Genomic DNA, 72,089 nt, shown 5'->3' on the forward strand with positions numbered 1-72,089 from the left:
CAAAAGGAAGGAATTGATTATGATGAAACTTTTGCTCCGGTATCTACGATTGAAGCTGTGAGATTATTTCTTGCTTATGCTGCCCATAAGAACTACAAGGTTTATCAGATGGATGTTAAGTGTGCATTTTTTAATGGAGATCTTGAAGAAGAAGTTTACATTGAGCAACCTAATGGATTTTCACTTTAAGATGATAAAAAAATGGTTTGCAGGTTAAGGAAAGCTTTATATGGATTAAAACAAGCCCCTAGAGCTTGGTATACAAGATTGGATAAATATCTTTTGAAGTTTGGTTTCACTAAAGGTAATGCTAATAGTAATTTATACTATAAGATCACTGATGATGACATATTGAATGTTAAAGTATTTGTTGATGATATCATTTTTGGAGGTGAGGATAAGTTATGTATAGAATTCTTTGAAAATATGAAGAATGAATTTAAGATGTCTATGATTGGGGAAATGAAATTTTTCTAAAGTTTGCAGATTACTCAGACTGATAAATGTATTTTCATCTGTCAAACTAAGTATGCTAGAGAGTTGTTGAAGAAATTTGGTATGGAAGATTCTCAACTGGTTGCTAGACCTATGGTTACAAGTGAGAAGTTGACTAAGAAAGATGCATCAACACTAGTAAATCCTACATGATACAAGTCTATGATTAGATGTTTGTTATATCTAACTCAAACCAGACCAGATATAAAGAATGCAATTTGTATTATATCAAGATATCAGAGTGATCCTAGAGAGAATCATGAGAGTCCTGTGAAAAGGATTTTTTCAAGTATTTGTAGGGAACAACTGAATTTGGTTTGTAATATCCTGAAAATGATGAATTTACACTATGTACATATACAGATGCTCATTGGCCTGGGGATGTTAATGACTGAAAGATAACATTCGGTGGAGCTTTCTTTCTTGGAAAGAAATTTGTTTCTTGGATCAGCAAGAAGCATTCATGTACATCTTTATCTACTACTGAAGTTGAGTATGTTGTTGCTGCTACTAACTATACACAAGCTCTATGGATGAAACAAATGTTGAAAGATATAGGGGTGGATTGTAATGAACCGGTAGTTATTCACTATGATAACTCTACTGTTATTGATATATCAAAGAATCTGGTATTTCATTCTAAGACAAAGCACATATCTATCAAGTATAACTTTTTGAAGGAGAAGGTGGAAGCAAATGAAGTCAAACTGGTTTATGTGAATGCTAAAGAGTATAATACAAATATCTTCACTAAACCTTTGCCTAAGGAATCATTTGAGTACTTCAGAGACAGATTGGGGGTTTTTGCCCCTCCGATAGAGACCTAAGTGATGTTGACTAACATCAGTCCAACATGCTCTTACAGAGCTACTATTCATTCCGGATTGATGTGTTGGTGCTACTACTTAGGGAGAGTAGTTAGCTACATGGTTTAGTGGATTTATAATTTTTTCTTGAATGTTCATGTTAGATCTCTAGCATTGATGTCAAAGGGGGAGAGATATATGTGAAAAATAGAGCTTAACATAATATCAGTCAAGGAGAGAGATCAGAGCGTAATTGAGATATCATTCACAGGGGGAGTTTGTTAGGTCATTGTTATATCATCTTTTGGAAGATTGTTGACTGTCTTCCTTTGGGGGAGACTAGTTAGGCATTTCTTGGCACTTGGATGTTTTTCACATCTAGTGTTTCCATCAATGCCAAAGGGGAAGATTGTTGGCAATTGGAGGAATTTATTATGTGTTGCATTGATGTTTTGTCATTGATGGCAACACCGACTGTTTTGGTTGTTTACCAACTTCCGGTAGGTTCCGGTAGAGTGGTTGGTTTATGATATTGATACGGTATGATTTGTCTTATCAACTTGGTCTAGATCTATCATTCATGTTATTCAGATGGGTATCATGATCAATTGGTTCGGGATTTGATGACTCAAGAGCTATCATTTGTTCTAGTAAGCCTTTTGGTCATCAGTAAGGGTTTTGTCGATAGAGATTTGTTGAAGACCTTTTGATGCACATGATAAGTGGTGTTGGCATGAATTCTAGATGGCTTTTAGGATGTTTTTGGTTATCTTGTTCATGTTCCTCTTGATTGGTTGTGTTGTATTTTGGGTCTGGACCTAATGTCATCTTATTTGGCTAGGTTATGGACCGGTTTATGTGACATGTTGGTGGATGATCTTGATGCATTACCGGTTGGGTCTATTGATTAGATTATATTTTTTCGGTATCAGGCCAACTTGGTTGATCATTAGATTGTGAGTTTAAGTTATGTATTTATTATATTATCTTTTAGGTGGTTGACCTAATTGTTTAGGTCCCGGGTTGGTATAAATGTGATGTAAGATCTCTTTGTACATAGTGGTCCTAGGTAATGGGATTATCTGTGTGAGAATAAAGTTATAATCATATGCAAAGGATTTGGTCAATCATACGTGATCGAATTGGGTTTGTGAAAGAGTTTTAAGACCTTCGATACTGAGCTTAACTAGAACTATACTTAGGCATAGGAGATGATATTGTTGCATATCATTCTTCTTCTGGATTGTAGTCTGGATTTATTTTGTAGTTAGTGAGGCTCCTTTTGTGATGAGTAGTATGCTCTAGGTTGTTGGCCTTCCTGCATGTGCAATCCCCTCTTATTCTAATCACATACTTACTGCAAAAGTATGATCTAACTGTGGGTAGGCTTCCCAACGTGGTTTTTCCCTTTACCGAGTTTTCCACATACAAATATTGATGTTATTTTTTGTGGATGGTTTGTAAATGTTCTATGGTTTATATTTGTGCTTAACTGTTATATTTGTTATTTCGGTATTTGGTTTATATATTTCGATAATAAGGTTTTAATGCTTATAGTTCTATAATGTGTTGAAAACTGATTCACCCCCCCTCTCAGTCATCCTCTAGTTATCCAAGTTGTCTAACATATATAAGTTGGATACATGCACTATTCAAACCAATAGTGCTTTTGTGAAATCTATGAAAAGAGCTTTGGATTATTCATCTCCACTATCAAATCAAGTAGGAAAAAATATGATTGTTTCAACATTCGATGGTAATACTTTCTAGGTACCTAAGACTGCAAATGCTTTGGAGATGAAGCTCCCTACTGAGAAAACAATGGTATGGTACCATAGACTTGGCCATATTGGTGAGAAGTGTCTTAGAGCCCTAAAATATAAGTTCCTTGTTTAAGGCCTTGATGACTATAATCTTGTGTTTGAGTTTTGCAAAAATTATATTTATGGTGAAAATCATGTTTTTTTAATTCCAGTTCTCATAAGTCTTCTTGGGTTTTGGATTATATTCATTCATATGTGTTTAGTCTTTTGTGTATTTTATCTCATTCATAGATGACTATAGTAGAAGGACATTTGTGTATTTCCTCATAAGTAAATTTGAATTTTTTAGTTATTTTAAAGAATTCAAATCCTTGGTTGAAGAGTAGACTGGTAAAAAAATTAAGTGTTTGAGGACTAATAATGGTGGTGAGTTTTGTTTGGTAGAATTCTAAAGGTTTTGTAAGGACCATGGTATTCATTAACAAAAGATAACTCTATACATAAAATAGTAAAATGGGGTTGTAGAGAGGATGGACCAAATACTTATGGAGAGGGCTAGGAGTATGTTGAGTGGTGTTGGGCTTGAACAAAATATCTAGGCTAAAGATATCCTAATTTAGTGCTACTTGAAAAGACACTTATAGAGGTATGATCTAGTAAGAATCCCTTGTTGATACATCTCAAAATATTTATTTGTGAGGCATACACACGTGTCAACTGAGAAAAGATCAAAAGTAGAGAACAAGGAAGTTAAGTGCATCTTCATTAGCTATGGTGTTGTTGTGAACTATTACAAGATTTGGGATCCAATTGTAGAGAAATTTCTTTATAGTAGAGGTTTGATCTTCCATGAGTTGAAACCTTCCATTATATAGTTTCAAACAATGAATCAAGAGAAATAGAAAAAAAGAGGTAGTTTAGGTACCACCTACTTTGATGAGAAATCAACTATGTACTCTTGTTGGACTTGATAATGAGGAGAGTGTAGTAAAATTTGGTGTTGTACACCTTGCATAATAATGTTATAATTATAATATTTATAATATTTATAATTTATCATATGATGTTGCACATGGACATGTAACTGTTAGACAAATCTGATGTTGGGAGTAAACTAAGAGGGGGGGAGTGAATCAATTTACCATCAGAAATCAGAACTTAATGCATATCAAAACCATTAAACCAGAGCACAAAGGAACCAACACAATGAATAATAGAACATGAAATATCAGTACACACAACATGAATATTTTGACATTGAAAACCTGGTAAAGAAAAAAACCACAACGGGAAACCTACCCACAATTAGATGAATACTTTGTAGTAGTATTGTGAATAATTACAATGGGGTTTGCACTTACAGAAAGGCCAATAGCCTAGAGAGTGTTGTTCATCACATAAAGAAGTCTCACTGACTTACAAAAACATCAGACTACAATTCAGAAATAATGAACTGTGAAAGTAGCATCTCCTAATGCTTGATACAAATCTGGTTAAGCATAGATCTCTTCCCTACAATACAAAAACCTTCACCGAATGATATATCACTTATTCACACTTAAACCTTTCTCTAATAATGTAGACATAACTATCCATCCCATCGATATCCAAATTACATGAATAAGAAACCTATAAATGGGTAAAAGCACAAAGTTGTGTCACACTTTTATAAAGGAAATGGCCATTGTTGATTCAACATTTTAAATTGAATCAATAGAAAGTGAAATATATGTTTTGAATCTTGGAATGATGTAAACTAATAAAATGTATATTTTTTTGTTTATTTTATGTTTTTAATTTTTTTAAAAATTTAAAAAATTTAAAAAATTATTTGAATATACTTTCTTATAAAGTAAACACTATAATTTAGTTGTTGATAAAATGTTGAAATTGACATTACACGAGGCATCACACTTTTTATAGTAAATTTTACATTTTTCTTCAATTTTTTGTGTGTATTGATAACTTCAAACATTAGTGCAAAATAATATTTTTACTATTTTTTATGTATATATATTTCTCAATAAATTTGAAAAGTTCCATGTATTGACATATAACTCTTTCCATTTGGCGTCACCTTTTTTCTTAATTATTTATCCAGATTATAAAATATTTAGACCATCTTGATGTAGACTCTTTTCTCTAGTTCATTTATGTTTTTCAAAATTTTTAGATAATTTTTTTTATTTTTCCTTTACAAGATAATCCACCTTATATTTTAGTGTTGATGGCCTGCTTTCAATAAAAAAAAATATAAAATATTAATTCTAAAAAAATATTAAAAGATATATATTTTGAAAAATTCACTCATAGATCTATAAAAGGGTATTTTTAAATTTAAAAAAAAATTATTTATAAGAGTAGGAGTTGCTGAAACATCAAGTTGTTCAAAAAAAATTAAAATTGGTAATTAGACCCAAAGTGGTATAAAATATACATTTAGTAGACATTTCCAATTTTAAAATTTGTGGGTCATATATAAGATAGCTATAATGAATCTCTATAGACCATATGTTTCACTATAATTAATTTTTAGTCAGAATTACTTAAATTCACTTGTGTTGATAAGTTGGCCTAAAACATGACACAGTTTTGTGCTTTTACCCAGATATAGATCATCAACCTTATTGACAAGGTCGACTAAACCATAAACCCATAAACCCATAATAACAAAAATTACATTACATAGTATCACCAGACCAATATTATGATTTACATTAAGTAGAATGGACCTAAATCAAGTAACCAAACAATTCCATTCGCCGGAAATTCCTTTAAGACCAAAATCCAACATGCTTCACCAGCTAGTAGAAACCCTTAGTGAAGTAACACAGAAAGTCTAACCAGATCCAAATAGGACAACCATAACAGCATACCAGCCAATACAAAGTCATCAAACACTTAGAATGTGATCAAGAAGCACCTTTAGCATGATAGAAACCAATTCCATAAGTCGGACCAAGATTGTCTAACCAAAACACCAAATATCACTTATCGGTAAAGCTAATCGGGAAAGATAGAAGCTATCTAGTACCGAGAAATACCAAAAGAAATAACAACCAAAGCACCAAATCATGAACAAAAATAATATAGAAAACATATAACCATCCAGAGTAAGGAACCAAAACTGATTTCATAGATCTGATCATACCGGATCATAATCATAGCCAAAACCAAGATGATCACCAAGACTAACATGGATAGGTCCAACTAGAATAGTCTCCAACTGGGATACGGTGTTGACATTAATGACAACACTTAACCAAATTCACTATATTGCCAATAATCTCCCCCTTTGGAATTGATGGCAACACTAAATGTGAAAAACATCCAAGTGCCAAGGAATGCCAAGAATATCCCTCAAAGGTATGACTGATTTTCACATGAATACCACCTCCTCGCCTTTGACATCAATGAAAAAGGATGGATACCATATCAAAAATACTAAACCAATTAACTGACTACTCCCCCTAAGTAGTAGCATCATCTCATCAACCTGGATCAAAGAAAATATCTGATTATCTAACCAGATTGATGCATTCTTGCATCTCTAAGTCTCTTCTAGACGGTTGGTAAAACCCAATTGATCTCTAATAAATTCAAAAGTATATTTAGGCAATGGTTTAGTTAGAATATCTACAATCTGCTCCTTAGTAGGCACATAAACCAATCTGACTTCTTTTGCTTCCACCTTTTCCTTCAAGAAATTGTACCTTATAGAAATGTGTTTTCATTTGGAATGAAATACCAAATTATTTGACATATCAATAGAAACAATATTAGCACAATGAATAACAATAAGCTCATCATAACTTACCCTTATATCTTTTAACATTTGTTTCATCCATAAAATCTGAGTATAGTTGGTAGCAACAGCTACATATTCCGCTTCAGCAGTTGATAATGAAGTACATGATTGTTTCTTGCTAAGCCATGAAACCAACTTCTTCCCAAGAAAGAATGCATTGCTGGTAGTGCTCTTCCTATCATCCACATCTCCTACCCAATTAGAATTTATATATGCACATAATCTGAAGTCATCATTCTTTGGATACCATAACCCAAGGTTTGTTGTACCTGCCAAATACCTAAATATCCTCTTAACATCAATATCATGAGTTTCTCTAGGATTTAACTGAAATATGGAGGCAATACAAACAACATTCATAATATCAGGTCTAGTCTTAGTTAAGTACATAGATCAACCAATCATTGATTTGTATCTACTTGGATTCACTTTAGGGGATTCATCATTCTTTGACAATTTGCAACCGGTTATCATAGGAGTACTGGCATGTTTGAAATTCTCAAGTCCAAATTTCTTAAGTAACTCCTTCACATATTTAGTTTGACAAATGAAAATATGTTTATTAGTCTGAGTAATCTGCAAACCTAAGAAAAATTTCATCTCACCAATCTTAGACATTTACAATTCATTCTTCATATCATCAACAAATTTCATGCATAGACTATCTTCTCCTCCAAAAATGATATCATCCACAAAGACTTCAATGATCAGTATGTCATCATGCTCAATTTTGTAATATAGGTTACTATCAACATTACCTTTGCTAAAACCAAGCTTAGAAAGATATTTGTCCAATCTAGCATACGATGCCCTAGTGGCTTGTTTTAATCCATATAAATCTTTCTTCAATTTGCAAACAATTTCCTTGTCTTCTGATAAAGAAAATTCATCAGGTTGCTCAATCTAGACTTTCTCTTCAAGACCTCCATTCACAAATGTGCATTTGACATCCATCTAATATACCTTGTAGTTCTTGTGTGCAATATAAGAAAGAAAAAGTCTTACCGCTTCAATTCTTGCAACCAGAGCATAACTCTGACCACAATAACCTCCTTCTTCATATGAATAACCTTTGAAAACCAATCTAGCCTTGTTCCCCATAATCTGACCTTCGTCATTCAATTTATTTCTATAAACCCATTTAGTTCTAATAATGTTCTTGTCTTTAGGTCTAGGAACTAGTTCTCATATCTTATTCTTTTCAATCTGATCAAATTCTTCTTCCATTTCCTTTATCCAGCTTTCATCTTTACTTGCTTCAATAAATGATTCCAGTTGAATTTGAGAAATCAAACATACCTCTTCAGTAGATATTCTTCTCTTCGTCATCACACCTTTTCTTTTATCTCCAATGATTTGATCTTCAAAATGATTTAGTTTCACATACCTAGGATTATTTGAATTTTCTTTATTTACTAACTCTTTCTATTGTTCCTCTGTCATAGTTGTGTTTTCTGATGTTATTGGAGTGGCAGGTTCACTTTTTTGAGCAACTTCATGCATTATTGGTTTAGGTCTGATAAATTCATCTTCCGATCCATAGTCATATGATCTGATCTGATTACTTCCATGTTCATCCACCTTGACATTTATGGTCTATGTTAGCCTATTCAATATTTTCTTATAACATCTATATACTTTGCTCTTGATAGAATAACCCAAAAATATTCCTTCATCACTTCTAGGATGAAATTTTCCCAATGCATCATCTCTTCTAATGTAACATTTACTTCCAAAAATTCTGAAATATCTCACAATAGGAGTATGACCAAATCATAATTCATGAGTCTTACCTGTATCACCTTTTATGTGTACTCCATTGAAAGTGTATACAGCTGTATTGACAACTTCCCTCCAATAAAAATTAGACAATTGAGCTTTTGTCATCATAGTCCTTGCCGCATCCAATATGGTTATGTTCTTCCTTTCCACCGATCCATTCTGCAGTGGAGTCCTGGGTGCAAAAGTTGTCTTCTGATTCCATTGTTCTCACAAAATTTGTTGAATTCACCAGATGTGAATTGTCTACCTTGATTTGATCTCAAACACTTTATCTTCAGTCATGTCTCAGTCTCAACCATTGCTTTAAATATTTTGAATTTCTCAAAATCTTCAGATTTTTCTTTCAAAAATGCTACCCACATCATTCTAGAATAATCATCAATAAGTAACATAAAGTATCTGTCACCTTGAAAAAATGTATTCCTTGCCGGTCCACATAGATCAGTATGAATAAGATAAAGAATTTCATTAGATTTATCGTGTATGCTTCTAAAATAAGTTTTGACTTTCTTACCCATTTGACATTCTCTACATACCAGATTATAAGGTTTGATAATTTGGGGAAAATCTCTGACAGCCTGTGATGAACTGATCTTTACTATGGAATCAAAATTTACATGACACGTCCTCTTATGCAATAACCAACTTTCATCAATCTGAACAATCAAGAAAGCTTTATCACCAGAGTTCAAATGAAAGATGTTTCCATTGGCCTAAGTTCCGGAAGCTATTTCCAATCTAGATCTATTGATGATCTTACAGTATCCATCCTTTAATTGTAACTAAAATCTTTTATATCCACCATCTAACCTACACTTACAATATTAGGCTTTAAGCCTTCAACATAATAAACATTATCAATGTTAGTCTTACCATCCAATGATATTGTTCCCTTTCCTTTGATCTTACATGGCTTCTTGTCTCCAAATCTGACTAATCCACCATCAAATTCTTGTAGTGATAAAAATATTCTCTTGTCACCAGTCATGTGATGTGAGCATCCACTTTGTATAACCCATTTATCATTTTCTTCAATTTTAGCAGCTAAAGCCTTTTCCTTAGTATGAGTTTCTTCAATGATAGGTTCTAGAGAATCATCCTTGATAGAAATAAAAACCTATTCCTTACTGGAGGCAACTCCATTACCGGTTCCACTCACAGGTTCATCATCATCGTCATCAGTAATACCAACTCATCATCACCAGCATAATAGCATGATTTATCCTTATTCCTTCTGAATCTAGGTTTGTTCTGATATTTCAGATTAGGCTTATAACTCATCACAAATCTTTCATGATTCCTAGCAGCTCTTCTAGGGCATCTAGAAGTAAAATGACCAATTTTATTGCATGAAAAACATTTAAAAGGGTCTTTTCCTTCATACTTACTTCCAGCTGGTCCTTTAGGAATTCTTATAGCAATCAAGATTTCCATCTCTTCAAGTTCTCTTTCTTCTCTTTCAATGTCCTCCATATATTTAACATACATCTCTTACTAGTCTCTCCTTTGCTTACCAGAGGTAGATGCTCTAAATGCAGGCTCAGTTTTAGTAGCACTCAGATCTCCAAGTTCCTCAAGCTCAAAAGCAGTCAATTTACCAAGTAGTGTATCTCTAGTAACAGGGGTACTTGACATTGTTTGGAGTTCATTGATTGTAGTAGCCTTCATCTTATAAGCCAAAGGTAGAACTCTCAAAACCTTTCACACTATCTCATCCTTACTAATCGATCCACCGCAACATTTGATTCCCATAACAATCTCATTTACTCTATCCATGAAAGAACTTATCTTCTCATAGAACTTATCTTCTCATATTCTTCCATCTTCAAAGTTTCATACCTTACTCAAAAACCTTCAATTTTTGCAATTTTCATAGCCTAGTCACCTTCATAAAGAGTTTCATGCTTTTTCCAGATCTGCTTTGCATTCTCCAACTCTATGACATTAAATATATTTTCATCAAATAGGGAACTTAACAATGCTTCTTTAGCTCTGACGTCATTTTTATCCTTTTTCTGCTCATCAACAGGTGTCAGTGCTCTAGAATTAGGATCATAACATATATACCCTTTCTCCACTATCTTCCAAAACTTTAGCTCCAAGACATCTTAGGTGAATCTTCATTCACTCCTTCCATATTTTTTAATTTGGACCATCACATTTGGGACTCTTCTTCTTATAGGGATTGAATGTAGAATTAAATGTAGTTGTCATTGGATCTCCTCAAGCGGTTAAGCTTCTACAGAGGGGACCTCGCTCTCATACCAATTGTTAGACAGATTTGATGCCAGGAGTAAACTGAAAGGGTAGGGTGAATCAGTTTACCATTAGAAATTAGAACTTAATGCATATCAAAACCATTAAACTAAAGCACAAAGGAACCAACACAATGAAGAATAGAACATGAAATCTTAGTACACACAACACCAATATTGTGATGTGGAAAACGTGGTAAAGAGAAAAACCATGGTGGGAAACCCTACCCACAATCAGATGAATACTCTGCAGTAGTATTGTGAATAATTACAATGGGGTATGCACTTGCAGAAAGGCCAACAGCCTAGAGCGCATTGCTCATCACAAAAAAAAGTCTCACTAACTTACAAAATATGGAACTACAATCTAGAAAGAATAAAATGTGATAGTAGCATCTCCTAATGCTTGATATAGTTTCGGTTAAGCACATATGTCTTCCCTACAATACAAAAACCTTCACCAAATGATATATCACTTATTCGCACATAAAAATTCCTCTTATAATGTAAACATAACCATTCATCCCATTGATATCTAAATTACATGAATAACTCACCTATAAATACAGATCATCAACCTTATTGAAAAGGTTGGCTAGACGCTAAACCCATAAACCCATAATAACAAAAGTTATATTACACGATATCACAGGACCAATATTATGATTTACATGTTACATAGAATGGAGCTAAATCAAACAACCAAACAATTCCATTGGCCGTAAATTCTTCTAAGACCAAAATCTAACATGCTTCACCGACTAGTAGAAACCATTAGTGAAGTGAAACAGAAAGTCTAATTGGATCCAAATAGGACTACCATAGTAGAACACTAGCCTATGAAAAGCCACCAAACACTTGGAATATGATCAAGAAGCACCTTCAACATGATAGAAACCAATTCCATAAGACGGACCAAGATAGTCTAACTAAAACACCAAATATCACTTACCGGTAAAGCTAATCAAGAAAGCTAGAAGCTAGCTGGTACCGATAAATACCAAAAGCGATAACAACCAAAGCACCAAATCATTAACCAATAGAATATAGTGAGCATATAAACTTCCAGAGTAAGGATCCAAAACAGATTCCATAGATCTGATAATACCAGATCAAAATCATAGCCAAAACCAAGATGATCATAAAGACTAACCGGGAGAGGTCGAACTGGGATAGTCTCCAACCAGGATATAGTGTTGACATCAATGACAACACTTAACCAAATTCATCATATTACCAACAGTAACATGTAGATATTCCTTGGGAATATTCTCAGGACCACTTGATGAGTTGTATTTTAACATTGAGATTATTATATTTTAATTATTTAATATTGGCAAAAGATATTAAAAAAGAGAAAACTTAGTACCCAATATTAAATGTGGGGTCAAGGGCGTAGTTAGCACATGGTTTTGTCACATGGTTTTACTTTACCGCTAGTTGTTTTTTGTGTGAGCTTGGGTCTATATAAACAAGCACATTTTTAGTGGTTAAGTTTGGTTGGTGGTTTTGGGTTGTCATTCTATTGAGTTCTTTGGAAGATTGCATTTGTGAAGCATGGCATGGGATGTGTGGAGTCATGTTTAGACACATGGTAATGCGTAGGAGGGCTTGATGGTTTGAAGGTATTCATTGTAACTCTATGTTGTTTTATGGCTGAATAATATAATGGAGTATGAATGCTTTTGGAGACTAGGTTTTTCCCTCATGAGGGTTTTCCCAGGATATATCTTGTGTTATCTTGTGGCTTGTCTATTTTGATATTTTCATTATGATGATTTCATAAGCTTATATACATGCTTTTCTAATGCGTTATGTAGGAAATGGATTATTTGCATATGGGTTTAAATAATTATTTCCTAATAGAGAGCTCAAGTAGCTTTGAAAGTTATGAAAAAGAGAAAGAACTTCAACCTCAATAGTTGATGAGGTCTACTCATGATAGGTGGAAACCTAAAAATATATGGTTATCCTCCATAATGGTTTGGATATGATTTGTTAGACTCTAGTTGCATATTTGGATTTTCTAACACTAATGAGCCTAGGACTATTAGAGAGGCTATGGGTATGCATGATGTACATTGTTGGAAGGAAGCTATAAATGAGGAGATGATTGCATTGAAGAAGAATTCTACATGGGATCCAATAGCTTTTCTCAAAGGCTAGAAACCTATTAGATGTAAATGGGTGTTCAAAAATAAATTGGGTCCAAATGGTTGTGTTGAGAAGCATAAAGCACAATTCATACCGAAGGGGTATTCTCAAATAGATATAATTTATTATGGAGAAATATTGTCTCGTGTACTTAAGTTGACATAAATTTAATTCCTATTATCACTTGTAGTAGCTTATGACTTGGAAGTTGAGAAAATATGTGAAGACAACTTTCCTTCATAGTGATTTGGAGTAGAAAATTTGCATGTCACAACCAAAGCATTTCATTGATTAAATTAAAGAGAACCTTTTTGATAAGTTGAAAAAATCTTTGTATGGTTTGAAATAATCTTCTAGAATGTGGTATCAAAAGGTTGTCACCTATGTGTCACGTTTGGGATTTTTTAGGAGATCTAAATATAACCATTGTGTGTATTATAAATCTGAAAGTGGTCACGTTCTTATCATAGTATTGTATTTAGATGGTATGTTGCTTATTGGGAATGGTAAAAGAATTATTAAGGATTTGAAGTATCAATTAGAAACAGAGTTTGAGATGAAAGATCTAAGTGTCGGAAGATATATTATTGGAATTGAGATAATCAAAGATGGAGCTAGTAAAAATATTTGGATAAGACAAGGTAAGTATATTAATACATTCTTGAAGAGATTCAACATGGAAACTTGAGGGTAGTTAGTTTTTCCAATGTTATACAGGATGCATCTTTCAATCGAGCATTGGTTGAAATCTCCTACTGAGATGGAGGATAGGTCTAAAGTACATTATGAGAGTTTTTGGAAACTTTATGTATACTATGGGTTTTAGTATACCAAACATTTCCCAAGAAATGGGATTCCTTAATTGATATATGACTAGTCCTAGCAAGGTGCACTGCGATGCAGTTAAGAAAGTGCTCAAGTATTCGAGGGGTACTTACAACTATTCCTTGTGATTTCATGGTTATCCTTCTAGACCTTGGCATTTAGTTTGTGTTTGTGGACATGTAGATTTAGATTGCACAAGTAACATTGATACCAAATATCCATCAAAGGATATATTTTCACAATGTTTGGTGGAGCTATCAGTTGGATGAGTAATCTTTAGGTTGTCGTTACTTTGTCCACAATGAAAGAAAAGTATATGGAAGCTACTCGTGCTTCTGAGGAAGCTATTTAGCTTAAGAGAATGTGTTATAATATTGATTTTGATGAAGGTCAAATCACTATCTATTGTGATAGTTAGAGTACTATTTGTTTAGAAAAGAATCTTACTTTCTATGCTAGAACAAAGCACATTAAGGTATGTTTTCAATTTTTTTGTGATAAGGTATAAGATGGAAAGGTGAAGAAGAAAAAAGTTGATATTTTTTCAATGTTGTAAATGTATTGACAAGGCCAATGATCACTAAGAAGTTTATATGGTGTGTTGGTTATATTAGCGTTAGGGCCTTGAGCAGATGAGGGAGATGGACTCTTTTTTGGTCTTCGACAAGTGGGGGAATGTTTGGATTAAGTTGTCTCAACCTTAGAGTCCAAACATGTTTATTATTTATTTTATTTATTGCACCCACATTGGAATTCCTAAAAAGAGGGGACTAGCATCATAGGTTGCTATGTTGGAACTATAACGATTTCTTTTATTCACTATGACAATTACTTGTTTAGTAGAAGATTCATCAAGAGATAATTCAAAAATTGGTATTTTTGGTGGTGTTCACTTTTAACAAGTGGTGTGAGGTAGGTGTTGCATATCAAAAGGTGATTGTTATCTGTGAGTCATACATTAGTGTTTTTTAAAGATGTTATGTATAACATGTGTTAGGATTCCTAAAGATACTGAGAGAGGGGGGTGAATCAGTATCTGTCCGGTATATGAATTTTCTTGAATTATAACATGAAAAGCATTTCAAAACTGTGTACGGGTAAACCAAAAATAATGCAGTAAATGAGAACAACAACCACAACATAAAAGACACACCATACCACAATATTTTTAATGAGGAAACCCGGTGTGGGAAAAACCTCAGTGGGATTTGTGACCCACAATATTCTCTTACTAGCTAATAAGAGAATATTACTGATACAATAGGGGCCTGCACATGCAGGAAGGCCAAGTGCCTAGAGTTCACTGCTCAGTTACAAAAGAAGTCTCACTGACTTACAAAAATGGATTATACAAATCCAATGTCATGTACTACTTCAGATCAGCATCTGCTATGCCAGGTTCAGTACCGGTTTAAGCTCTATAATAATTATAAACCCTTATCCAAAATCTATCTTACAATTCGCATATTAGGTCTGCTATAGTCCTTCCATATTCACATCCTAGATGATCTACAAGATCTCATACTTATATGAGTCATATTACAATCTTCCATGTCATCTTACAAAAATATTTTACAATTAAATACAAAATACAATTAAACAAAATTCCTATCAGTCATGGTGTCGGTAATCTTTATTTTTGGTGCCGGTGAACTATATGCTAGTGTAGAGTCTATCGATGCCGGTGCTTGCCAGTATCATACGATTCTATGGTTGCCATCAATGACAATACCTTCAATCACTTACAATTTCTCATTGGAGTGTGCATTTTCCAACAATCTCTCCCTTTGGCATTGATGGCAACACTCATGAGAAAAATCCAAAAAGTGTCAAAATTGGATGTCCAAAAAGAATTTGCCAAAATTGTCTTACCAAAACTGTGTTATCAAAATGTGTGCTCCTGCTGAGTTGATGATGTCTTTCTTCTGATCATTTTTCTCATCTTCACTACTCCCCTTTTGACATCAATGACAAAGGTTGTCATTCATTGTCAATGGATTGTGGTTCCTGCCTAGATCCCTGTAACTAGTGGGTTACAATTTGATAGATGTCCGCCAATGCAAAATTTTGTCTGTTGTTGAACCTCTCGCTCTCCTTTAATGCCACTTCTGTTCTCTGAATTGTACCGATGAGTATGTTCATTTTCTCTTCCGATGTCTTAAGACCTGGAACCAGAGCCTCATAAATTTCTTTTCTCAAAGAAATGAGGTAATCTAGTTTAGGGCCTAGTTTGCATTTTAAATCCTTTGCCTTACACTTTATCTTTTTCTAACTTCTCAATTTTCTCCTCAAGAACTACAATGTTCTTTTCAATTTCCAAAAATGAATCTGATGTTCCTATTAAGTTGTTAGCAATATTGTTGATTTATTTTTGTGCTTTGTTGATCTCTTAATCTATGTCCTCTGTTAAAATATCAATTTTGTAGGTATCTTTGTATAGTTTCTTGAAATCCAAAATTGTTTCTCCTAGTGCCAGTAATAAGGTGTCCATTTGTTCCTTATTCTTCTTCATTATTTCCTAGAAGAATTTTTCTTTCTCCTTATTCATTTTCTCTTTGAATGTGTCTTCATTTATCTGGTCCAGTGTAATTAGATTGTCGGTTATATACTTAGACAATGTGTCTAATTGGCTCAAAGAATCTTTGTTATCTATGTTACACTTTGGAGCTATCATTTTCAAAATTGGTAATGTGTCATCTATTGCCTTATATGCTTGTGCATTACATTCTGTGATTTTCTTTATTGAGTCCAAGAGTACCTCTGTCACATTTGTTGGCCGGAATTCTGTTATTGATGTGCCAGATGACTGTCCAACTGTCCTCACAATCTGTAGTCCATCGGTTGTAGTGATAGCTTTGCTTTCCTCTTTCTCAGGAGGATCTGTTTGAGTTTGCATTTCCACTACCAAAGGTTTGGGCTTTTTAGATGAAGGTGGCACTATCTCTGTTTGAACCCATGACTCTAACTGTTTCTCTACTTTTTCCTCTGTCTGTTTCATTGTGCTCTCGTCTGCCGATTTTTTTGATTGTTTCTCAGTGTTATCTACCGGTGTTTCTGATGATTTACTAGTGGAATCTACTATCAGTTTCTCTTTGTTCACCTCTGTGTTGTCTATTGCTGGTGACTCAGTTGGTTTTTCAGTTTCTATAGTTGTTGATGGCTCAGTAGATGCAATAGTATGCACATCTATGGTCTCTGCCTTTCCAGTGTCTAGGGGATCATTTGATTCTTTAGTTTGTTGTTGTTCCCCAATTCCAATGTTATCAATTCCAACATTTTTTGTCAGTGGCTCTGTTGCCACATCTATCTTCTCAGTTGATTCCTTATCTACCACAATATTGACTTCCTGAGTGTCGATGTTCATGGTATACAAAATTTCAGACTTTGGATTTGTATCCTCGTGAAGAGTCTCCACATTCTCAGTAGCCGGTGAATTATTAGTTATTACCGTTGGAGTAACTAAAGGTGGGGCAAATTGTCTGTCACTTTTATATTTAGTGGTCCACCTATTTTTCCTTTTCCTTTGTCCTTATCCTTTTTCGTATACCATAAAGGGTTTTGGTCTTTTTAGTTCTTCTTGTTTTTCTTTCTCCACAAATAAGATGTCCCATTTATCAGCTGTTTCTTTAGATATTTCATTCAGTCTGCCTGCCATTAGACTTACTTGTCGGTGACCACTAGAAAAGACTTTCCTATTTTCCTCACTGATCAGTTCATCAATTTCCTCAACTAATTTCACTGGATGAACAACTAGCAATTTCTCAATCTTGATTTTCTTGTCTAGTTCCATTATGACTAACCTTTTAGCATCAAGCTACCTATATAGATCACTAGACAAATCATCTACAACCTCTATCAAAAATTTCTTATAAATGTCTAGGTGTAAGATGATACTATTTTCTATGCTTTCTTTCTCCTCATTTGTAAAAGTATCATACAATTTACTTACATTTGATAAGTTTCCATCACCTGTTATTTCATTCAATAGGTTTTCAAGTGGAAGAATAACCTATTTTTTCTTTTTCTTTCTAGGAGTCATCTTTTTAGCTGGGGGCCTCACTACCTATTGTTTTTGTCTTGTCTTTTTGGGTGTAGGTGAGGGTGTCGGTGAGGGTTTTCTTTTCCTTTCTACCCTTTTGAATATAGTCGGTATCTCACTGTTAGAAGAAGTTGCAACTAGTGAAAGATGCACTTCTGGTTGAAGTCCTTCTAGTTCACTTTCCTTAATACCAGTTTTCTTCAATACATCTTCTTTTATTGTTTTCACCTGTCTTGTTCCCTTCCTCACTATCTGTTCAGTTTTCTTGACTCTTTTCTAAGATTGGATGCCACTCTCAATTGTTTTTGCATTGCCAAAAAATTTCTCGGATGGTTCTTTTGGTGCTTCAAGGAGGGATTTTGCATAGGTCTCAATTATGTTATCATCGGTCTCATATCCCATCTTGGTTACCCAAATAGTTCTAGGGATAACTGCCTCCATCCAAATTTAATCTTTCTTAATTACAAAGCATATCTCCTTTTGATATTTGTCAACAATTGCTTGAGATATCCTTATTCTTGTCTTCATTCGAGCCTTCAGTGCTTGAAAATGTTTATTTATATGTTTCTCTATGTCATCTCCCATGTTGTTCAATATGTCCAAGAGTTACTTTCCTACCAGTATATCAAAACCAAAGTCTTTCTTACCAATATCGGGTACTTCCTTGGTAATGTATAGCATTAAACATACAAGCAAATTTCCAAATCTGAAAGTTCACTTCTTATCACCTTTGATTTTCTTCAAGTTGTCTATCAATTCATCTTTAAGCCATTCACACACATCTATTCTTGTATTTTCATTCACCATGTCATATGCACTTTTAATACATAGGCTGGATACTGAGTTTAACCTATTTGCATGTGTAGCCTTATAGCCAAGAATCATACTGACAAATCTAACATTTATGTCCTTCACATCATTTACTCTTAGGGATCTTTTGTCAAACGTTGCATCAGTTAAGGTTGTCACAATGTCATTTGGAACTTTCTTAGTTCTGTCAGGCCTGCTACCGGTGGAAGGTAAGCCTGTTACTGCCCTAACTGCTTCTTTAGTGATCTTATGGATGGAATCCAACCAAAATAATTCACCATGGACTCTGCTTAGGACTATTCTTATCACATATTCAGGAAAACTAGGAATGCTAAGAATATCCACAAAACCTAGGGTTTCCACTACCTTGTGTTCCGGTTTGATATTACCATTGTCATCACAAATTACAGTCCTATACATGTTCTTGATTTCATAATCTCCTAATTCCTTAATATGACATTGGTATATACATTCTAGGATCCTTTGCATAAACTACTCCCTTAGGTATTTTCAAAAATGCTCCTAGGGTATCATCCTTTTTCGCAATTTCGGGAATAAGTTTGAACACGAGCCTAGGACACTTGATAACCTCAATCACAGTAGGGTTTGCAATAAATTCAAGTGCAGATGAAGAAGCCATAGTTATAAATACCTCAATCTATCTTTAGGATGAGTGCTTGGATGAACTGCTTCACTTTTCGCTAAGGATGCCTTCGCTCAGAAATTTTCACAATCTCAAAGATTTGAATGCTCGGTGAATGAAAAAGGAGCCAAAACACTTACTTTATAATGTTATTTTCTCCAACTACCACATTTAATGCCTACCAGTTAAGTCAAACTTAACTCATCTGCCAGCAAAGAAGTAATTTAACTTCTCACCATCAACCGAGGGTATATTAGCATGTTTTTCAATTTGTTGCCAAACCCCCAAAGGATTTTTCTTTAGTTAGATGAAGAGTCTCCTGCAGGTGGAGTGATACTCTGTTCTACCGATGGATGAGTATTCCCATCAACATTCTGATCTAACTTTCTAATCCATTGCTTTGAGAATTCTTTCTTTACCTCTTCAACTTTTTCTTTACCTTCCAGGCTGGGTCCTTTGTTGTTTTCCGGTGATGTCTTACTTCTACAAAATTTTGCAATATGTCCAATTTTGTTACAAGAATAACAAGTCATATTATTTTTCTGAATATCTTTTCCATATCCTATGTCGGTGTGTGTTTTGCATTGAATAGATAGGTGTCCAAATCTTCCATAAATATAACATCTTACATTCATTCTACAATTTTCTGAATTGTGACCAACTTTGTTGCATTTAGAACATTGACCGGTGGGTATATTAGTGTTCTGATAAATTCTAGATCTATGTTGATTTTATCTATGAGCATACTTGTTACAGTTAAAGCATTTCCCATTAAATTTGTAAGCATTAGGTTGTCTTACCAGTCTACTATGATCATGATTATTTGCAGTACCGAAGCTTTCACCAACTTCAAAGCCAAGGCCATTTGTATCACCATTAGGTTTCTGATTCTTTAGCATGTCATCAAGTTCCTCTGAACTTTTCTTGAATTTATCCTTGTGTTGATTTGCAGTAGCCAACTCATTTTCCAAGAAATCTTTCTATCTCATGAGTTCAGTTTTGTCATGTTCTAAGTGAATTAGATTTGTCTTTATCATATCATTCTCATGATTGAGTCTTAGATTTTTATTTGCAGCATCATTGATTCTTCTAGCCAAGTCATCTTCATTCTTCTTCCGATTTTTTTAGTCTCTTTGCAAAATCTCATAGTCATATCTTGCATCTCATTCTTCATTGTAATATTTTCTTGTCTCAGGTTTTTCACTAGGTCATTAAGAGTTTCTTTTTCATCATCATCATTCTACATCTTTTCACAAAGTTCTCTTCTTTTGTTTCTTGCAATAGTGAGATTCTCTTGAAGTCCTTTAATGATATCCTATGCAGCCTTTAGATCATCTTCAAGTTTGATATTCTTCACCTTTTTTGCATCAAAGTCTGAAAGAGTTGTTTCCAATTGCTTTCTCAAGTTTTCCATCTCTACCGGTGTCAGGATCTTCCTCAAGCTGATAAGATTTTGAAAATAGAGGACCAAGCTCTGATACCAATTGTTAGGATTCCCAAAGATACTGAGAGGGGGGGTGAACCAATATCTGACCGGCATATGAATTTTCTTGAATTATATCATGAAAAGCATTTCAAAACTGTGTATCGGTAAACCAAAAATAATGCAGTAAATGAGAACAACCACAACATGAAAGATACACCATAACACAATATTTTTAATGAGGAAACCTGGTGTGGGAAAAACCTCGATGGGATTTGTGACCCACAATATTTGCTTACTGGCCAATAAGAGAATATTACTGATATGATAGGGGCCTACACATGCAGGAAGGCCAAGTGCCTAGAGCTCACTGCTCAGTTACAAAAGAAGTCTCACTAACTTACAAAAATGGATTATACAAATCCAATGTCATGTACTACTTCAGATCAACATCTTCTATGCTAGGTTCGGTACCTGTTTAAGCTCTATAATAATCATAAACCCTTATCCAAAATCTGCCTTACAATTCGCATATTAGGTCCTATATAATCCTTCCATATTCATATCCTAAATGATCTACAAGATCTCATACTTATATGAGTCATATTAAAATCTGCCATGTCGGCTTACAAAAATATTTTACAATTAAATAAAATATACAATTAAACAAAATTCCTGTCAGCCATGGTGTTGATAATCTTTCTTTTCGGTGCCGGTGAACTGTATGCCGGTGTAGAGTCTATCGGTGTCGATGCCTGCCGGTTTCATATGATTGTTAGGTTGCCATCAATGACAATACCTTCAATCACTTACAATTTCTCATTAGAATGTGCATTTGCCAACAACATGTCATGAAAATGGTAATTTACTTTTTAAGCTCTATAAATATGTGGCTTCTTAGTGTACTTTGTATGAAATGTTGGATCTCTTCTAACAATATTTTTTGTGTCAGGATTTTCACTAGAATTCTTTGTTGATGTAACTATACCTAAAGAGAATTGGCTCTATGCAATGTATTGTAACTAGTTGTTTCTAATAAAACAATTGAGTCTAACTCTTGGAGTGTAATTTTTTTCTTGAAAGGGATTTCCACATAAATTTGGTGTTATGAGCTTATTTGTTTAAATATAAATTTGTATGTGTTTATCTAATTTATTGGAATTAAAAGGTTTGTAAGAAAACTTTTGCATTCACTCTCTTCTTAAATTTAACATTTAGAAGCATTATTTTGTACTTTTCTTTCTTTCACATTTCATAAATTTTTCTCAAAATCCATATAATTATAAATATTTTGAGTTACTTTTGGTTAGATAAAGTTTAACATAACTAATTTATCTTCTAACACGTTTATTCATGTGTTGCGAACAACATTGAAGAGATTTCAAATGTAGGAAGATTGGACATGAATTAAATTATTTGACTTAGCCAAAAGAAAGAGAAACTTACATGTTTCTATTAAAAAGTAATAAAGATTTGTCGGATGTTGCACTATCCTCCCCACTACTAAAAATAACCTTCACAACCTTTATACAATCAGATCTTCTCATGCCTCTAATTGATTAAAACAATCTCAAAACTTATACAAATTGCAACTATAATCTTCAACAACAATTTTTCCAAATGTAGGAGCAAGAGCAGGAGTTGATGCAGGAGTAGGTTCAGGTTTGAATTTGAATGGCTCTGGTGCTGGGAGTCAAGAGGATTCCCCCATGACTTGCCACACCGAATCGGTCCCTGATCCCTTGGATGGGGCCTCAAATGATACATGGTATGGTGGTACCATCCAAAATACTGCCAATGGTAAATCTGCCATCTCTGGCAAACCTGGTGGTGTTGAGGGCCCCAATAATAAGATTTCATCTATGGAATGCAACAAGAAATGGGCTTCTTTATTTCCAAATAAGCTTAAGGGTAAGGCCATTTCGCCAATACTGTATAAAGATGACCGAGATTCTGGCACTTTCTCCATCTCTATCCTGGACTATATTGTGGATTAGAATATGGCTCACATGAACTTAGTCTTGGTGGGTAAATTTGTTGGAGCACATCCTAATATTGATGCTATTAGATCCTGGGTCTCTAGAAAATGGAAAGGTAAGGGACAAATTGATGTTGTTGCTATGGGTGGTGGCTTCTTCTCCTTTTCATTCGTCTGTGAAGAAGATCTTTGATCTATTTTGGTGAGAGGTCCCTGTTAGATTCAATGACAGTCCCAAAGACACTAAGAGGGGGGGTGAATCAGTGTCTAACCGGTTTACAGAATATTTAACTTATTTATAACCTTGCAACCCAAAATAATGTACCGGTAAACAATAATTAATGTAGTAAACAAAAATAATAGAGACAACATTGAAACACACCATAACACAAGATATTTAACGAGGAAACCCGATGTGAGAAAAACCTCAGTGGGATTTGTGACCCATAATATTTACTCACTGGCCAATGAATAAATATTACTTACAATAGGGGCCTACACATGCAGGGAGGCCAATAGCCTAGAGCTCACTACTCAAAGAAGAGTCTCATTTCTACAAAATGGATAATTAAATCCAATACAATGTACTACTCAAAACAACATCTCTAATGCTAGGTTCAATATCGGTTTAAGCTCAGATAGATACCTTATCAAAACACCTTCATTGCCACTAAGCAATTATTTTCTACGATACATATCATATCTTCTACTCACAAAATGACCTATAAGATCTCATATTGTAGACACCTAAAATTGTCATGTCTAATTAAATAAATATCTTTATTTATTTAATTATTTTAGCCTAATTCTTCTATTAATTAAATAAATCTTTATTTATTTAATTCATTCATTTATCCTCTTCTAGCCTTATTTCTCATTTAAATAAATACATTTATTTATTTAAATTATCCTTTTCCTAAATTAAATAAATATCTTATTTATTTAATTGATCCCACTTCTTCTATTAATTAAATAAATCTTTATTTATTTAATTAATTCATTAGCCTTTTCTACCCATGACACATGTCATTCATCTCTTAATTCATACACTACCTACCCTTTTCATTATTTTATTATTTTCTTTACCTACCCTTTAATCATAGCCTACCTCTTTTACACCTCTCAATCTTATCCCTCCATTTCATATAGTGTCTTCTATATAAGAAGATGCTTCCTTCATTATCAAACCCTGTCTGGCTAATCAATTTATGCATTTGATTACACTACGCTTTTCATATGAGATCCTACTTGCAACCACATTCCATTCTTTGTTGAGCTCTTGTGCACATAAAATCTGAGAGCAAATATATCAAGCAAGATCAATGGAGATAGGAAGAATGGAGATCCAAACCCTGTTGGACATGTGATGGTATAATCTTTGTGGTTTCATTTGATTTGCATTGTCTTAGGTAATCTTCATATGTTATGGTGGATCTTTGTTGTTGTTAGGCTAGGGTTTTGTGGTTGAATTCATTTAGTCTTTCATCGTTGTCGTATCCATTTTCACCATATACATTTTGGCACGCCTGGTGGGACTCTTGTCCTTTTTGCATTTAACATCTTTTGTTGTAGATTTTGTGTTTTTAAGTTGCAAATCTGTCATTTTCGACAACACTTCGACATTTTCACGTTTGCGCACTTTCGGATCACGTTTTTGGTATTCTGTCACATCTATGGCATCTTCAATCACGTCTACGTCTTCGACATTATTTGACTTTTTTTGCAGATTGCAGGGTCACGTCTGTGTTCCTGAATTGCGTCTGTGAACCTCTGAACCGTGTCTGTGTTTCTGGCAGTATTTTCATTTTCCAAATTGCAGGTTTTCATTCTAGGCGCGTCTATGGGCACTTTAATCACGTCTGTGAGATCTAATCGTGTTTGTGATCATTTTAATCGTGTCTGTATCTTGCAGGATTTTCTATTTTGCATTTTTTTTGCAGAAACACATCTATGTTGTGGAATCACGTTTGTGAGGTGTTAAACCGCGTCTATGTTGCAAAATTGCGTTTGTGTAGGGTAAAATCACGTTTTTTAAGGTTTTCATTTTTTGCCATTTTGTCTTGCATTTAATGTTTCAGATCTAGTTTATTTTGAGCTAACATTTTCAGATCTAGCTAACAAAATTGGTGCAGATTGTCTTCAAAGAAAAATGCATTATTGAAGGCCCTTATTTCACAAAGTCTTTTGGATCTAAAATTTACCTAACTTGTGTGCTTGCAGGAAGGGGTGATCATTTGAAACAATCCAAACTACTAACAAATTTTTGTTGTAGGACCTTGGTAAGGTTTTTTGATCTTTATTGTGTGCCTTGTTCTCATAGACTAGCAAATACTTCAATTGGTGCACTAAAATTGAACCATTGTCTTTTGTGTCTTGAGAAATAGGCTCTTTTTGTTTCATCTTTAGAGGGTCTGTCTCCCCGTGTGATCATTAGGACTACTAGTGAGGAGAGAATGACCCAAGTGGTAGCAAAAGAAAAGCCATCTTCTTCCAAACCACTATAAATAATTGTATTCATGGTGAAAACTATGAATAACATGTCCTGATTAGTTCATACCAACACTATGTCTCCCCATAAACCCGTTTGATCAAATTTATTTGATCATTTGTAGGGCATAACCCCTACCAGCTGGGAGCCTTCTGTATTTACAGAGCTGAAAGTGCCGCATGTATGGCCACACGAGTGGATGCCCTTACTAGCACCTTTTTGTTTTAGAAGCCAAAATCCTTCTAGTTGTTGGGGTAGGAGGTTGGACCTCTGGTAGCAGCCCACACACATACGGTTCTTAATAAACATTGAGTCCTCATCAACACTGTGTCCTCATCATGAAAAAATAGTCAAACATTCAGATTTGGTCACAACAAAGCAACTTCATAGATTGGAAAAAATTGCACAAATTTTGCAGAAACGTGTTTGTGTCTGACATAATAGCGTCTGTGTCGTATAACCGCATCTGTGAAGGGCAGAAATGTGTATGTATTCTCATAATCAACATTGCATTTACAAAATCTCAGACTCGTGTCTATGTTAAACAGAACCATGTTTGTGTCAGGAAATCACGTCTATGCAATATATAGGCACGTCTGTGTTCAGAATTGAAAAAAAATTTACAGTCCAACAAACAAGAGCAATCAGTTTCAGAATTCTTAAGCTTCCTAGGCTATCTCTTTAGGTTTTCATCTAGAATTCAACTTGTCTTTGGGTCTTACAAAGTCCATCATTGCTTTACACCTTACATTACTTTCACATTTGTCTAAACTTGAGTCAAAAGGTCACTTGCTTGTCCTCATCATACTTTGTCAACACACTATATACAACAACATTTTGCTAAGTGGTCCCTCATCAAGGTCTATCACCTTTGGGTCTCATTTGGTCTTACTTAGAGTCAAGGTCAACTTACCTCATCAAGAGAAACTATCATCTCTTTGGAAGCCACACCTACTCTACTACATACATACTTGGTCTTACACTTTGGACATTGCAAGTAAACTTCAGATTCATTTACATTCCAGCCAACTCTTGGTCTTCCATACTCTTTCCATTTTCATCTAGTCTCACACATCTCGGTCAATACCTAGTTCATGGTTGAAACCCGTTCACAAAAATCTAGCAGAGAAGCTAAAGAGGCTCAAGAGTCCACAAACATGAGCTCCTATGAGTATGACAATGATATCTTTTTCAATTCTGATCATACTACATTACCTGACATGGATGCTTATAGAAACATTCCAAATGTTGAGCACATGGACACTATAAACAACAATGATACACACAATGACAATATGGACAACATTTCTGTACATTCAGCAGAAGTGGGAGACACCATTATGAATCCTCATTTTAATTGATTGGTTGAGGAAATAATGAAGAGAGATAGACAATACTTCTTACAAGTGATGGCACAAAGTGGAGCCAAGATCCCTCATGATTTTGACATGTCTCAAATAATGGACCATAGACCTTTGCAACAAACTCACTCCAACATGGATCAAAGGAGACCTAATAGTGGAGGCAATAGAGGACCACATCTTGTGCCTGAATCACCATCATCTTTGTTTCAAAAACCAGAGGTCCCATACACACATGGTCAAGCATATGATACTCACCTTCGCAGACCATCATGGAAGTCTTACACAGAAAAATATGCTAAGGATCAACCACCAAAGCAATTGGATATTCAAAGGCATGCTCAAAATTTGGACTCAAGGAAACCCCGCGTCAAATTTGGGGGCAACACACTAGAACAAACTCATGACATTCCTATAGAGTATGGTATACATGGACAAAGGAGATATTCCATTCCTCACCATGACTCTATACCAAGTGGTCCATATGCATAGCATCATTATAGACCTCCTCCATATGAACATGTGTATGATCAATATCATCCATATATGCAACATGCTCCTCCTCCAATTGGTGCCTCAAGCATGGAGTATGGTCCAAGAAGTCGATCTCCACCTAAGAACAATTTGGAGCAACAAATCAGGGACTTACAAAAGAAAATGGAGGACATAAATACACCGAAGCCAACTTATATAATGAGAGACATATGTCCCTATCCATTTGACAAGAGCATTCCAATGCCTCCATTTCCTACACACTTTGTGACGCCTAAGTTTGATAAGTATAGAGGAAAAGGAGATCCTAAGGCGTACATAAGATAGTTTTTCATAGCTTGCATTGAGGTAGCTTCAGAAGAGACATATTTGATGAGATTATTCCCATAGAGCTTAGGTGATCAAGCTATGGAATGGTTCTCCCAGCTTCCACCTGGAATTAAGTCATGGGGTGACTTAGCAGAGGCGTTTATTCAACATTTCTCCTACAAAATAGAGATAGACATATCAGTCACTACTTTGCGCAACACCAAGCAAAAAGAGGGAGAGTCTTTTGCATCATTTTTACAAAGATGGAGAAATCTAGCCAGCAGATGCTCTTGTGAAATTCCACAAAAACAAATGGTAGAAATGTTCACCCAGAATGTTAACAAAGACATTGGCTATGATCTAAGGAAAGCTTGTTTGTCCACCTTCAAGGAAATCATTGAAAAAGGCTTAGTGACAGAAAAGGTCCTAATTGAACAAGGAGTCATTAAGATATTCAAGGAAAACAAAGATGATTTTAAAGGAAAAGACAAGCCAAGATTTTGGAATAAAAACAAGAACACAGTCAATGATGGTGTTGTTGATGCCAATACAGTGAGACCCAAAATAGTTTTTTCTGGATCAAGCTCTACAAACAATCAGGTAAATACTTAAACAACTTCTAGATCATGAAGGAAGTATACCCCATTGGGAGAACCACTTGAGTCAGTTTTCAAGAAGCTAGTGGCAAACAAAGTAATCACAATTCCATATTTTCCGCCATATGAGCCAAAGGTCAAACCAAATTGGTGGAATGATGATGAGTATTGTGAATTCCATAACAGCAAGGGTCATAAAATAGGAAATTATCATTGACTGAAGAACATTATACAAGATCTTACTGATAGAGGTGGAATTGAGATTGAAGGACACTCATCCAATCAAGAACATGAGATGTTTAAGGAAGCATTCCCAAAACATGACAAGGGAAAAGCTAAAGCCACAGATGACCAAACCAACTATACTAGAACATCCTATAACTATGGTTCAACTATCAATCACATCTCAATGGACAATTATGTCTCTACCATTATCATCAAGGACAAAACCCCTGAGAATTCTACCCAGAGACCTAAGATCATTCTGAAAGGCGTTAGATCTTCTTCCGAACCTACCTCTAAATGTCATGTTACAACCTGTCGAGGTAAATTCACTTTGCAAGGTTCTCCAGCTAAAAACATCGCTTCCTCATCAACCAAGCCTGAATACGACCTTGTAGAATAGTTAGGGAAAACACCTACGCTTATCTCCATCCTTAAGCTCTTATGCATATCCCCCGCACATAAAGCCATTCTTGACAAAATTTTGAGAGACACTGTCATTCCTACTGATTTGAATGTGGACCAGTTTCAAGCCATGGTGGGATACCTTTCCATTCCACACTCCCTTACATTCACAAAAGTTGATGACGCCTCCATAAGTTAGCCACATAATGCACCATTACACATTGAATCCTTCATACACAAACATAGAATCAAACAAGTCCTGGTAGATGGAGGAGCAGGTCTAAACATTTGTACATTGAGCACTATTAAACAATTGGGATATTCCGACAAAGCTGTGAATTCTACAAACAAAATTACCATCAAAGCATATGATGATGAAGAGCATTCATCCAAGGGCACAGTCACCTTACCTCTCAGAGTTGGGCCAGTTACAAAGGATGTGGTTTGTCAAGTACTAGATCTTGATCTCACATACAACATATTACTAGGACATCCTTGGATTCGTGAAATAAGGGCAGTCCCATCTACATATCACCAATGCATCAAGTTTCCTCACAATGGAGTTGGAATAACAGTTAATGGAGATCCTAATCCATTCATATATTGCAATAACTTGAGACCATCATTCCCAGTAATTGCGAAGCTGTTCCTTCTTCTGCATACATTGATCCTGAGTCATTAAAACCTTCGACATCAAAACAAGGTGAACTTAAGGGCAAATTCCAGGACAAGGGCATGGGTGAATACACTTTGAATCAGACCATGTACTTACAACTGTTTATGGTGAAAATGGATAACAATAATAACAATATTGAAAGGCTAAAATGAATTCAACCACTAAACCCTAGCCTAACAATCAACAAAGATCCACCATAACATATGAAGATTACTTAAGACAATGCAAATAACTCAAAATCACAAAGATTATACCATCACATGTCCAATAGGGTTTTGATCTCCATTCTTCCTATCTCCATTGATCTTGCTTGATATATTTGCTCTCAGATTTTTGTATGCACAAGAGCTCAACAAAGAACGGAATGTGGTTGCAAGTAGGATCGTAATGTAGCCAAGTACTCCAAAATCAGTCATTAACATGTGTCATTAGGGTTTGACAATGAAGAAAGCATCTCCTTAAATAGAAGACACAATAAGAAATGGAGGGTTAAGATTGAGAGGTGTAAAAAGAGAGGTCGGCTAAGATTAGAGGGTAGGTAAAAGAAATACCAAAATAATGAAAGAGGTAGGTAGTGTATGAATTAAGAGATGAATGACATGTGTCATGTGTAGAAAAAGATAATGAATTAATTAAATAAATAAAGATTTATTTAATTAATAGAAGAAGTAGGACAATTAAATAAATAAAATATTTATTTAATTCAGGAAGGGGATAATTTAAATAAATAAATGTATTTATTTAAATGAGAAATAAGGCTAGAAGAGGATAAATGAATTAATTAAATAAATAAAAATTTATTTAATTAATAGAAGAATTAGGCTTAGATAATTAAATAAATAAAATATTTATTTAATTAGACATGACAATTTTGGGTGTCTACATTTTGCCCCTCTTTGAGACAATGCGGCTTGTCGCGTTGTTTCAAAGAAGATAAGATGAACTGATACAGAGTTGCCCCAGAATGGGAATGATATGCCCCCTCGAGAGATTGGATGAAAATGTCGAAAAAGATTGAAGACAATCTCTCGATAAGAAAGAAAGGCTAGAAGGTATTGATCGAATAAAGTGACAAAGTCACAGGATGACGAATACTGACTCGGGAAATGAAGGCGAGGGCTAGGATAGGCTATAAGATAGACCACGGGCAAAAGACATCCTCATTGTCATCCACAACCTTACAAGATCACAGTGCAGAGCGAGAAAAGAGCAGCAGCAGTCAGCAGCGATGGCCTTCGTTCATAGATTCGACTGCATTCGCCGATTCCAGAGACCAACAGATGCAGGAGAGCCGGTAAGTACCAGAAAACCTCCTCGTACTTTCACACATTTCAAGTTTTGTCATTAATGCTCAATAGGTAGCAATAAATGCGCTAGGAATAGGGTAGTTAAAAAAATGCAAAAACGCGCAACCACGTCTGTGTCTGTGCCAGGTGCGTCTGTGTCCAACAGGCGCGTCTGTGTCGGGTCCAGGCGCGTCTATGCCTGGGACCGCGTTTGCGAGTAATGTGAGGGCGTTTGCGAATTCCAGATGCGTTTGTGACCTTTAGGGGTGTCTGTGTTCCCTGGCCGCGTTTATGAAGGATTTAGGCACGTATGTGTTCAAAAAGCACATCTGTGTTGCAGAAGCGCGTTTGTGCAGTCTATAAGCGCGTGTATGAGTTTAAAGCGCGTTTGTGAGTGTAAAATGCATAGTTTAAGTCTTCTAGGTCAAATTGACAGTTCTGTGATGAACATACGCTGTCGATTGGATAAGCTGCTGAGAGGATACACTCAAGCAGGTCCTCTAGGAAGACTAGGATAGATCAAGGCACTTTGTGATCAACAGGGAGCACCAAGATAGGCAGCACTTTGTGATGAACAGGGAGTGCAAATGTGAGTAACACTTTGTGATGAACAGAGAATGTCACACATGTAGTACTTTGTGATGAATAGGGAGCACTACTGGGGTAGATAGCAACACTTTGTGATGAACAGTGAGTGTCACTAGGATAGATAACCATATGCATTTAGATAGCAAGTAGCATTTTGTGATGAACAGTGAATGCCATGATAACTGACATGATTGATTGGTTGACTATAGGAGTATCTGCCTATGCTGGAGTCACGGGAGAGATTCCCATCGACACAGAGATTACGACCAGAGTTGTCGATTCAGGACAGGATTGTGATTGAGGAGATGGGCCTCAGACATGTGCTGTATGTGCCTGAGTTTCGGGCGAACATGGGTTTGCTAACTGCACTGGCGGAGAGATGGCACTTCGAGACTTGCACGTTTCACTTGCCTATGGGGGAGATGATAGTGACCCTCGAGGATGTGTACAGGATACTGCATATACCGATCGATGGAGAGCTGATTCCATATGATCAAGATGGAGACAGGGAGGCACTGAGACGACTATTCCAGGATCCCGGGTTGGAGATGAGAGCAGGTCACGTGGCATGGGATACCATGACCGCGATAGGGTTAGCACTACCAGCTATTATTGGAGGAGCCATCAGTGGTTTCTTATGTCCTGACAGGGCTACCCGGGGATTGGTAGTGGGCTGGGGAGGAGCACTGGAGACACTGGTGACTGAGCACACCAGATATGCCTGGGGGCCATGTGTCCTGACACATTTGTACTATGAGCTGCATCAGTTTGTCTATCACGGATCAGTGGGCTTGGGCTGCGGAGTGACACTGCTACAGGTGTGGGCATATGAGCACCTTCCCATCACACAGCCTATCCACTTCAGGGGCAGAGGACATGGATGGAGTTTTGTACATTTGTATGATATGATTACGTCACAGCCTCGGATTGGCCGGCTGGAGCACTGGAGGCGGGTCATAGATGACATTGATATGGTTATCTGGAGGCCATACCTGGGGTGCGAGGAGTGGGAGGACGATGCCGTGGAGCTACCCTATACATTCAGGAGCAGGTATCTGATTGGGCATACGCCCTACATACTAGAGAGGCAGCTGGTTGACAGGGTTGGGAGACAGTTCGGCAGGATCCAGAGGATGCCGCGAGGCTCGGGCATGTATGCCCGCACAGTCAGGGATCAGGCACAGTTCGGGCCATTGTTATCATATGATCAGGCCGTCACACAGCTGGCTGAGATGATGCCATTACCCTGGGATATGTGGCCAGAGGTGGAGGATGTAGGGATGGACGCAGAGTATGCTGCATATTGGGCAGAGCATCCATTTTCAAGGTTGACAGATCCTGGAGAGCTGCTGGAGGGAGAGGTTGGAGGGGATGATGATGATGATGGTGGAGGGGATGGAGGTAGGGGCCGACAGAGGTGGAAGGGAGTAGTGGGGGAGAGGCGGGTAGCACCTCGGAGAGAGGGAGGACAGGAGGGAGTAGCCCAGGTGGTGAGGGGTCGAGGTGGATTGTCCCTATAGGTACCAGCAGTACAGGGTCCTAGAGCATAGGGACCTAGATAGGGATAGGTGCAGGGACAGGCATATGTACAGAGACAGGTACAGGCTCCCCAGCATGTACAGAGACAGGCTCCAGTTCAGGCACCTAGACAGGTATAGAGGGAGGTGCAGGTACAGGCACCTGCAGAGGAGGAGCCACAGGCAGAGGCTGAGGGTGGAGATCCTGAGGAGGATGAGCTGCTAGAGCTGAGAGAGATCTGCCAGGGCCAGGCAGACGAGATCGCGGAGTTGGAACAGGAGAGGGATCGTCTCAGGATCAGGCTCTGAGATACAGAGCGAGAGAGGGACCAGGCCATCCAGCGATATACTGAGGCCGAGACAGCTCTGAGGGCAGGGAGGCAGGCGGCAGAGGATGCAGGGGCAGGCTACGCATATGTGCTGCGAGCCAGAGAGGAGATTGGGTATTGGAGGGACTTGTACTATGGTGCAGTGCCAGCGGATCAGCGGGCGAGGAGCTTCCATAGACCATCGCGTATAGCGATGGCTACGGGAGGGAGTCATAGGAGGTAGGCATCTAGCGGTGGGGTCATGGGTCCTCCACCACCACCAGATAGGCAGGGTGATCTTGGAGTGGGTCCATCTAGAGCTCAGACTCCGTCGAGGCCAGGCAGCTCCGAGGGAGGGAGTTCATCATAGCCATAGAGGGCTCCCCTTTGTATCAGTATATGTACCATTTTTTTGTATTGTAGACACCTACGGGTGATTTTGTAGCCATATGATTTTTGACATCATTGTATCATGACACATTTTGATTATATATGAGATGATTCACCATTTTTGCGGCAGCTATATGCATGTGTACCTTATGTGATGAAATGTTCTTATGTGATACATGTTTTATGATATGGATGCTTATATGATGCAATGCAATATATTTTTGTTCTTTTATGTTGTATATGTGATGCATGATGCAAATGTGAATGTATGTAATGCAAATGAATATGATAATGCAAATGATTATTTACATGATGAAAATGTGAGATGTGCTAACATGTGTTGTATGCAGGATGTGATGCAATTGTGATATCTATATGTATGTATGAAATGCTTATATGTGGTGATGTAGGTGTAACTATATGAAATGCAAATGTTTTTGGTGTGTCATTATACTTAGTCATGTGATAGCGGGCTATGCGGACTCGAGAAGGACGATGGAAGTCAATCAAGAAAGGGGGATGGAAGACAGAAGATATGAACGTGAAAGAGCTTCTTGTGCGTTATCATCATTGAGCTTTATTATGGCAAGTAGGTTATGACAATCGAGGCATTTGTTTGACCCAGAAAGTCATTGTACCCGTTTGCATCGAGATAAGACAGTCACAAACAAGGAATGCCCCAGTTCATACTAGACTCACAGTGTCCTCATATCCTTGGACAAGTCATAGCATTACTAAGAGACAATCCACAGACAGCAAATACAAATAGGTGACGATACCCCATCCTCGCCTTTCTAGTCAAAGACATCCTGGAGATAGAATCTCTAGTCAGAGACATCCCGGAAAAGCTAAAAGACATGTCACCAAAAGATAAAATCAAAAGAAAACCAAGACTCGACACCAACATCCACTGTAGTCCTCAAGTTTAGTGTCTCTTGTCACTTGTTTAAGTCTTATTCGATTGTGGTCACAATGTTCACTTTCACAAAAAGGATAGATAGCACTGAACCATATGTTGTCTGAGTCTGTTGAAAGATTTGATTTTGTTGAAGCTCATTGTTGCTGCTGTGTCTCATTTGAAACTGACTGAATCCATGAAACTGATACTTTATTGTGGAGAAGATGGAACTTTATTGTGGACTGGCGATGCAGATGTTGCTTTATTGCGGATTGTGCACGAATAGACTGAAGGAAGCTGAAAGAAACTATACTCCTCAAAACATGTGATGTTCTCAGTTCCACACCCATCACTAGACGTAGGATTTGCCTTAGCCACAGATAGGATCTGATTTATTATGGATGGAAAGGGATGTGGAAAGGGAGGTTTATTGTGAATGGCTAACCAATCTTGGGTAGATCAATAACAAGCCATGATGGGAATGGGTAAGTTTATTATGGATGGATAGGTTGTGAGTGTGTGCAAAGTGAAGGATGAAAGAGAATCCTGAAAGAGGGAGGAGCAAAGTCTCTACGCATGGCGCTGGTGACCCAGTTTTCACCATGGTACTTGCCCAGGGCGCCACCGAAGTGGTTTTCACCGTTGGACGAAATTATTTCTCTTTACTTTTTTGATTTTTTCAATGTTTTTGTGTCACAAGGCGCCTGTTTGCCAGGTTTTCACCAAGTAACGATTTTTTTGTTTTATAATTTTTTTTGTATTTTTGATTTTTTTTGATTTTTTTTGTATTTTTGATTTTTTTTGATTTTTTTTGTATTTTTGAATTTTTTTTATTTTTTTTGTATTTTTGAATTTTTGATTTTTTTTGTATTTTTGAATTAGGATATTCCAACGAGCTATGTGTAGAACCTGCGAAGGTGCATGTTGTTGATAGGATCCTCCAAAGATTCACCTTCTGTAGTTGAAAGCTGATATGCCCCAGATCCATATACCGCTGTGATGATGTAAGGACCAAGCCAGTTTGGTTCGAACTTGCCTTTCTTATCTCTGTCTTGCTGATTCTTGGGGTTCTCTCTAAGGACTAAGTCACCTACCTCAAATATGCGAGGCTTGACTTTGTGATTGTAGCTGCGACTCATTCTTTGTTGGTAAGCCTTGAGATGATTGAAAGCAGTGTGTCTTCGTTCCTCCAGCAGTTCTAGTTCTTGTAAGCGAGAGACCCTGTAGTCTTCATCGTTGATTATGTTTCTCAAGGAGACCCGTAGAGAAGGCAACTCGACCTCAATAGGCAAGATGGCTTCAGCGCCGTAGACAAGTGAGTAGGGTGTAGCTCCTGTAGGTGTGCGGACACTTGTGCGGTAGGCCCAAAGTGCAGGATTAAGTAGGATATGCCAGTTACGGCCAGCGTCATCGACTGTCTTTTTGAGGATTTTAAGAATTGTTTTGTTAGACGCCTCAGCTTGGCCATTACCTTGGGGGTAATATGGTGTGGAGAAACGATGAGAGATATGGAAGTGGTCACAGAGTTCACGAACATCCTGATTTTTGAAGGGACGCCCGTTATCAGTAATAATGGAAGTAGGAATCCCGTATCGGCAAATGATGTAGTTCAAAATGAAGGTAGCGATTTGTTTCCCTGTAACTTGTGTGAGAGGCACGGCTTCAATCCACTTTGTGAAATACTCTGTGGCTGTGATAATGAATTTATGACGGTTGGAAGAAGGAGGGTGAATCTTGCCTATGAGATCGAGTCCCCACTGACAAAAGGGCTAAGGAGATGCAAGTGGTTGTAGTTCCTGTGCTGGTGCATGTATGAGGTCTCCATGAATTTGACACTGCTTACATTTCTTGACAAACTGATATGCATCTTTTTCCATAGTAGGCCAGTAATATCCAGTCCTGATGAGTTTCTTGGCCAAGGTAGGACCACTAGTATGCGGACCACATATCCCTTCATGCACTTCTCGTAACGCAATCTGAGCTTCGTCACTCTCTAAACATCTAAGAAGGGTGCCATCTAAACCTCGTCGGTATAGGATATCAGCTAAAATGACGTATCGAGAGGATTGGCGAATGAAAGTGCGGCGTTGTTCGATAGATCGGGAGGTAAGATATTGTTGCGAAGGTATGTAAATATGGAACCATATAACTGGGATTCAGGACCAACAACACATATCATTTTTTTAAGAGTGATCTCATATGAGGGAACCAACAGGTTGTCTACGAGGAACTCATAGCAGGTCTCATTTTGTGGTAGATCAATGAGCGAAGCAATTGTAGCCATGGCATCTGCAGCATGATTCTGTTCTCTTGGTATCTGCTCAAACTCTATCTTTGCGAAGTGCTATTTCAGATCATCTACCAGTTGTTTGTAAGGCATTAGTTTTTCATCTTTTGTTTGGTAATCATCAGTTGCTTGACGGATAACCAATTGAGAATCCCCAAAAACACGAAGTTCTTGGATCTTCCATTGAACTGCAATTCTTAATCTAGTTGTTAATGTCTCATATTCCGCTATAATGTTGGTGCAAGGAAATGATAAGCGGTATGATTTTGGTATAGAATCGCCTTGAGGAGTTATAAAGAGTATACCCGCTCCTGCCCCATGCTGTGTGTAAGAGCCGTCAAAGTATAATTGCCATGGCTTTGCAGGTGATATTGTTAGAATGGACTCATCTGGAAATTCTGATTGTAGAGGAACATCATCTATCATGGGAGCATCTGCCAATTGATCTGCAATTGCCTGTCCTTTGATTGCTTTCCTGTCCACGTACTCGATGTCAAATTCACTCAAAATCATTACCCACTTGGCCAGCCGCCCAGTAAGTGTAGCTTTGTTGAGAAGATATTTTAGTGGATCGATTCTGGCAATCAACTTAGTCTTGTGAGTGAGCATATAATGTCGTAACTTCTGTGAAGCAAAGACCACAGCGAGACATGCACGCTCGATTGGTGTGTAGTTTAGCTCATATCCCACCAATGTGCGACTGATATAATAGACTGCCTTTTCCTTGCCGTCAGGTATTTGTTGTGCTAGGAGTGCCCCCAATGCCGTTGGAGTAGCTGATATGTAAAGTACCAATGGTTGATCTGGAATGGGTGACATTAAGACTGGTGGGTTCAAAAGATAGTCTTTGAGCGCCTAAAAAGCCTGTTGATAGTTCTCATCCCATTTGAACTTGATGTTTTTGTGTAGCAGGTGCTGGAGAGGATTACACTTATCTGCAAGTTGTGCTATGAATCTTCGTATGGATTGGAGTCTCCCTTGTAAAGACTAAAGTTGACTGATATTCTTGGGTGGCAGCATGTCTAAGATAGCCTTGACCTTTGCTGGATCGGCTTTGATTCCTCTTTTAGACACAATGAATCCTAGGAGCTTCCCGGAGGTTACTCCAAAGACACATTTCTTTGGATTTAGTCTCACCTTGTATCTTTCCAGCCGATCAAAGACAACTGAAAGTATGTCCAAGTGTGTATCTCTGTCTATTGACTTTCCCAAAAGATCGTCAACATAATCTTCCACGGTTATGTGCATGAGATCATGAAAGATAGTAGTCATCGCTCTTTGATACGTGGCGCCTGCATTTTTCAGCCCAAAGGGCATGACGTTCCAACAGAAGGTTCCCCATGGACAAGTGAATGATGTTTTATGTTGATCTTCAGGTGCAATCCTGATTTGATTATATCCAGAAAATCCGTCCATTAAGGATAACATTTCATGACTTGCTGTGAGATCAACGATCAAGTCTATGTTTGGTAATGGGAAATCGTCCTTTGGACAAGCTTTGTTGATATCTCTAAAGTCTGTACATATTCGGATACTACGATCTGGTTTGCTAACAGGTACTAGATTGGAGATCCATTCGGGATAATCAATTGGGCGTATGAATTCGACATCCAGTAATTTCTCCAGCTCTGCTTTGACTAGTAATGCCACTTGTGGGTGCATTTTCCTTAATTTCTGTTTTACTGGCTTTGCCCCCGGTTTGACTGTCAAATGATGCATTACCAAATCCGGATCCAGTCTAGGCATATCAGCATATGACCATGCAAAGTTGACTTGTCGTTCCTTGAAGAAGTTTATGAATTTTTCCCTTTCGGCCTCTGTCAATGATTGCGCCAAGAATATGTTGTGTGGAACCTCTTTTGTACCAATGTTTGTCTTTATAGTCTCCTCTACCAACATGCATGATTTTTCCTCATATGATGCTGGGAGAATGTCGAGCCTTCCATCTTCAGGTGCCTTAGAGAGGTTTTCGCCCTCAGATACGTCCTTTCTTTTTACTTTTTTGGGGTCAGACAGTGCCACAGTGTGGTTTTCGCCATAAGACCCTTGTTTTGTTTTTATTTTCACATTTTTGCGACTGGAAGGTCCGACACCCTCACCAAAGTATGCCATGTTGTTGAGTTCTATGGCGTATCCTGCTTTATGGTCTCCAGGGGGAAGATCATCTCGAATGCCAAGATAGTCGACAATAGCTTCGTCATTTTGAAATGTATCAAATTGTGCTGGTCCTTCATGATCCCAGTCAATGAGTTGGGGATGAACAAGGGGAAGGTCATTAGTGTTTTCAGAATTTGCTGGACTAATAGTCAAGATGTGGTTATATTCAGGTATGTCAAGGCAATCATCGAGGTCATCGATGGCACTCTCCTCATCAGTTTCGATCGTGAGCGAATCCAAATTGTCATCACAAGTAGCGCCTTCTAGGACAGGTGTCCTCATCCTATGTGATTTCAACCTAGGGCCTTGAAACGAAGAATGTGCGGGATCCTTATGGGTTGGTTCTTGACCAACTCTGAACTTTTTGTAAAATTCCTCTTCCTCTGTGGGTTCATCTGGCTCTCTGAATGTTTCGGCGAGCTCATAATCACTGGAGGATTTGTCTGAACCCCATTCCCACTCATTAGAATTTGTGGAAGGATAATCCTCTTGTTGAACGTCGGCAACTTTGATTTGCCATACCTCTTTTGTTCTTTTATTGTGAATCTTGGAATTTAGAAAACCAAGTCCCTTGGAGCGTTCTCTTCTTGTAGTTAGCTCAGGTTGTAAGGGCTCCATGACACCTTCTTTGCATAACCCGAGAGGGATTTTTCCATCATACCCGAATTTTTGTAGAATTTTAAAGCCTTTGCTATAGTTCTCACAGGGTATAATAGTCTAATCATGTGCGTCCTCTTCAATATCTTTATAAAGCATTTTGTATAAATTTTCTTCTTCTAGTTCGCCCCACCTTTGAAAGATGGTAGGATCCCATTTGAGTATCATGATGGAGATTTGCTTGTTAGGATGTGGCCTCCCATATTCTTTTGGAGAGCTCAGGACTTGTCGTAAAAACATTGTCTGATTCAGAGTGTATTCTCCCATGCCTTTGTCTTGAAACTTGCCTCTAAGTTCACCTTGTTTGGATGTCGAGGGTTTTAATGACTCAGGATCAATGTATGCCGAAGAAGGAGTAGCCTCACGATTACTGGGAATGATAGTTTCAGTATGTGACCTCAAGTTATTGCAATATATGAATGGATTTGGATCACCATTGACTGTTACCTCGACTCCATTATGAGGAAACTTAATGCATTGATGGTATGTTGATGGGACTGCCCTCATTTCATGAATCCACGGACATCCTAGCAATATGTTATACGTGAGATCTAGATCTAGGACTTGACAAACCACATCCTTTGTGACTGGCCCTATTCTTAGCGGTAAGGTGACTGTGCCCTTGGACGAGCGCTCTTCATCATCATAAGCCTTGATGGTGATTTGGTTTGTAGAATTCACAGCTTTGTCAGAATATCCCAATTGTCTAATAGTGCTCAAAGTACAAATGTTTAGACCTGCTTCTCCATCTATCAGGACTCGCTTTATTCGATGTTTGTGTATGAAGGCTTCAATGTGTAAAGGTGCATTATGTGGTGACTTATAGAGGCGTCATCGGCTTTTGTGAATGTAAGGGAGTGTGGAATGGAAAGGTATCCCACCATGGCTTGAAACTGGTCCACGTTCAGATCAGTAGGAATGGTAGTGTCTCTCAAGATTTTGTCAAGGATAGCTTTATGAGCGGGGGATATGCGTAAGAGCTCAAGAATGGAGATGAGCGCGAGCGTCTTCCCTAATTGTTCTACAAGGTCGTACTCAGGCTTGGTAGATGAAGGATTGGTATTCTTAGTGGAGGTACCTGGCAATGTAATCTTACCTCGACGGGTTGTAACATGACATTCAGAGGTAGATTCAGATGAAGATCCCACACCTTTTAGGACAATCTTGGGTCTCTGAGAAGGGTTCTCAGGATTTTTGTTTTTGATAGTGATAGTAGAAATATGATTGTCCATCGAGATGTGATTGGTAGTAGAATCATAATTGTAAGGTGCTCTAGTGTAATTGGCTTGATCATCTATGACTTTGCCTTTTCCTTTGTCATGTTTTGGGAATGGTTCCTTAAACATCTCATGCTCTTGATTAGATGAATGTCCCTCAATCTCGATGTCCCCTCTATCAATGAGATCTTGCACAATGTTTTTCAATCGATGGCAATTACTTGTCTTATGACCTTTGCTCTTATGAAACTCACAAAACTCATCATCATTCCACCAATTTGGTTTGACCTTTGGTTCATATGGAGGAAAATCTGGAACTGTGATCACTTTGTTTGCCACAAGCTTTTTGAATACTGATCCAAGTGGTTCTCCCAATGGAGTGTACTTCCTTCGTGGTCTAGAAGTTGTTTGAGTGTTCACCTGATTGTTGGTAGAACTTGATCCAGAAAAGACGAACTTGGGTCTCACTGTGTTGGCATCAACAACACCATCATTAACTATGTTCTTGTTCTTGTTCCAAAATTTTGGTTTGTCCTTTCCTTTAAAGTCCTCTTTGTTTTCTTTGAATAGCTTGATAACTCCTTGTTCAATTAAGACTTTTTCTGTTGCTAGGCCCTTTTCAATAACATCCTTGAATGTAGACAAACAAGATTTCCTGAGATCATATCCAATAGCCTTGTTAACATTTTGAGTGAACATTTCTACCATTTGTTTCTGCGGGATTTCGCAAGAGCATCTGCTAGCTAAGTTTCTCCATCTCTGTAAAAATGTTGCGAAAGATTCTCCTTCCTTTTGTTTCGTATTGCACAAGGTAGTAACTGAGACATCTGTTTCTATATTGTAAGAGAAATGCTGAATGAATGCCTCTGCTAAATCGCCCCATGACTTAATACTAGGAGGTAATTGAGAAAACCATTCCATAGCTTGGTCGCCTAAGCTTTGTGGAAACAACCTCATCAAGTATGTTTCTTCTGCCGCTACCTCAATGCAAGTTGTGAAGAATTGTCTTATATGTGCCTTGGGGTCTCCTCTCCCTCTATATTTGTCAAATTTTGGTGTCACAAAGTGTGGAGGAAATGGAGGCATTGGAATGCTCTTATCGAAGGGATAAGGACATATATCTCTCATAGTGTATGTAGGTTTTGATGTACTCATGTCCTCCATTTTTTTTTGTAAATCTCTTATTTGTTGCTCCAAATTGTTCTTGGGAGGAGATTGATTTCTTGTAGCATACCCCATGTTTGAAATGCCCATTTGAGGAGGAGCTTGTTGCATGTATGGATGATACTGATCGTAGACATGTCCATATGGAGGTCTATATTGTTGCGACATGTATGGAGCACTTGGCATAACTTCATGTTGAGGGACCCCATATCTGTTTTGTGTGTATAAACCATATTCAATAGGCCTTTCATTTTCCATTGTGTTGCCCCCAATTTTGACATGAGGTCTCTTTGTGTCAAAATTTTGAGGATGTCCTTGAGTATCCACTTGTCTTGATTGATCCATACCTTGAGCATGTGTTTGAGCATAAGGCCTCCATGATGGTCTTTGAGTGTAAGTATCATATGTTTGAGCTTGTGTATGTGGGATTGCTGGTTTTTGAAGCAAAACTGATGGTGACTCAGGCATCATATTCGGTCCTCTATTTCCTCCACTATTTGGTCTCCTTTGATCCATGTTGAGTTGAGTTTGCTGTGAGGGTCGACTTTCCATAAGTTGAGATAAGTCAAAATCATGCGGTATTTTAGCTCCACTATGTGCCATCATGTTTAAAAAGTACTGTCGATCTCTCCTTATTATCTCTTCAACCAATCTATTGAATTGAGGATTCATTATGGATTCTTCTATGTTTGCTGATAGTATTGAAGAATTGTCAACATTGTCATTGTGCGTAGCATTATTGTTTATAGTGTTTGCGCTTTCCACATTTGGATTGTGTCTATAAACATTCATGTCTGGTAATGTAGTGTGCTCAGGATTGTAGAATAGATCATTGTCATACTCATAAGAACTCATGTTTACGGATTCTTGAGCTTCTTTAGCTATTCTCCTAGATTTTTGAAGGCGGGTTTCAACCATGAACTAGGTGTTAGACCAAGATGTGAAAGACTAGATGAAAAGTGAAAAGAGTATGGAAGACCAAGAGTTGTATGGAGTGTAAGTGAATCTTGAGGTGTACTTGCAATGTCCAACGTGTAAGACCAAGTATGTAAGTAGTAGAGTAGGTGTGACTTCCAAAGAGAGGATCGTTTCTCTTGATGAGGTAAGCTGACCTTGACTCTAAGTAAGACCAAATGAGACCCAAAGGTAAGAAACCTTGATGAGGGACCACTTAGCAAAGTGTTGTTGTATGTAGTGTGTTGACAAAGTATGATGAGGACAAGCAAGTGACCTTTTTGACTCAAGTTTAGACAATTGTGAATGTAAAATGAGATGTGAAGCAATGATGAACTATGTGAGACCCAAGGATAGGTTGAATGCTAGATGAAACCTGAAGAAACAACCTAGGAAGCTCAAGTATGCTGAAACTGATTTCCTTTGTTTGCTTGACTGTTAAAGTTCTCAATTCCTGACACAGACGCCTCTGTATACTTCACAGACGCGTTTCCCAGACACAGACGCTTCTCTGTTTGACACAGACGCTGATAAAAACACAGACGCTATTCTGTCCTTCACAGATGCGCTTATATGACGCAGACGCAGTTAAAACAGACACAGACGCGTTTCTGTAAACTTAGTGCAATTTTTCCGATCTGTGAAATTGTTTTGTTGTGACCAAATCCGACTGTTTGACTGTTTTTCGTGACAAGAGGACACAATATTGATGACTCAATGTTTGCAAACTGTTTAGACTCCAAAGTGTGTTGTTTGATGTAAAAAGTTTTGCATACACTTGAAGAAACAAAAGACACAATGTTTTGTTGTTTTGTCTTGAATGTTTGAGTGTTTAGCATAAGACAAGCACAAATCTTAGGGCTGGCCAAGACAATAGTTGTTGATCCCACATAGGGTTTTACCCCCGAGGCTACGCTATTCAGAGCGGATACTTAGATGCTTGACCTCACTGGCTCCACCCTCGGCACTCACTTCTTGGGTCAGCCAAGCATCAGTCCCCATGAAAACTCCCCATGGCGAACTTTGTATCTCTACTAAGAACTGTATGTGTGTGGGCCGCTACCAAAGGTCCGACCTCTTGCCTCAACAACTAGAAGGATTTGGGCTTCTAAAACAAAAAGGTGCTAGTAAGGGCATCCGCTCGTGTGGCCATACATGTGGCACTTTCAGCTCTGTAAATACAAAAGGCTTCCAGCCGGTAGGGGTTATGCCCTACAAATGTTCAAATAAATTTGATCAAACGGGTTTATGGGGAGACATAGTGTCGGTATGAACTAATCAGCACACGTTATCCATAGTTTTCACCATGAATACATTTGATTATAGTGGTTCGGAAGAGGTGGGTTTTCCTCACTACCACTTGGGTCGTTCTCTTCTCACTAGTAGTCCTAATGACCACATGGGAAGACAGGCCCTCTAAAGATTAAACAAAAAGAGCCTATTGCTCAAGACACAAAAGACAATGATTCAATTTTAGTGCACCAATGGAAGTGTTTGCTAAGCTATGAAAACAAGGCACACAACAAAATTACAAAACCCTAGCCAAGGCCCTGCAACAAAATTGTTAGTAGTTTGGGTTGTTTCAAATGATAACCCCTTCCTGCAAGCACACAAGTTAGGTAAATTTTAGAAAACCCAAAAGACTTTGTGAAAAGGGGCCTTCAACAAAAACGTTTTTGCCTCCAAAGCAAGCTGCACAAACCAGGTTAGCTAGATCTGCAAGGGTTAGCCGAAAATAAACCAGATCTGAAACCCTAAGTATGAAATCCGAAAACCCGAATCAAAGAAAAATTAAAAATTGCAAAACAGAAAGCACAGACGCTTCTATACCAGATGCAGATGCGTCTGTATTACACAGACGCTGTTCTGTGATGCACAGACGCGATCATAGGTCACAGACGCTATTAAGTGACACAAACGCGATCTGATGCAGTGCATATGCGGTTTGGAATCACAGACGCAGATTTCGGAAACCTGCAAAACAAAAATTGGCAAAGACACAGACGCGATTCCAGAGTATACAGACGCTTTTGAAACACAAAAACGCGATCGGAATGCTCGCAGACGCGGAAAAAACCTAAAATGTCGTCGAAAATAGTCCGATCTGTAACTTCAAAAATGCCAAATTTGCAATAAAAAATGTTAAATGCAAAGGGACAAGAGTCCCACCGGGCGTGCCAAAATGTTTATGGTGAAAATGGATAACAATAATAACAATATTGAAAGGCTAAAATGAATTCAACCACTAAACCCTAGCCTAACAATCAACAAAGATCCACCATAACATATGAAGATTACTTAAGACAATGCAAATAACTCAAAATCACAAAGATTATACCATCACATGTCCAATAGGGTTTTGATCTCCATTCTTCTTATCTCCATTGATCTTGCTTGATATATTTGCTCTCAGATTTTTGTATGCACAAGAGCTCAACAAAGAACGGAATGTGGTTGCAAGTAGGATCGTAATGTAGCCAAGTACTCCAAAATCAGTCATTAACATGTGTCATTAGGGTTTGACAATGAAGAAAGCATCTCCTTAAATAGAAGACACAATAAGAAATGGAGGGTTAAGATTGAGAGGTGTAAAAAGAGAGGTCGGCTAAGATTAGAGGGTAGGTAAAAGAAATACCAAAATAATGAAAGAGGTAGGTAGTGTATGAATTAAGAGATGAATGACATGTGTCATGTGTAGAAAAAGATAATGAATTAATTAAATAAATAAAGATTTATTTAATTAATAGAAGAAGTAGGACAATTAAATAAATAAAATATTTATTTAATTCAGGAAGGGGATAATTTAAATAAATAAATGTATTTATTTAAATGAGAAATAAGGCTAGAAGAGGATAAATGAATTAATTAAATAAATAAAAATTTATTTAATTAATAGAAGAATTAGGCTTAGATAATTAAATAAATAAAATATTTATTTAATTAGACATGACAATTTTGGGTGTCTACAACAACAAGTCATGAGTTTAGCAAAAGAATATGGAAGACCACATCCTAATAAGCAGGTATCTATCATTATACTCAAATGGGACCCTACTATCTTTCAAAGATGGGGTGAACTGGAAGAGGAAGACTTATACAAAATGCTTTACAAAGACCTTGAACATGATACACAAGATCACATCAGTATACCATGTGAGAAATATGGCAAAGGGTTCAAGATTCTACAAAAATTTGGGTATGATGGCAAAAGCCCTCTTGGGTTAAGAAAGGAAGGCATCATTGAACCTTTACAACCTGAATTGACATTCAAAAAGGAATGCTCGAAGGGACTTGGTTTTGTGACTTCCAAGGTTGACACTCAAAGGACAGAAGAAGCATTACAAATCAAAGCTGCCAAAATTCAACAAGAGAATCGCTATTCCACAAACTCCAATGAATGGGAATGGGGTTCAGACAAATCCTCTAGTGACTATGAGCTTACTGAGACATTCAGAGAACCAAGTGAACCAACAGAAGAAGAGGAATTTAATAGGAAATTCAAAGTTGGTCAAGAAACAACCCTAGAGGAACCCATACAGTCTTTGCCTCTAGGTCCTAGGTTGAAATCACATAGAATGAGAACACCTGTCCCAGAATGCACTACTAGTGATGATAATTTGGATTCATTCATGATCGAGACTGATGAGGAGAGTGCCAACGATGACCTCGATAACTACCTCGACATACCTAAATATAACTGCATCTTCACCCTTAACCCCGCTAACTTTGAGGACATCAAAGGCCTTCCCTTTGTTCACCACCAACTCATTGACTAGGACCATGAAGGGCCTGCACAGTTGGACACATTCCAAAATGATGAAGCTTTTATTGACTATCTTGGCATACGAGATGATCTTCCCCCTGGGGACCATAAAAAGGGATACACTATAGAACTCAATAGCATGGCATATTTTGGTGAGGGTGTCGGGCCTTCTAGTTGCAAAAATATAAAAATAAAAGCAAACCAAGGGTCTTATGGCGAAAACCACACTGTGGCCCTGTCTGACCCCAAAAAAGTAAAAAGAAAGGACATATCTGAGGGCCAAAACCTTTCTGAGGCACCCGAAGATGGAAGGCTCGACATTCTCCCAGCATCATATGAGGAAAAGTCATCCATGTTGGTAGAAGAGACTATCAAAACAAACATTGGTACAAAAGAAGTTCCACACAACATATTCTTAGCTCAATCTTTGACAGAGTCAGAAAGGTCAAAATTCATAAGTTTCTTCATGGAGCGACAATTCAACTTTGCATGGTCATACACTGTATGCCTAGATTGGATCCGGATTTGGTAATGCATCATTTGACAGTTAAACTGAGGGCAAAACCAGTGAAACAGAAATTAAGAAAGATGCATCCACAAGTGGCATTATTAGTCAAAACAAAACTTGAGAAATTATTGGATGTCGGATTCACACACCCAATTGATTATCCTGAATGGATCTCCAACTTAGTACTTGTCAGTAAACCAAATCGTAGTATCAGAATATGTACAGATTTCAGAGACATCAACAAAGCTTGTCCTAAGGATGATTTTCTGTTACCAAATATTGACTTGATTGTTGATCTCACAGTAGGTCATGCAATGTTATCCTTGATGGATGAATTCTCTAGTTACAATCAAATAAAAATTGCATCCGAAGACCAGCACAAAACAACATTCACTTGTCCTTGGGGAACTTTCTGTTGGAATGTCATGCCCTTTGTACTAAAAAATGCAGGCGCTACATATCAAAGAGCCATGACTACTATCTTTCATGATCTCATGCATGTTACTGCGGAAGATTATGTTGATGACCTCTTGGGAAAATCAATAGACAGAAATACACATTTGGACATACTTTTAGTCGTCTTTGATCGGTTGGAAAAATATAAAGTAAGATTAAAACCCAAGAAATGTGTCTTTGGAGTAACCTCCGGGAAGCTCCTGGGATTCATTTTGTTAAAAAAAGGAATTGAAGCCGATCCAGCAAAAGTCAAGGCCATCCTAGAGATGCAACCACCACGAAACATCAGTCAACTTCGATCTTTACAAGGGAGACTCCAGTCGATATGAAGATTCATAGCACAACTTGTAGATAAGTGTAATCCTTTTCAACACTTACTACATAAAAACATCAAATTCAAATGGGATGATAACTATCAACAGGATTTCTAGATACTCAAAGATTATCTTCTGAATCTGCCAGTTTTGATGCCATCAGTTCCAGATCAGCCTTTATTACTATACATATCAGCTACTTCAACAGCACTGGGGGCACTCTTAGCACAACAAGTTGTTGAGGGCAAAGAAAAGGCAGTATACTATATCAGTCGCACATTGGTGGGATATGAGCTAAACTACACACCAATTGAGCGTGCATGTCTTGTTGTGGTCTTTGGTTTGCAGAAATTATGACATTACATGCTAACTCATAAGACTAAGTTGGTTGCAAGGATCGATCCATTGAAATACCTTCTCAATAAAGAAACACTTATTGGGCGACTAGACAAATGGGTAATGATCCTAAGTGAATTTGACATCGAGTATGTGGACAGAAAAGTGATAAAAGGACAATCTATCGCAGATCAGTTAGTAGATGCCCCCATGATAGATGATGTTCCTCTAATTTCAGAGTTTCCAGATGAATTCATTTTAACAGTGTCACATGCAAAACCATGGCAATTATACTTTGACGACTCATACACACAGCATGGGGTAGGAGCTGGCATCCTCTTCATAACTCCTCAAGGGGATTCTAAACCAAAATCATATCGATTATCATTTCCTTGCACTAATAATATAGCAGAATATGAGGCATTAACAATTGGATTATGGATTGCAGTTCAGTGGAAGATCTAGGAACTTCGTGTTTTTGGGGACTCTCAACTTGTAATTCATCAAGCAACTGATGAATACCAAACAAAGGATGAGAAATTAATGCCTTACAAAAGAATGGTGGATGACCTGAAACAACATTTCACAAAGATAGACTTTGAGCAGATACCAAGAGAGCAGAATCGAGCCACAGATGCCATGGCTACAATTGCTTCACTGATCAATCTACCTTCGAATGAGACCTGCTATGAGTTCTTGGTGGATAACCTTTTGGTTCCTTCATATGAAATCACTCCTACTAAGATAATATGTGTCGTTGGTCCTAAGTCCTAGTTATATGGTTCCATTTTCACATACCTTTGTGATAATACCTTTCCTCCAGACCTATCCAATAACCAACGTCGCACTTTCATTCACCAATCTTCTTGATACGTCATTTTAGCCGATGTCCTATACCGCCAAGGTCTAGATGGAACTCTTCTTAGGTGTTTGGAAAGTGATGAAGCTCAGATTGGGTTACGTGAAGTACATGAAGGGATATGTGGTCCACATTCTAGTGGTCCTACCTTAGCCAAGAAACTTATCAGGACTGGATATTACTGGCCCAGTAGAGAAAAAGATTCATATCAATTTGTCAGGAAATGTAAGCAATGTCAACTTCATGGAGACCTCATCCATGTGCCAGCACAGGAACTTCAACCAATTGCGACTCCTTGGCCCTTTTGTCAGTGGGGACTTGATCTCATAGGCAAGATTCACCCTCCATCCTCCCACAGTCATAACTTCATTATCACTGCCATAGAGTGTTTCACAAAATGGATCGAAGCCGTGCCTCTCATGCAAGTCACTAGAAAACAAATTGCTACATTCATTCTCAACTATATCATTTGTCGATACGGTATTCCTATTTCCATTATCACCGATAACAGGCGTCCCTTCAAAAATCAGGATGTTCGTGAACTCTATGACCACTTCCATATTTCCCATCATTTCTCCACACCATATTACCCCCAAGGTAACGGTCAAGTTGAGGCGTCTAATAAAACAATCCTTAAAATCTTAAAAAAGACAGTCGACGACACTGGCCGTAATTGGCATATCCAACTTAATCCTGCACTTTGGACCTACCACACAAGTGTTCGCACACCTACAGGAGCTACACCCTATTCACTTGTTTACGGCACTAAAGCTATCTTGCCTATTGAGGTCGAGCTACCCTCTTTATGAGTCTCTTTGCAAAACATTATCAGTGATGAAGACTATAGGGTCTCTCGCTTACAAGAACTTGAACTATTGGATGAACGACGACAAACTGCTTTTAATCATCTCAAGGCCTATCAACAATGAATGAGTCGCAGCTACAATCACAAAGTCAAGCCTCGCACATTTGAGGTAGGTGATTTGGTTCTCAGAGAAAACCCCAAAAATCAGCAAGATAGAGTGAAGAAGGGCAAGTTTGAACCAAACTGGCTTGGTCCTTACATCATTACAACAGCATATGGATCTGGTGCATATCATCTCTCCACCATAGAGGGTGAACCTTTAGAGGATCCTATCAACAGCATGCACTTTCGTAGGTTTTACACATAGCTCTTCGGAGTATCCTAATTCAAAATACAAAAAAAATCATAAAACAAAAAAATCGTTACTTGGTGAAAACCTGGCAAATAGGCACCTTGTGACAACAACAAAAAAAATCAAAACAAATCAAAAAAGTAAAGAGAAATAATTTTGTCCAATGGTGAAAACCACTTCTATGGTGCCCTGGGCAAGTACCATGGTGAAAACTGGGTCACCAACACCATGAGTAGAGACATTGCTCCTCCCTCCTTTAGGATTCCATTTCATCCTTTCACTTTGCACACACTCACAGCCTATCCATTCATAATAAACTTCCCCATTCCCATCATGGCTTGTTATTGATCTACCTAAGATTGGTTAGCCATTCATAATAACCCCCTTTTCACCCTTTCCATCCACAATAAATCAGCTCCTTTATGTGGTTAAGGCTAATCCTACGTCTAGTGATGGGTGTGGAACTAAGAGCATCACATGTTTCGAGGAGTACAATTTCTTCCAGTTTTCTTCAGTCTATCCGTGCACAATCCGCAGTAAAGCAACATCTGCATCGCCAGTCTGCAATAAAGTTCCATCTTCTCCGCAATAAAGTATCAGTTGCATGGATTCAGTCAGTTTCAGATGAGACATAGCAGCAACAATGGGCTTCAACAAATCAAATCTTTCAACAGACTCAGACAACATATGGTTCACTGCTATCTATCCTTTTTGTGAAAGTAAACATTGTGACCACAATCAAATAAGACTTATACAAGTGACAAGAGACACTAAACTTGAGGACTACAGTGAATGTTGGTGTCGAGTCTTGGTTTTATTTTAATTTTTATCTTTTGGTGACATGTCTTTGACTAGAGATTCTATCTCCAGGATGTCTTTGACTAGAAAGGCGAGGATGGGGTATCATCACCTATTTTTATTTGCTGTTTGTGAATTGTCTCTTAGTAATGCTATGACTTGTCCAAGGATATGAGGACACTAAGAGTCTAGTATGAACTGGGGCATTCCTTGTTTGTAACTGTCTTATCTCCATGCAAACGGGTACAATGACTTTCTGGGTCGAACATATGCCTCAATTGTCATAACCTACTTGCCATAATAAAGCTCAATGATGATAATGCACAAGAAGCTCTTTTCACTCTCATATATTCTATCTTCCATCCCCCTTTCTTGATTGACTTCCATCATCCTTCTTGAGTCCGTGTAGTCTGCTATCACATGACTGAGTATAATGACATGCCAAAAATATTTGCATTTCATGTAGTTGCACCTGCATTACCACATATTAAGCATTTCATACATACATATAGACATCACAATTGCATTACATCCTACACACAACACATGTTAGCACATTTTACATTCTCATCATGTATATAGTCATTTGCATTATCATATTCATCCGCATTTCATACATTCACATTTGCATTGGCATAACATATAAACCATAAAAGAACAAAAATATTGCATTTCATTATGTACATATTTGCATCCCTATCATAATCCATCACATAGAAACATACATCATGAAACATCTCATCACATAGGTACACATGCATATAGCTGCCGCAAAGATGAATCATCTCATATATATAAAGTGTCATGATACAATGATGTCAAAATCATATGGCTACAAAATCACCCGAAGGTGTCTACATCATAATACAAAATGGTACAAAACACTAATACATAGGGAGCCCTCTACGGCTATGGTGAACTCCCTCCCTCGGAGCCGCCTAGCCTCGATGGAGTTTGAGCCCTAGAAGGACCCACCCTAGGATCATCCCTCCTATCCCCTCCATCTAGTGGTGGTGGAGGACCCATAACCCCACCGCTAGATGCTTGTCTCCTCTGGCTCCCTGCCATAGCTGTCGCTGTCCACGATGGTCTACGGAAGCTCCTCACCCACTGCTCTGGTGGCACTTCCCTGTAATATAGGCCTCTCTAGTAACCTATCTCCTCCCCTACCCGTAGAACATAGGCATATCCAACCCCTGTATCCTCTATCGCCTGCCTCCCAGCGCTCAGCGATGTCTCAGCCCTAGTATAGCGCTGGCTAGCCTGATCCAGCTCATGCTCTGTCTCCCTCAGTCACCTCTTGAGCCTAGCTGTCTCCCTCTCCAGGTCTTGAATCTCATCTGCCTATCCCTGGCAGATCTCCCTCAGCTCAAGCAGCTCATCCTCCTCCTCCTCGGCCCCCTATGGCTCCCCCTATACTAGTGCCTGTGCCTATACCTATACCTGCCTCTGCCCCTGTCCCTGCACCTATCTAGGACCCTGTGCTGCTGGCACTTGTAGCAACAATGCACCATGACCCCTCACCATCTGAGCCTGTCTCTCCTCCCCACCCTCTCTCCGTGGCACCACCCTCCTCTCTCCAACTGCACCCCGCCTCCTCCGTCGGCCTCTACCTCCACCATCTCCATCATCATCTCCATCCCCCCACCATCTCCATTTACCACCTCCCCTAGGTCTGTCAGTCGTGGGAAATGGATGCTCAACCCAATACACCGTGTACTCTGCATCCATGCCTGCATCCTCAATATCTGACCACATATCCCATGACAAGGGAACCATCTCCACCAGCTGCATCACGACTTGATCATATGACAACAATGGCCCAAAGTGTGCTTGATCGCTGACTATCCGAGCATACATCCCAAAACTCCGTGGCATCTGCTAAATATGGCCAAACTGCCTGCACACCCTGTCAATCAGTTGTCTCTCCAATACATAGGGCATCTGCCCCATCAGATATCTACTATGGAAAGAATAAGGTAGATCCACTGCGTCCTCCTCCCACTGCTCGCACCCAAGGTACGACCTCCATATCACAGTGTCGATCTCATCTAGGACTCAGCGCCAATGCTCCAACCTGCCAATCCATGGCTGGGATGTAATCATATCATATAAATGTACAAAACTATGTCCATGACCCCTACCCCTGAAGTGTATCGGTCAAGTAACCGACAGATGCTCATAGGCCCATACTTGCAGCAACGTAACTCTACAACCCAATCCTACGGATCCATGATACACAAACTGATGCAGCTCATAGTACAAGTGTGCTAGCACACATGGTCCCCAGGCATATCTAGTGTGCTATGTAACCAGTGTCTCCAAGGTGCTCCCCCAACCCATAGCCAACCCTCGTGTCGCCCTGTCTGGACACAGGAACCCATTGATCAATCCTGCCAATACTGTTGGTAGTGCCAATCCAGTTTGTGTCATCGTATCCCAAGCCATGTGTCTAGCCCTCATCTAAAGTCCTGGATCCTAAAACACTCATCTCAAGGCATCCCTATCTCCATCTCGATCATAGGGTATCAACTCCTCATCGATCGGTATCCTCAAAATCTTATATACATCCTCTAAGGTGACTGTCATCTCACCCATTGACAAATAAAACATACATGTTTCTGAGTGCCATCTCTCAGCCAACGCAGTCAGCAACCCCATGTCTAGGCACATACATAATAAATCGTAGACTCATACCCTCAATGGCATCTCTGTCCTTGAATGTCAACTCTGGTCGCAACCTCTGAGTCGATGGGAATCTCTCTCGCGACTCCAGCATAGGCAGATACTCCTACAGTCAAGCAAATCAATCATGTCAGTCATAGTGGCATTCACTGTTCATTACAAAATGCTACTTTTTATCTAAGTGCATATGGTACTCTATCTTAGTAACACTCACTGTTCATCACAAAGTGTTGCTTCTATTCTAGTGACACTCACTATTCATCACAAAGTGTTGCTGATTATCCTAGTGGTACTCCCTATTCATCACAAAGTACTATATGTTTTGCACTCCCTGTTCATCACAAAGTGTTGCTCACATTTGCACTCACTGTTCATCACAAAGTGCTGCTCATATTTTAGTACTTACTGTTCATCACAAAGTACTATATCTTGGTACTCACTGTTCATCACAAAGTGTCTCGATTTATCCTATCCTAGGGCCTCTGCTTGAGTGAATCCTCTTGAGTAGTTTCCTAATTGGCAATGTATGTTCTATCACAGAATTGTCAATCCTAGCCCTATCTGCTATCCTAGTCTTCCTTAGAGGACCTGCTTGAGTGTATCCTCTCAGCAGCTTATCCAATCGACAGTGGATGTTCATCACAGAACTGTAGATTTTACCTTGAAGACATAAACGTGCCTTCATGACATAAACACGCTTAAAGACTGCATAAACGCGCCTGCTCTGCACATATGTGCCTGAAATACACAGACGTGGCTATGCTCTGCACAGACACGCCTGTCTTGCACAAACATGCCCATATTTCACAAACACGCCTGAACAACACTGACGCGCTCACATTTGGCATAGACCCTATTCCCAGCATAGACGTGCCTGACACAAACACAAACACGCCTAGCCAACATAGATGGGCCTAGCACCTACGCAGACGTGCCTACATGTTTTTGGACATTTTTGACATTTCCTAAACATGCATTTATTGCGCTACCTATCATGCATTAATGACAACATTTATTGCAACAAAGTACAAGGAGGTTTTGTGGTTCTTACTAGCTCTCCTGCCTCTACTGGCCTCTGGAATTGGCGAACGTGATCGAATCTGTGAACCAATGCCATCGCTACTGATTGCTACCGCTCTATCTTGCTCTACACTCTGATCTCTTGGGTGTGTGGATGACAATGAGGATGTTTTCCCCTCATGGTCTATCTTACAGACTACCCTAGCCCTAGCCCTCATCTCCCAAGTCAATCTTCATTATCCTGTGACTCTGTCACTCTATCCTATTTGGTCAGTCCTTTCTAGCCTTTCTTTCTTATCGAGAGATTGTCTACGATCTTTTCAGACATTCTTCATCCAATCTCTCGAGGGGGCATATCATTCCCATCTTGGGGCAATTTTGTATTAGTTCATATTATCTTCTTTGAAACAACGCGACAAGCCGCATTGTCTCAAAGAGGGGCAAAATGTAGACACCTAAAATTGTCATGTCTAATTAAATAAATATCTTTATTTATTTAATTATTTTAGCCTAATTCTTCTATTAATTAAATAAATCTTTATTTATTTAATTCATTCATTTATCCTCTTCTAGCCTTATTTCTCATTTAAATAAATACATTTATTTATTTAAATTATCCTTTTCCTAAATTAAATAAATATCTTATTTATTTAATTGATCCCACTTCTTCTATTAATTAAATAAATCTTTATTTATTTAATTAATTCATTAGCCTTTTCTACCCATGACACATGTCATTCATCTCTTAATTCATACACTACCTACCCCTTTCATTATTTTATTATTTTCTTTACCTACCCTTTAATCATAGCCGACCTCTTTTACACCTCTCAATCTTATCCCTCCATTTCATATAGTGTCTTCTATATAAGAAGATGCTTCCTTCATTATCAAACCTTGACTGGCTAATCAAATTATGCATTTGATTACACTACGCTTTTCATATGAGATCCTACTTGCAACCACATTCCGTTCTTTGTTGAGCTCTTGTGCACATAAAATCTGAGAGCAAATATATCAAGCAAGATCAATGGAGATAGGAAGAATGGAGATCCAAACCCTATTGGACATGTGATGGTATAATCTTTGTGATTTCATTTGATTTACATTGTCTTAGGTAATCTTCATATGTTATGGTGGATCTTTGTTGTTGTTAGGCTAGGGTTTTGTGGTTGAATTCATTTAGTCTTTCATCATTGTCATATCCATTGTCACCATATACACATACATATATGAGTCTTTTACAATATACCATGTCGGCTTACAAAAGATTATTATATTACAATAAACAAAATTTCATCCCATGTCGGCTGGAGTGCTGTTATGCTTTGTTGTTGATGTAATCTAAATTCCTATGTAAGTGCTTGTCGGTGCTAGTGTTTGCCGGTGTATGAAGTTTGTGATATCGAGCATGCAGAAACTAATTGCGGGTGAGTTTCCAGTTGGTTTCCATCAATGACACCATCAACTATTCTCATAAGAGTGTAGAATGCCAAAAATCTCCCCCTTTAGCATTGATGGCAACACTCATGAGAAAAATCCAAAACTGTTCTCCCAAAATTGAAATCCAAAAATATGTGCTCCCCTTGAGCAAGTGATCTCTTCTGTACATGCATTTTTTTCTCCACTACTTCCCGTTTGACATCAATGACAAAGGATGTCATAAATAATAAAAAGAGTACAAAAATGCTACCTCAAGGTTTGTAACCAGTTGGTTACTATCTAAAAGATGTCCACCAAAACTAGATTCAGACTTTGCATAATCTTGTTGTTGTGAGTTAGAGTTGCCTTAGTCTGCTGGATCATACTGGTGAGATAGTGCATTTGTTGCTCCGGTGATTGTTCTCCTTGAACTATTGCCTTAGATAATTCAACTCTCTGAGTAATCAGATTATCCAACTGCAGACTATGTTTACTTTTGAGTTCCCAGACATTGGACCTTATCCTTGCCTTTTCTTTCTCAAGCTTCTCCAACTTCTCCAACTTCTCCTCAAAAGCTATCATTTCCTGGTCAAAAACTGATATGAGTCTAGAGGAACCTATTATATTATTTACAATGTCATCAATTTCTTTTTGTGTCTTTTTAATCTCTTCTTCAATGTCCTCTGTCAAACAGTGAGGTTTACATGCTTCTCTATATAACTCCTTATACTCCAAAAATTGTAGAATTGAGTACCGGTAAAAGTGTGTCCAAGTGATCGGTACATTTCTTTATGGTGTTATCAAAGAATGTATTTTTCTCTTTGTCAACTCTCTCCTTAATGGTATCCTCATTCACCTTATCTATAGTTATTACATTATCAACAATGAATTTGGACAATGTGTCCAATTTCCCTAAAGAATCATCAATGTGATCTATCTTGCAATTAGGTGCAATCATCTTCAGAATAGGTAAAGTGTTATCAATTGCCTTAAATACTAAGGCAATAATCCTCTTAATGGAATCCAAAAGAGCCTTTGTAATGTTAGTGGGTTTGAATTCACCTGTAGATGTGCTCGGTTCTGTTGTAGGTTTCTTCTCAACATATGTTTGACCAATTGCCTTCACTATATCCTCTTTACTTCCATCAGATGCATCCACTTTACTTATATTTTCTTCTGGTGGATTTGTCTCTGTCTATACCTCTACCTTTAATGGTTTATCAGTCTGATTAAGCTCCTTTACAACTGTCGATGTCACAGATTCAACATGAACCTTTTCCTCAGATTGTTTCTTTGTCAATACCACTACCGGTTTCTTCGATTCTGGTGGCCCTATGCTAGTTGTCTTGTCCTCTATTTGTTTCTCAGTATCTAGTTGCTTTTCTTGGGCTAGTATCTTAGTTTCCTAAGATTCAATAGTTTGTGCTGGTATCTCTGAGACCTTACTATCTTTGAGATCACCTGCCTTAACATCTACAGTTCCTTTGTCCACAACAATGTTTATATCCTGAGTATCTACATTCATTGTAAAAAGTATCTCAGACTCTGGGTTAGTATCATCATGGGTTATACCTTCAGTAGCTATATCTGGTGGATTAGCTATATGTACTGGTGATGAAGGTGCTAATGGAGGGGTGCCCTGAGTTGGTGGAGGGATGCTATCTGTTATTTTTATAGAAGGTACACCACCCACTTTACCTTTTCCCTTGTCTTTCTGATATACCTTGAATGTCTTTTCTACTTTCGGTCTACTTCTTTCCTCTTGCTTTTCCTTCTCTACAAAGAATATGTCCCATTTATCTACAGTCTCATCTACAATTTCCTTAACCCTTCCAGCCATTAGGCTCACTTGTCGGTGGCCACTAACAAATATTGACTGGTTAGCTTCAAAAATAAGCTCATCTATCTCTTCCTTAAAATTTACCGAATGTTTAGCCAAGAGTGCTTCAAATTTCAACTTATTGTCCAATTCCATCACAGATAGCCTTTTAGCTTCCAATCTCATGTACAAATCATTGGGTAACTCATCAATCACTTCTATCAAAACTTTCTTGTAAATATCTAAATGTACAATAATGCTTTTTTCAATGGTGTTTTTATCAGAATCATTGGAAAAATTATACCATTTATTTACATTTACCAGATTACCTTCCTATGTAATCCCATTCAGTAAATCATCTAGAGTAGGGGTAACCAGTGTCTGTTTCTTCTTTAGTGTAAGCTTCTTCTGCAGTTCCCTAACTGCCTGTTGCTTCTTCCTTAGTGTCCTGGTTTTCTTTGGTGAAGGAGATGGTACTAGTGGAGTTTTCCTTTTCTTTTCCACTCTCTTAAACTCATCAGCCTTACCACTGTCAGTATTAGAAGATGTTACAACTGGTGAAACATGTGCTTTAGGTTGCAGTCCTTCAAGCTCACTTGCTGATATACCACTGATATTCATGACATTTTCTTTGATTTCTTGGACCTTCTTGGAGGCATCTCTGATAAAATTTTCTCTTCTTTTTGTCCTCTTCTACATAGATACATTACTCTCAATGGTTTCTGCATTACCAAATAATTTCTCAGATGGATCCCTTAGTGCATCAAGTAGAGATTTAGCATATGTCTCCAGAACAGATAGGTCAACCTCATAACCCAAATAGTTTTAGGTCTTACTTCTTCCATCCAAGTTTCATCTCGCTTAATGACAAAACAGATTTGCTTGTCATACTTATCAATTATGCTCTATGGTAGTCTCTCTCTTGCTCTCATCTTAGTTTGAAATATTTTGAAGTAGTCTGTAATGTTCTTATCACAGTCAGTGCCCATACTGGTGAAACCTTCCAGTGTTTGTTTTCCTACTAGGATGTCATAACCAAAATCTTTGTGACCTATGTCGGGTATCTCTTTGGTAAAGTATAGCATTAGGCATACTAGTAGGTTTCCAAAATGGAAAGTACCTTTCTTATCTCCCTTAATATTCCTTAAGTTATCATTCAGATCATCTTTAAGCCATTCACACATATCAATCTTAGCATTATTGTTCACCATCTCATATGCACTGTGAATACAAAGGCTAGAAACAAAATTCAGTCTATTTGCACGTGTTTCTTTATATTCTGGTACCATACTTACATATTTCACATTTATATCCTTAACACCATTCACTCTAAGTGATCTGTTATCAAATGTGGCTCCGGTTAACTCCATAATTCCCTTGTTAGGTATTTTCTTGGTTTTATTAGGCCTACGACCAGTTGAAGGTAAACCAGTAACTACCTTAATGGCTTCCTTGGTTATTTTTCAAACTGAATCTAACCATATGAACTCTACATGGACTTTGCTTAATACAAGTCTTATAACTTCCTTTGGAAATTAAAGAATGTTTAGAATCTCTACAAAACCTAAGTCTTCCACTATCTCATGTTCATGTTTAATAACACCATTTCCATTGGTAATAACCTCATTAAATATTTTCTTCAGATCCTCAGTCCCTAGGTTTTCTATGTTGTAATGTATGTAGATTCTAGGATCTTCAGCAAATGCCACACCCTTTGGAATTTTTGAAAAAGCTTCGACAGAATCATCATGTTTTGCAATCTCAAGGATAATCTTAAACACGGGTCTAGGGCATTTGACATTTTCCACAATGATAGGTTTTGCAATAAACTCAGGAATAGAAGATGAGGTTGCCATTTCAAAAGATAAATACCTCTTAATCAAAAATTTCAATGCCTGAAAAATCACTTCGCAGCTTTGCCTTAGGATGCCCTTGCTTAGTTTCACTCTCTCTGATTGTTTGAATTCTTGGTGAGTTCGAAATGAGGGTTTTTTGGTGCTTTCTAGCCAAAAAGGTTCTTTAAAAATGCACTAAATGCTTGCTGGTTTAGTGAAAACTTAACACACCTACCGGTAAAGAAGAAATGTATCTTCTCACCATCAACCGAGGGTAGAATGCATGATTTTCAACTTGATGCAATACCCCCTAAGGATTAATCATCAGTTAGATGAAGAATCTCCTATTAGTGAAGGATTACTCTATTCTACCAGTGCAGAGATAGTTTCATCAGTTCTATGACACGTCTTCTTAATACATTGTTTTGAAAATTCTTTCTTTACTTCATTTACCTTTTGTTTGCCCTTCAAACTAGATCCTTTATTGTTCGTTGGTGTATTCTTGCTTCTACAGAATTTTGCAATATGTCCAATCTTGTTACATGCATAACAAGTTACATTATGTCTTTGAATAGCCATTCCATATCCTTGACTAGTTTTTGATTTGCATTGATTAGATAAATGCCCAAATCTTCCACAAACATAGCATTTCATATTCATTCTGCAATTTTCTGAATTATGACCAACTTTGTTGCATTTCAAACATTGACTGGTGGGTGAGTTTGTATTCTGATTATTTCTAAATATACACTGATTTTCTCTATGACCATACTTGTTGCAATTGAAACATTTCCCATTAAATTTATAAGCATTAGGTTGTCTTACCGATTTGTTTTGATCTTGATTATTTGTAGCACCGGAACTTTCTCCCATTTCAAATCCAAGTCCATTTGTATCTCCATCAGGTTTCTATCTTTTAAGCATGTCATCAAGTTTTTTTGAACTTTTCTTGAATTTGTCTTTGTGTTCATTTGTAGTGAGCAACTCATTTTCCAGAATTCCAACTTGTCTCACAAGCTCATCTTTATCATGTTGCATGTGAATCATATCTATCTTTAACATATCATTTTCATGACCAAGTCTCATATTTTCATTTCCTGCATCATTAAGTCTCCTAGTCAAGTCTTCTTCATTCTTCTTCCTATCTTCAATATCCTTACATAACCTCATAGTCATATCTTGCATTTCATTCTTCATATTAGTGTTCTCTTGTCTCAACTTATTTGCAATATCTCTAAGAGTTTCCTTTTCATCATCATCATTCTACATTTTCTCATGAAGTTCCTTTCTCTTATTTTGTGCTATAACAAGGTTCTCCTAAAGTCCTTTAATGAATTCCTTAATAGTCCTCAGATCATCTTCAAGTTTGACATTCTTCAATTTTTCTGCATCAAAATCTTCAAGAGCTCCTTCCAACTATTTTCTTAAGTTCTCCATCTGTATCGGTGTTAGAATCTCCCTCAAGTTGTTAGGATTTTGCAAATAGAGGACCAGGCTCTGATACCAATTGTTAGATTCAATGACAGTCCCAAAGATACTGAGAGCGGGGGGGCTGAATCAGTGTCTAACCGGTTTACATAATATTTAAACTTATTTATAACCTTGCAACCCAAAACAGTGTACCAATAAACAAGAATTAATGCAGTAAACAAAAATAATAGAGACATCATAGAAACACACCATAAAACAAGATATTTAATGAGGAAACCCGGTGTGGGAAAAACCTCGGTGGGATTTGTGACCCACAATATTTACTCACTGGCCAATGAATAAATACTATGCCAATAGCCTATAGCTCACTACTCAAAGAAGAGTCTCACTGACCACAAAATGGATAATTAAATCCAATACAATTTACTGTTTAAAATAACATTTGTAATTCTAGGTTCAGTACCAGTTTAAGCTCAGATAGATACCTTATCCAAAAGCCTTCACTGCCACTAAGCAATTATTTTCTACCATACATATTATATCTTCTACTCACAAAATGACCTATAAGATCTCATACATATATGAGTCTTTTACAATATACCATGTTGGCTTACAAAAGATAATTATATTACAATAAACAAAAGTTCATCCCATGTTAGTTGGAGTGCTGGTATGCTTTGTTGTCGATGTAATCTAAATGCCGACGTAAGTGCCCATCAGTGTCAGTGTCTGCCGGTGTATGAAGTTTGTGATGTCGGGCATGTAGAAACCAATTGTCCATGAGTTCCCAGTTGGTTGCCATCAATGAAAACATCAACTATTCTCATAAGAGTGTAGAATGCCAACAGTCCCTAGATGCTAGGCAAAGCCTCGCTAGCCCTTAAAAAGTGGGAACCATGTTTTAACCCCAAAGATTGGGAATGTAATGAAGCCCCTATCTGGGTTAGACTGCCAAGTTTACCCATGGAATTCTGGGGAGAAGAGATATTTGTGGGTATTGTAGTTTGTTTTGGTGAGCTAATTTCATATGAGTCAATGACTACAAGTAAAGACGTCTGGTTTATGCCAGATTGTGTGTCAATGTCAAACAATCTATAAATCTACCTTCCGAGATTGATCTTTTCTCTAAGCTGGGTAGATGGGTGCAAAAAGTGGAGTATGAATCCATCCCTTTTGCATGTTTCCATTGTAAAAAAGTGGGTCATTGGGCCAAGCAGTGTCCGTCTAAGCCAAAGAAGGAATGGAGAAAGAGGAATGACATGCTTCTCTTAGAGAAGACAAATGCTCTACCCACAGAGCCTCCTTAAAATATTTGAACAATGATTTGGATGGATCTATTAATCCCTCTATTCCTACCCCGATTGTGGGGGATGTGGTTCCTATTGTCCTTGACCTGAACCCCTCACCCCTTGAGGAAAATACAGGGGAATCTCCCGCCGTGGATGCCCCCTATGAAGAAGAGATTATTATAAATGCTATTGGATCGGTCTAGGATATTCCCATTCAACTAGTTGTTGATATGGATAACTCTATTGAGGTGAAACCCTTGACCTCTCCCACGCTGGAATCATCCCTAGAGGAATTCAGTCCTTTTATTGAGGTCAAACCCAAAAACAAAATAAGGAACTCCCCTATTGGCCAAAATACTCTAGTCTTAGGGGGGGTCTTAACCAAAAATAGATAAAAAGTGGACCATGGATCGGATTCAAGGGGGGTGGGGAGGCCACCCAATGCAGTTAGTAGAGATAGGCAGAGTTGGGTTTCCATTGCAGACAAAGCCCAGTGAATGGTACCAAAAATGGGGATGGGATCCCCCTCTCTTTCTAAATGAATGTTATCTCATGGAATATAAGGGATTTAAATGACCCCCACAAGCATGACCTTCTATCCAACTTAAATATAAATTTGTATGTGTTTTTCTTAGGTTTGCAGATTACTCAGACTGATAAAGGTATTTTCATCTATCAAACTAAGTATGCTAGAGAGTTGAAGATTATAAACCGGTTAGTACACCTATGGTTAGAAGTGAGAAGTTGACTAAGAAAGATGCATTAGTACCAGTAAATCCTACAAGGTACAAGTCTATGATTGGAGATTTGTTATATCTAACTTAGGCTAGACCGAATATAATGAATGCAATCTGTATTGTATCAAGATATCAGAGATCCTAGAGAGAATCATGAGAGTGCACTAGAAAGGATTTTTCAGGTATTTGCAAGGAACAACTGAATTTGGTTTGTGGTATCCTAAAAATGATGACTTTACACTATGTTCATATACATATGCTAATTGGGCTAGAGAAGTTAATGATCGGAAGAGCACATCTGGTGGAGCTTTCTTTCTTGGAAAGAAACATGTTTCCTAGATCAATAAGCATCCATCATTTACATCTTTATCTACTACTAAAGCTGAGTATGTTGTTGCTGCTACTAACTACATACAATTTCTATGGATGAAACAAATGTTGAAAGATATAAGGGTGAATTGTAATGAATAGGTAGTTATTCACTATGATAACTCTGCTGCTATTGATATATCAAAGAATCCAATATTTCATTGTAAGACAAATCACATATCTATCAAGTATAACTTTTTGAAGGAGAAGGTGGAAGCAAATGAAGTCAGATTGGTTTATGTGAACACTATAGAGGAGATTGCAGATTTTTTTCACTAAACCTTTTCGTAAGGAATCATTTCAGTACTTCAGAGACAGATTGGGGGATTTTGTCCCTCCAGCAGAGACCTAAATGATGTTGATTGGCATCAGTCTGACATGGACTTACAAAGCTACTATTCATTTAAGATTGATGTGTTAGTGATACTACTTAGTGGGAGTAGTTAGCTATGTGGTTTACTAGTTTTATGATTTTTTCTTTGATGTTCATGTTGGATCTCTAAAATTGATGTCAAACGGGGAAAGATATATGTGAAAAATAGATCTTAATAGAATATCAGTCAAGAAGAGAGATCAGAGGTTAACTAAGATATCATTCATAGGGGGAGTTTGTTACTTCATTGTTATATCATGTTTTGGGAGATTGTTGACTATCTTCCTTTGGGGGAGACTTGTTTGGCATTTCTTGGCACATGGATGTTTTTCACATCTAGTGTTTCCATCAATGCCAAAGGGGGAGATTGTTGGCAATTGGAGGAATTGATTATGCATTACATTGATGTTTTGTCATTGATGGGAACACCGACTGTTTTGGTTGTTTACCAACTTCTAGTAAGTTCCAATAGAGTGGTTGGTTTATGATATTGATCCGGTATGCTTTGGTTTGTGGACTTGGTCTAGATCTGTCATTAAGCCTATTTAGATGGGTATCATGATCAGTTGGTTCGAGATTTGATGTCTCAGGAGCTATCATTTGTTCTAGTAAGGATTTTGGTCACCGATAAGGGTTTTGTTGGTAGAGCTTTGCTGAAGACCTTTTGATGCACATGATAAGTGGTGTTGGCATGAATTCTAGGTGGCTTTTGATATGTTGTTGGTTATCTTTCCCATGTTTCAGTTGATCAGTGGTGTTGGATTTTGGGTCTAGACCTAATGCCATCTTATTTGGCTAGGTTATGGAGCGGTTTATGTAACATTTTGGTGGATGATCTCGATGCATACTAGTTGGGTTTATTGATTGGATTATAATATTTTGGTATCAGGCCGACTTGGTTGATCATTAGATTGTGGGTTTAAGTTATGAATTTATTGTACTATCTTTTAGGTGGCTGGCCTAATTGTTTAGGTCCTGGGTTGGTATAAATGTGATGTAAGATCTCTTTGTACATCGTGGTCATAGGTAATGGGATTATCTGTGTGAGAATAAAGTTATAATCATATGCAAAGGATTTGGTTGATAATAGGTGATCGAATTGAGTTTGTGAAAGAGGTGTAAGACCTTTGGTACTGAGGTTAACCAAAACTATACTTAGGCATAGAAGATGATATTCTTGTGGTTCATTCTTCTTCCGGATTAGTCTGGATTTATTTTGTAGTTAGTGAGGCTCTTTTTGTGATGAGCAGTGCGCTCTAGGCTATTGGAATTCCTGCATGTGCATGCCCCTCTTATTCTAATCACATATTTACTACATAAGTGTGATTTGACTGTGGGTAGGCTTCCCAACATGGTTTTTCCCTTTACCAGGATTTCCACATACAAATCTTGGTGTTATTTTTTGTTGATGGTTGGTAGATGTTCTATGGTTTATATTTGTGCTTATCAGTTATATCTTCTATTGCAATATTTGGTTTATGTATTTCGGTAATAAGGTTTTAATGCTTATAGTTATATAATGTGTTGAAAATGATTCACCCCCCCTCTCAGCCATCCTTCATTTATCTGAGTTGTCTAACATATATAATTTGGATGCATGCACTGTTCAACCCAATAGTGCTTTTGTTTAGTCTAAGAAAAGAGTTTTGGATTATTCATCTTCACTATCAAATCAAGTAGAAAAAAATATTATTGTTTCGACATTTGATGGTAGTACTTTCTAGGTACCTAAGAGTGCAAATTCTTTGGAGATGAAGCTCCCAACTGACAAAACAATGTTATGGTACCATAGACTTGGCCATATTGGTGAGAAGTGTCTTAGATCCCTAAAAAATAAGTTCCTTGTTTAAGGCCTTGATGACTATAATCTTGTGTTTGACTTTTGCAAAAATTGTATTTATGGTGAATATCATGTTTTTTTAATTCCAAATCTCATAAGTCTTCTTGCATTTTGGATTATATTCATTCATATGTGTTAAGCCTTTTGTGTATTTTATCTCATTCATAGATGACTATAGTAGAAGGACATTTGTGTATTTTCTCATTAGTAAATTTGAATTTTTTAGTTAGTTTAAAGAATTCAAATCCTTGGTTGAAAAGTAGACTAGTAAAAAAATTAAGTGTTTGAGGACTAATAATGGTGGTGAGTTTTGTTTGGTAGAATTCTAAAGGTTCTGTAAGGACCATGGGATTGATAAACAAAAGATAACTCTATACATCAAATAGTAAAATGGGGTTGTAGAGAGGATGGACCAAATGCTTATGGAGAGGGCTAGGAGTATGTTGAGTGGTGTTGGGCTTGATCAAAATTTCTAGGCTAAAGATATCCTACTTTAGTGCTACTTGAAAAGACACTTATAGAGGTATGATCTAGTAAGAATCCCTTGTTGATACATCTCAAAATCTTTATTTGTGAGGCATCTTCATTAGCTATGGTGTTGGTGTGAACTATTACAAGCTTTGTGATCCAATTGTAGAGAAAGTGCTTTATAGTAGAGGTGTGAACTTTCATAAGTTGAAACCTTCCACTAGATAGTTTCAAACAATGAAGGAAGAGAAATAGGTAGTTTAGGTACCACCTACTTTGATGAGAAATGAACTATGTACTCCCGTTGGACTTGATGATGAGGAGAGTGTTGGAAAAATTGGTGTTGTACACCTTGCATAATAATGTTATAATTATAATATTTATTAATTATATGATGTTGCACATGGATGTGTAACTGTTAGACAAATCTAATGCTGGGAGTAAACTGACAGAGGGGGAGTGAATCAATTTCCCATCAGAAATCAGAACTTAATGCATATCAAAACCATTAAACCAAAACACAAAGGAACCAACACAATTAGGAATAGAACATGAAATATCAGTACACATGACATCAATATTTTGACATTGAAAACTCGGTAAAGAAAAAAAACATGATGGGAAACCATACCCACAATCAGATGAATACTTTGCAATAGTATTGTGAACAATTACAATGAGATTTACACTTACAGAAAGGCCAATAGCTTAGAGCATGCTTCTCATCACAAAAAGAAGTCTCACTGACTTACAAAAACATTGGACTACAATCCGGAAATAATGAACTATGAAAGTAGCATCTCCTAATGCTTGATACAATTCCGATTAAGCATAGATGTCTGCCTTACAATATAGAAACCTTCACCAAATGATATATCTCTTATTTGTACATAAAACTTCCTCTCATAATGCAATCATAACCATCCATCCCATCGATATACAAATTACATGAATAAGAAAACTATAAATATAGATCATCAACCTTATTGAGAAGGTTGGCTAAACCCTAGACCCTAAACAGATAAACCCATAATAACAAAAATTACATTACATGGTATCACTGGACCAATATTATGACTTATATTACATATAATAGACCTAAATCAAGTAACCAAACAATTCCATCCACCGAAAATTCCTGTAAGACAAAAATCCAACACGCTTCACGAGCAGGTAGAAACCCTTAGTGAAGTAACACAAAAAGTCTAACCACATCCAAATAGGAGCACCATAATAGCATGACAAAAAATAAAATGTCACCAAACACTCAGAATATGATAAAGAAGCACCTTCAGCATGATAGAAACCGATTCCATAAGCCGGACCAAGATCGTCTGACCAAAACACCAAATATCACTTACCGGTAAAGCTAATCGGGAAAGCTAGAAGCTATCCAGTACCGAGAAATACCAAAAGAAATAACAGCCAAAGCACCAAATCATGAACAAAAAGAATATAGCAAGCATATAACCATCCAGAGTAAGGAACCAAAATCGATTCCATATATCTGATCATACCGGATCAAAATCATAGCCAAAACCAAGATGATCACCAAGACTAACATGGATAGGTCCAACTAGGATAGTCTCCAACTGGGATATAGTGTTGACATTAATGACAACACTTAACCAAATTCACCATATTGCCAACAATCTCCCCCTTTGGAATTGATGGCAACACTGAATGTGAAAAACATCCAAGTGCCAAGGAATGCCAAGAATATCCCTCAAAGATATGACAGATTTTCACATGAATACCACCTCCTTGCCTTTGACATCAATGAAAAAGGATGGATACCATATCAAAAATACTGAACCAATTAACTAACTACTCCCCTTAAGTAGTAGCATCATCTCATCAACCTGGATCAAACAAAATATCTAATAATCTTATAAGATTGATGCATTCTTGCATCTCTAAGTCTCTTTTAGAGGGTTGGTAACCCCCAATTGATCTCTGAGATATTTAAAAGTATCTTTAGGAAATGGTTTAGTTAGAATATCTACAATCTTCTCCTTAGTAGGCACATAAACCAATTTGACTTATTTTGCATCCACCTTTTCCTTTAAGAAATTGTACCTTATAGAAATGTGTTTTCATTTGGAATGAAATACCGAATTATTTGACATATCAATAGGAATAGTATTAGCATAGTGAATAACAATAAGCTCATCATAACTTACCCTTATATCTTTTAACATTTGTTTCATCCATAAAATCTGAGTATAGTTGGTAGCAGCAACTATATATTCCACTTTAGCACTAGATAATGAAGTACATGATTGTTTCTTGCTAAGCCATGAAACCAACTTCTTCCCAAGAAAGAATGCACTATTGGTAGTTCTATTCCTATCATCCACATATTCTGCCTAATCAGAATATGTATATGCACATAATCTGAAGTCATCATTCTTTGGATACCATAACCCAAGGTTTGTTGTACCTACCAAATACCTTAATATCCTCTTAACATCAATATCATGAGTTTCTCTAGGATCTAACTGAAATATGGACCAAGATCGAACTAAGATTGTCTGACCAAGATCGTCTACATAAGTTGGGCCAAGATCGTCTGACCAAACCACCAAATATCACTTACTGGTAAAGCTAACCGAGAAAAAAAGAAGCTAGCCAGTACCGGGAAATGCCAAAAGCAATAACAGCCAAAGCACCAAATCATGAACAAACAGAATATAGCAAGCATATAACACTCAAGAGTAAGGATCCAAAACCAATTCAATAGATCTGATCATGCTGGATCAGAATCATAGCCAAAACCAAGATGATCACCAAGACTAACCAGGATAGGTCCAACCAGGATAGTTTTCAACCAGGATATAGTGTTGACATCAATGACAACACTTAACTAAATTCAACATATTGCCAACAATCTCCTCCTTTGGAATTGATGGAAACACTGAATGTCAAAAACATCCAAGTGCCAAGGACTACCAACAATCTCCCTCAAAGATATGATTGATTTTAACATGAATACCACCTCTCCCCCTTTAACATCAATGACAAAGGATGGATACCAGATCAAAAATACTGAACCAAATAATTGACTACTCCCCCTAAGTAGTATCATCATCTCATCAACCTGGATCAAAGAAAATATCTGATAATGTTACCGGATTGATGCATTCTTGCATCTCTAAGTCTTTTTTGGAGTGTTGGTAACCCCCAACTGATCTCTGAGATACTAAAAATTATCTTTATGCAATGTTCTAGTTAGAATATCTACAATCTTCTCCTTAGTAGGCACATAAACCAATCTGACTTCTTTTGCTTCCACCTTTTCCTTCAAGAAATTGTACCTTATAAAAAATGTGTTTTCATTTGGAATGAAATACCAGATTATTTGACATATCAATAGAAACAGTATTATCGCAGTGAATAACAATAAGCTCATCATAACTTACCCTTATATCTTTTAACATTTGTTTCATCCATAAAATCTGAGTACAGTTGGTAGCAACAACTACAAAATCCACTTTAGGAGTAGATAATAAATTACATGATTGTTTCTTGCTAAGAAATGAAACCAACTTCTTCCGAAGAAAGAATGCACCACTAGTAGTGCTCTTCCTATCATCCACATCTCCTTCCCAATTAGAATCCGTATATTCACATAATCTGAAGTCATCATTATTTGGATCCCATAACCCAAGGTATGTTGTACCTACCAATACCTAAATATCCTCTTAACATCAACATCATGAGTTTATCTAGGATTTGATTGAAATATAGAGGCAATAAAAACAAGATTCATAATATCAGCTTTGGTTTGATTTAAGTACATAAATCCAACAATCATTGATTTGTACCTACTTGGATTCACTTTAGGGGATTCATCATCCTTTGACAATTTGCAACCTGTTATCATAGGAGTACCGACATGTTTGAAATTCTAAAGTCCAAATTTCTTAAGTAGCTCCTTCACATACTTAGTTTGACAAATGAAAATACCTTTATTAGTCTAAGTAATCTACAAACCTAAGAAAAATTTCATCTCACCAATCTTAGACATTTCAAATTCATTCTTCATATCATCAATAAATTTCATGCATAGACTATCTTCTCCTCCAAAAATGATATCATCCACAAAGACTTCAACGATCAGTATGTCATCATGCTCAGTTTTGTAATATAGGTTACTATCAAAATTACCTTTGCTAAAACCAAGCTTAGAAAGATATTTGTCCAATCTAGCATACCATGCCCTTGGGGCTTGTTTTTATCTATATAAAGCTTTTTTCAATCTACAAACCATGTCCTTGTCTTATGATAAAGAAATCCCATCAAGTTTTTCAATGTAGACTTCCTCTTGAAGATCTCCATTTAGAAATGTGCATTTGTTGTCCATCTGATTTACCTTGTAGTTCTTGTATGCAACATAAGCAAGCAAAAGTCTTACTGCTTCAATTCTTGCAAATAGAGCATAAGTCTCACCATAATCAACTCCATCTTCTTGTGAATAACCTTTGCAAAACAATGTGGCCTTGTTCCTCACAATTTGACCTTCCTCATTCAATTTATTCCTATAAACCCATTTAGTTCCAATAATGTTCTTGTCTTTAGGTCTAGGAACTAGTTCCCATGTCTTATTCTTTTCAATTTGATCAAATTCTTCTTCCATTGCCTTTATCCAACTTTCATCTTTACTTGCTTCAATAAATGATTTCGGTTCAATTTGAGACATGAAACATACCTCTTTAGTAGATATCATTCTCCTAGTCATCACACCTTTTCTTTTATCTCCAATGATTTGATCTTCAGAATGATTTAGTTTCACATACCTGGGAGTCTTTGAATTTTCTTTATTTACTAACTCTTTTTGTTGTTCCTTTGTCACAATTGTGTTTTTTGATGTTGTCGTAGTGACAGGTTCACTATTCTGAGTAGCTTCATGTATTACCGGTTCAGGTCTGATAAATTCATCTTTTGATCCAGTCATATGATCTGATCTGATTACTGCCATGTTCATCCACCTTGACATTTATGCTCTTCGTTATCCTATTCAATCTTATGTTATAACATCTACATGCTTTCCTCTTGGTAGAATAACCCAAAAATATTCCTTCATCACTTCTAGGATCAAATTTTCCCAATGCATCATCTCTTCTAATGTAGCATTTACTTCCAAAAATTATGAAATATCTGACAATAGGAGTATGACCTAACCATAATTCATGAGGAGTCTTACTGGTATCACCTTTTATGTGTACTCCGTTGAAAGTGTGTATAGTTGTATAGATAGCTTCCCTCCAATAAAAATTAGACAATTTAGCTTCTGTCATCATAGTCCTTTTCACATCCAATATGGTTTTGTTCTTCCTTTCCACCAATCCATTCTATTGTGGAGTCCTGGGTGCAAAAATGTTGTCTTTTGATTCCATTCTTCTCACAAAAGTTATTGAATTCACCGTATGTAAACTCACTACCTTGATCTGATCTCAAACACTTTATCTTCAATCATGTCTCAATCTCAACCATATGTTTAAAGATTTTGAATTTATCAAAAGCTTTCGATTTTTCCTTCAAACAATGCTACCCACATTATTCTAGAATAATCATCAATAAGTAACATAAAGTATCACCAAAGTATCATCCAAAATTGCAAAGAGAAGATAGGCACCAAAGTTGAGGACTATTGGAGAGACCATTCTTGGGTGGATCTCACTCACATTGATCCCAAACTCAAGCAGATTAACTTAATGATCAACCATGCGGTCCTAAATTTGGGAAGGAAAGACCAGATGGTGTGGCGTGGGACTTCATCAGGGACCTACTCGGTGTCTTCTACTATCCTTTTATTGGCTCATTCCCAAGTTCCTACTCCATGTTGGGCCAAGGC

Source organism: Cryptomeria japonica, chromosome 6 (genome assembly GCF_030272615.1).
Source record: "Cryptomeria japonica chromosome 6, Sugi_1.0, whole genome shotgun sequence".
Taxonomy (NCBI): Eukaryota; Viridiplantae; Streptophyta; class Pinopsida; order Cupressales; family Cupressaceae; genus Cryptomeria; species Cryptomeria japonica.